This window comes from Haematobia irritans, chromosome 5 (genome assembly GCF_050003625.1).
Source record: "Haematobia irritans isolate KBUSLIRL chromosome 5, ASM5000362v1, whole genome shotgun sequence".
NCBI lineage: Eukaryota > Metazoa > Arthropoda > Insecta > Diptera > Muscidae > Haematobia > Haematobia irritans.
In genome coordinates, this window is record NC_134401.1 from 69,129,866 (window position 1) to 69,201,954 (window position 72,089).

Genomic DNA, 72,089 nt, shown 5'->3' on the forward strand with positions numbered 1-72,089 from the left:
TAACACTGAGAACACAAGTGAAAGTGATGGACACATACAACACAAAAGTGAAAGTGCTGGACACTAATAAAAACTATTGAATTAAAACTTAAACTAATCTTAATCCTAATATTGCACAATTCCCTGAATTTTTATTGCACATCTTTGTTTTTATTGCACATTATTTTCCCTTTTTGTATTGCACATTGATTTCCCTTTCTATTGCACATTGAATTATTGCACATTGTTATTGTTTTAAATATAAGAGAAATTTCTATATGAATAATTTATTAAATAAAATTTTGTAAAATTTGAAACTAAATCTAATATCTTATTATTCCGAAAGGCAAAATATAGAAATTTTCTATTGCGCGCTAAACAGTACCCTTGGACTTGGAAAATACCATATACTTTCAACATTATTCCAAATAGTGACTGAACTATGGCGAATGGTGTTCCTAAAACCATCTATTTTCACAATTATTTATAAACCTAACTTATCAAATTTTCTAGCAAAATAAAGCTAGCATTTAGATTTAAATTGTTTCGGCTCATATGTACTGGCAGAAATTAAAGTATGTGGCCATTGTAAAACCTAGAAATGCAAGGCAGGACGTATATTCTCTTCTTCGAAAAGAAATCTATGTTTCTTAAAAAGTTATTTTGATAATGAAAGAAACTTTTAATTTGTTTTATTATAAATTAGAGGCTGTTTATTGTTTTCATATTTTTTCCATTTTTTCTTCCAATTGCCAAATGAGATCACCTTCGAGGTATAGGTTTGGTGGCAGCCCGATGTATCAGGCTCACTCAGACTATTCAATCCATTGTGATACCACATAGATGAACTTCTTTCTTATCACAGAGTGCTGTCCGATTCCATTTAAGCTCAATGACAAGGGACCTACTGATTATATCCGAGTGAAACCATTTAGAGGAGCTTTCAAACACTCAGAAATGTCACCGGCATTACTGAGGTGGGATAATCCACCGCTGAAAAACTTTTTGGTGTTAGGTCGAATCAGGAATCGATCCTACGACCTTGTGTATGCAAGGCGGGCATGATAACCAGGTATATCCTTGTAGCGAAATTACCCGTATAGGAGCATGGGTTTTGTTGCTTGTGTGGCACCTATCCCTGTTCTTCATAGCAAATGTTGCCTTGGATCAAAATAATCCATCTACGGTCATAAAAAAACAACTTCCGCAGTGACACCAAACAGTCACAAGTTCATTATGGAGGCATTCTTGGCTTTTGTGATCCTCCGTTGCGGACATTTTGATCCAATAGTATTCCACCATTTCTTGTGAATATTAACAATAGTTTATCTCTCTCTTGTTAACTATACAAAACAAAGTTTTCTTCTTCTTTTTATTTTGTCATATGTTACTGAATCCCTAATATAAACGCGTGCTACGAATAAATGGACTCTTTACATTATTACATTTCTTTTGATGTATAAAGCTTATTACTAAGTTCATTTATGGTATATAAAATATATGGGTACTTATATTTTAGTTGTTAATCGGCATCACAATTACACAGACCTAAGATGACATTTAACCCTAGAAAGCTTATCCTAGTGGAAGTCACGGATAAGCTAATCATACGTCTGTGGGACGTATCATAGTTTGTTATCATGTGTACAAAATTTGCAGGATTTTTTTTAAATGTTTGTACTTACACCGATTCTATATACACTGAAAAAAATATTGTCGTGAGGTCAAAGATTTCATGTCTTTAGAATACGAATGCAAATTTTGCTTAGCATGTAAGACGCATTTCTCTAATATAAAGTTTTTTTCCTTGTCCAAAAGTCAATCAACTTTTCAATGAAGTTTGAATTGTCCTTACAATTAAGTGATTTTACTTAAAAATGTGTATCATAACATGAAAGATAAAATTTTTGGTGTAAGGTTAACGTGACTTTAATAATTCAGAAAAAATCTTTAAAATTAATAAAATTGTATTTTAATTTGTTTCCTGTTTGCATCTTGCCTACAAAGCAAAACATCGTTAAAAAAATAGGATATGTTTTTCAACACCTTATTTTAAAGACGTTTTTTACTTGAAACATAGCATAATTTCTACTGGAAGTCGAGTCTTAATTTGGAAAATAAAGTTATCGTTTACTCGTTTTTAGAGGAATTTGATAGCATCTGACGAAAGAGTCTGAAAAAATTAAAAATTAACATTTGCTTCCAGAAACAAGTACACAAAACCCAAATTTAAAAGAGAATTGCGTCTTTAAAGTATCCTTACTTGTATTCTCCGCTTCTTTGGCTCGGAATCAATACCCAAATTGTTAAAGTAAAGACAAAATCTTTGGAACCGGGCATGCTTTTTTCAGTGTACAAATCCCTATTATTTAAACCCGTTTTTGGATAAACTTTTATTTATTGTGTAACAAAAACACATTTTCGGTACTCATTTTCATAAGGGAGAGCGAAAAACTAAAAAAACGCATGAGTATCTCAGACGTAGATAAGCTGTTTAGGGTTAAGGTAAGTACTATGTTTAGTTTTCAAGCTGAAATCAATTTCACGGTAATTTTCACCGTAACTTTTTTAATCGATTAATTTAGAGATATTAAATGTTTCGCTATCAATACATTAGATCTTTTCCAACTATAATTGAATTTAAATAACTGTAGTCGTCTTCATATATATGTTTGCTCTTTTAATTTAGTGTTTTCGTGAAAAAAAACCGTACATAGTAGATACCTAAATGTGAACGAACCATTATTTTTTATCAACAGAACAAAAACGCAACTATATTAGCTGGCCGGCTATTAGATCAAATGTCAACTCTGTTTTTAGTGCCATTCTTAAGCGAGCTTAGCAAAGCAGTGCGGGAAAATAAAATGTATCGGATAAAACATATAATATTAAATATTTATATATACAATTTATTTTGTGTGATTGCGGTAAAAGACTTTGGTAAGTTTTATTTACCACATTCCTCGGCTTAAATCTACTTTAGTACAAGTGGTCCGATATTGGAATTAGCCGCCATCGCACATAATCATCCTAAATGTAATATATTTAGAATAAAATGGACCCTGAGAGATGTTCGCGTTAGCCCACTTTGGGCTCTGTCCATAGGTGAAAGTCTCAAACCCCGGCCGAAGGCCGTCCACCTATACCCAATTTTAAAGGGTCGGTATCTCGAAAACTACGCTCTTCCGACAAAAATTTTACTTAATATTTTCTGCTTAAAATGTACTATTTTTACCAAAAGGTGGATATTAAGTTCGAGTTTAGCGGCATTTTTTCACTGAAGTGAAAACTAAATCAGCAAAAAAGGCATAAAATTATACATATTTGGAATATAAGGAAATAAAAACGACATCTTTACTCCTAGAGGACTTGGCAAAACAAATAGCCGTGCTATTTCCTAAAGAATCAAGCGTACGTATCACTAATAGAAAAAGGGTCAGCTAAAAACAGCAGTATTGAGCGAACATCAAATTGTAAATTCTTTTTGCCTTAAAAAAACCGAACTAAAAATGTATTTTTGTATATTGTTGCACGCCAGTACACTTTAAAAATTCCTAAATTTGATCAGCAAACAGTTTGGTCGTTTTATAACTCACTACAATACAATATTACTATATAGTTTTTATTCTATTTTCAATTTTATTATTTGTTTCATGTAATTAAAGCATATTTTAGTGAAATCGAGTTTAAAAAAGTAGCAGATATTTCAACAAAAAGTAACCGGTTTCCGTTTTTCATTGAACTTTTTGTTGTTTTAGCAGACTTTTCCTATGTCTACAAACAAATTTCTTTAGGTGAACTTTTGCTCTAATAATTTTCTTTTTCCAGGAATCGTGGTACACTAAAATTCTTGGACAAAGAGCAAAAGGCTGGATCGTTTCGGAAAGATACAATATTAGGAGACAATGCAAGGGATCAATGACGGAAGTAAATACAAATGATATTGATTGAACGGGAACGATCAAAAAATTTAATATAAATGAACTAATTTTCATGAACAAAAATAAACTAATATTAGCTTTCACAATAGACTGAAAAGTCTCTTAGAGTCTGCAATATCGAACCTACACCTAACCTAATATCAGCTTTAGAAATAACAAAACTTTTGTTGACTCAAAAATAAATTATAACCTTTTGCCTTTTCTTTAATAGATGAAGAATTTGCATCAAAACGTAGCTGGCTGAAATTCAACAAAACAAACTCCGCTGAAATTTTACAAATTTGGAGCGAGACTTCAAATCAAAGGACGCGCTAAATACGCAAGAATGCAGCCATAGACGACGTTTTTATAGAATGGCCATCTTACAAATTGCCCCTTGCATTGGCAAGTTTCAAATGAGTATTTCATTATTTTTATGCATTTTATGAAAATGTTAAACTTTATTTATACGTATTTCCATTTTAGATTGAAATCGATTTTAAAACCTTGTATCCATCAGCCGACAAAAAGATCTATGGGAAATGGGAAATTTTTGAAAAAAATATCCTTGCCTTCTACAAGTTACACATAAAGGACTCTAACGCAAAGGAGCTACTAAAGAACTTATTGGACCAAGAAAAGTCTCTTTGCGAAGGTAAGTATTTCCGTTCGTGATATTTGTTTTGCTACGTAACATGTGGAAAGATTGTATTTGATAAGAAAAAAAGTAAACTGGTTTATTGGGAAAATATACTACCTGCTAAATTAATTTCCATAATATATTCTTATAAAGACAATTTACTCACATACATTTGTAACCGAAGCTATTTCGTTTCTTAAAAACAATTAGTTAAAAGTAAAGAATAAATCATTGGCGTCAAATACTAATCTATCAAGGGAATGCAAATTTCGAAAATGAACGTCCCAAATTTAATATAAACTATTTTTATTTATTTTATTAAAGAATTTAAAACCATGATAAATTATGATATTAAATAAGATATGTACTAACAACAAAGGTTTTCGACCTAGTAATATAAAATTTTTAAAACAAATATTACCAATTCTTTCGGTAATTTTTATTTAAAATTCCTTTAACACAGAAGTATTTATTAATTGCTGTTTTACTTATTTTCATTGCAGACACCCGTAACACAATTCTTCTTTATTTGCTCCCCGCAATTTTAAAAACCAAAAGTTTTAAGGAAAACAATAAAACTCGGATATACAATTGCTGAAAGTCAAGAAAACATTTTGAAGATTTTTCGACATCAAAATACTATTGCAACATTTAATGGACATCCGTGTATTTTTCTAAATGGCGAAAACCTATTCGAATTAAACGGCGTCTATGTGGCGTATAGAGATATTTTATACAAATGTGAAACTATAATAAATGGAATCGCAACATGCTTCCATTTATTTTTCGTTTTTAATTTAAAGTACCCGCCGCAAGCGGAAAATATTTGGACATTCGTTCAAAACTATTTTTTTGAAATCAATTTAAATTCAGACACCTTTTCAGGTGATTCAAAATCGTTAATAGCCTATTTAAATGAACATAAGTAGTAAAGTCGTGCTTTATTCGATGTACCCTATGTAACTTGAAAGACTGATTTCGATTTACTTCACAAATTTACTAAATCCATTCATTTACGGATTTCAATGTATCCGCCGCAATAGGCTAATGTTTGGATATTCGTTTAACATTAACTTTTTTATATTAATATAAATTCTTTATGTTCTTTAATATATGAGAAATCTATTAATAATTAAGTGGAAAACAATAGTTCCTACAAACATTGTTATAAACAAAATGTATGTAAAATATATACATAAAAATCTTAAATATCAATTTCGTATTTAAATGAATTAAGTACTATGTTATAAATTCGATGCACCTTATGTAACTTAAAATACTGAATATGTTATACCGTATGTAATATGAATATCTACCGAATGTAACATAAAATACTGAATTCGATTTATTTCATACAGTCAATAAAAATCTGTGAATTTTAGTTTAAAATGTCGATAAAAAATAGTTTATTGCTAAGACAACAAATATTTGTAGTTGTTATAACAGAAAAATATTAGCTATTTCAACTAACGCAGTTTGCTATTTCAGCAGCGATATGTATCAAACATTTTAGCTAACACGTTTGCTAATTCAGCAGTAGTTCAGCTAATTCAGAAGGCGAGTCTTAATTTGGAAAATAAAGTTATCGTTTACTCGTTTTTAGAGGAATTTGATAGCATCTGACGAAAAAGTCTGAAAAAATTAAAAATTAACAGTTGCTTCCTAAAAACAAGTACACAAAACCCAAATTTAAAAAAGAGAATTGCGTCTTTAAAGTATCCTTACTTGTATTCTCCGCTTCTTTGTCTCGGAATCAAAACCCAAATTGTTAAAGTAAAGACAAAATCTTTGGAACCGGGCATGCTTTTTTCAGTGTACAAATCCCTATTATTTAAACCCGTTTTTGGATAAACTTTTATTTATTGTGTAACAAAAACTCACATTTTCGGTACTCATTTTCATAAGGGAGAGCGAAAAACTAAAAAACGCATGAGTATAATTGAATTTAATTAATAATTTAATTAATTAATATAAATGAACTAATTTTCATGAACAAAAATAAACCAATATTAGCTTTCACAATAGACTGAAAAGTCTCTTAGAGTCTGCAATATCGAACCTACACCTAACCTAATATCAGCTTTAGAAATAACAAAACTTTTGTTGACTGAAAAATAAATTATAACCTTTTGCCTTTTCTTTAATAGATGAAGAATTTGGACATCCGTGTATTTTTCTAAATGGCGAAAACCTATTCGAATTAAACGGTGTCTATGTGGCGTATAGAGATATTTAGCAAAGCGAGCTTAGCAAAGCAGTGCGGGAAAATAAAATGTATCGGATAAAACATATAATATTAAATATTTATATATACAATTTATTGTGTGTGATTGCGGTAAAAGACTTTGATAAGTTTTATTTACCACATTCCTCGGCTTAAATCTACTTTAGTACAAGTGGTCCGATATTGGAATTAGCCGCCATCGTACATAATCATCCTAAATGTAATATATTTAGAATAAAATGGACCCTGAGAGATGTTCGCGTTAGCCCACTTTGGGCTCTGTCCATAGGTGAAAGTCTCAAACCCCGGCCGAAGGCCGTCCACCTATACCCAATTTTAAAGGGTCGGTATCTCGAAAACTACGCTCTTCCGACAAAATTTTTACTTAATATTTTCTGCTTAAAATGTACTATTTTTACCAAAAGGTGGATATTAAGTTCGAGTTTAGCGGCATTTTTTCACTGAAGTGAAAACTAAATCAGCAAAAAAGGCATAAAATTATACATATTTGGAATATAAGGAAATAAAAACGACATCTTTACTCCTAGAGGACTTGGCAAAACAAATAGCCGTGCTATTTCCTAAAGAATCAAGCGTACGTATCACTAATAGAAAAAGGGTCAGCTAAAAACAGCAGTATTGAGCGAACATCAAATTGTAAATTCTTTTTGCCTTAAAAAAACCGAACTAAAAATGTATTTTTTGTATATTGTTGCACGCCAGTACACTTTAAAAATTCCTAAATTTGATCAGCAAACAGTTTGGTCGTTTTATAACTCACTACAATACAATATTACTATATAGTTTTTATTCTATTTTCAATTTTATTATTTGTTTCATGTAATTAAAGCATATTTTAGTGAAATCGAGTTTAAAAAAGTAGCAGATATTTCAACAAAAAGTAACCGGTTTCCGTTTTTCATTGAACTTTTTGTTGTTTTAGCAGACTTTTCCTATGTCTACAAACAAATTTCTTTGGGTGAACTTTTGCTCTAATAATTTTCTTTTTCCAGGAATCGTGGTACACTAAAATTCTTGGACAAAGAGCAAAAGGCTGGCTCGTGTCGAAAAAATACAATATTAGGAGACAATGCAAGGGATCAATGACGGAAGTAAATAAAGGGTGATTTGTTAAGAGCTTGATAACTTTTTTTTTTAAAAAAACGCATAAAATTTGCAAAATCTCATCGGTTCTTTATTTGAAACGTTAGATTGGTCCATGACATTTACTTTTTGAAGATAATTTCATTTAAATGTTGACCGCGGCTGCGTCTTAGGTGGTCCATTCGGAAAGTCCAATTTTGGGCAACTTTTTCGAGCATTTCGGCCGGAATAGCCCGAATTTCTTCGGAAATGTTGTCTTCCAAAGCTGGAATAGTTGCTGGCTTATTTCTGTAGACTTTAGACTTGACGTAGCCCCACAAAAAATAGTCTAAAGGCGTCAAATCGCATGATCTTGGTGGCCAACTTACCGGTCCATTTCTTGAGATGAATTGTTCTCCGAAGTTTTCCCTCAAAATGGCCATAGAATCGCGAGCTGTGTGGCATGTAGCGCCATCTTGTTGAAACCACATGTCAACCAAGTTCAGTTCTTCCATTTTTGGCAACAAAAAGTTTGTTAGCATCGAACGATAGCGATCGCCATTCACCGTAACGTAGCGTCCAACAGCATCTTTGAAAAAATACGGTCCAATGATTCCACCAGCGTACAAACCACACCAAACAGTGCATTTTTCGGGATGCATGGGCAGTTCTTGAACGGCTTCTGGTTGCTCTTCACTCCAAATGCGGCAATTTTGCTTATTTACGTAGCCATTCAACCAGAAATGAGCCTCATCGCTGAACAAAATTTGTCGATAAAAAAGCGGATTTTCTGCCACTGATTTTGGTAATAAAATTCAATGATTTGCAAGCGTTGCTCGTTAGTAAGTCTATTCATGATGAAATGTCAAAGCATACTGAGCATCTTTCTCTTTGACACCATGTCTGAAATCCCACGTGATCTGTCAAATACTAATGCATGAAAATCCTAACCTCAAAAGAATCACCCTTTACAAATGATATTGATTGAACGGGAACGATCAAAAAATTTAATATAAATGAACTAATTTTCATGAACAAAAATAAACTAATATTAGCTTTCACAATAGACTGAAAAGTCTCTTAGAGTCTGCAATATCGAACCTACACCTAACCTAATATCAGCTTTAGAAATAACAAAACTTTTGTTGACTCAAAAATAAATTATAACCTTTTGCCTTTTCTTTAATAGATGAAGAATTTGCATCAAAACGTAGCTGGCTGAAATTCAACAAAACAAACTCCGCTGAAATTTTACAAATTTGGAGCGAGACTTCAAATCAAAGGACGCGCTAAATACGCAAGAATGCAGCCATAGACGACGTTTTTATAGAATGGCCATCTTACAAATTGCCCCTTGCATTGGCAAGTTTCAAATGAGTATTTCATTATTTTTATGGATTTTATGAAAATGTTAAACTTTATTTATACGTATTTCCATTTTAGATTGAAATCGATTTTAAAACCTTGTGTCCATCAGCCGACAAAAAGATCTATGGGAAATGGGAAATTTTTGAAAAAAATATCCTTGCCTTCTACAAGTTACACATAAAGGACTCTAACGCAAAGGAGCTACTAAAGAACTTATTGGGCCAAGAAAAGTCTCTTTGCGAAGGTAAGTATTTCCGTTCGTGATATTTGTTTTGCTACGTAACATGTGGAAAGATTGTATTTGATAAGAAAAAAGTAAACTGGTTTATTGGGAAAATATACTACCTGCTAAATTAAATTCCATAATATATTCTTATAAAGACAATTTACTCACATGCATTTGTAACCGAAGCTATTTCGTTTCTTAAAAACAATTAGTTAAAAGTAAAGAATAAATCATTGGCGTCAAATACTAATCTATCGAGGGAATGCAAATTTCGAAAATGAACGTCCCAAATTTAATATAAACTATTTTTATTTATTTTATTAAAGAATTTAAAACCATGATAAATTATGATATTAAATAAGATATGTACTAACAACAAAGGTTTTCGACCTAGTAATATAAAATTTTTAAAACAAATATTACCAATTCTTTCGGTAATTTTTATTTAAAATTCCTTTAACACAGAAGTATTTATTAATTGCTGTTTTACTTATTTTCATTGCAGACACCCGTAACACAATTCTTCTTTATTTGCTCCCCGCAATTTTAAAAACCAAAAGTTTTAAGGAAAACAATAAAACTCGGATATACAATTGCTGAAATTCAAGAAAACATTTTGAAGATTTTTCGACATCAAAATACTATTGCAACATTTAATGGACATCCGTGTATTTTTCTAAATGGCGAAAACCTATTCGAATTAAACGGCGTCTATGTGGCGTATAGAGATATTTTATACAAATGTGAAACTATAATAAATGGAATCGCAACATGCTTCCATTTATTTTTCGTTTTTAATTTAAAGTACCCGCCGCAAGCGGAAAATATTTGGACATTCGTTCAAAACTATTTTTTTGAAATCAATTTAAATTCAGACACCTTTTCAGGTGATTCAAAATCGTTAATAGCCTATTTAAATGAACATAAGTAGTAAAGTCGTGCTTTATTCGATGTACCCTATGTAACTTGAAAGACTGATTTCGATTTACTTCACAAATTTACTAAATCCATTCATTTACGGATTTCAATGTATCCGCCGCAATAGGCTAATGTTTGGATATTCGTTTAACATTAACTTTTTTATATTAATCTAAATTCTTTATGTTCTTTAATATATGAGAAATCTATTAATAATTAAGTGGAAAACAATAGTTCCTACAAACATTGTTATAAACAAAATGTATGTAAAATATATACATAAAAATCTTAAATATCAATTTCGTATTTAAATGAATTAAGTACTATGTTATAAATTCGATGCACCTTATGTAACTTAAAATACTGAATATGTTATACCGTATGTAATATGAATATCTACCGAATGTAACATAAAATACTGAATTCGATTTATTTCATACAGTCAATAAAAATCTGTGAATTTTAGTTTAAAATGTCGATAAAAAATAGTTTATTGCTAAGACAACAAATATTTGTAGTTGTTATAACAGAAAAATATTAGCTATTTCAACTAACGCAGTTTGCTATTTCAGCAGCGATATGTATCAAACATTTTAGCTAACACGTTTGCTAATTCAGCAGTAGTTCAGCTAATTCAGAAGGCGAGTCTTAATTTGGAAAATAAAGTTATCGTTTACTCGTTTTTAGAGGAATTTGATAGCATCTGACGAAAAAGTCTGAAAAAAATAAAAATTAACAGTTGCTTCCTAAAAACAAGTACACAAAACCCAAATTTAAAAGAGAATTGCGTCTTTAAAGTATCCTTACTTGTATTCTCCGCTTCTTTGTCTCGGAATCAATACCCAAATTGTTAAAGTAAAGACAAAATCTTTGGAACCGGGCATGCTTTTTTCAGTGTACAAATCCCTATTATTTAAACCCGTTTTTGGATAAACTTTTATTTATTGTGTAACAAAAACTCACATTTTCGGTACTCATTTTCATAAGGGAGAGCGAAAAACTAAAAAACGCATGAGTATAATTGAATTTAATTAATAATTTAATTAATTAATATAAATGAACTAATTTTCATCAACAAAAATAAACCAATATTAGCTTTCACAATAGACTGAAAAGTCTCTTAGAGTCTGCAATATCGAACCTACACCTAACCTAATATCAGCTTTAGAAATAACAAAACTTTTGTTGACTCAAAAATAAATTATAACCTTTTGCCTTTTCTTTAATAGATGAAGAATTTGGACATCCGTGTATTTTTCTAAATGGCGAAAACCTATTCGAATTAAACGGTGTCTATGTGGCGTATAGAGATATTTAGCAAAGCGAGCTTAGCAAAGCAGTGCGGGAAAATAAAATGTATCGGATAAAACATATAATATTAAATATTTATATATACAATTTATTGTGTGTGATTGCGGTAAAAGACTTTGGTAAGTTTTATTTACCACATTCCTCGGCTTAAATCTACTTTGGTACAAGTGGTCCGATATTGGAATTAGCCGCCATCGCACATAATCATCCTAAATGTAATATATTTAGAATAAAATGGACCCTGAGAGATGTTCGCGTTAGCCCACTTTGGGCTCTGTCCATAGGTGAAAGTCTCAAACCCCGGCCGAAGGCCGTCCACCTATACCCAATTTTAAAGGGTCTGTATCTCGAAAACTACGCTCTTCCGACAAAATTTTTACTTAATATTTTTTGCTTAAAATGTACTATTTTTACCAAAAGGTGGATACTAAGTTCGAGTTTAACGGCAGTTTTTCACTGAAGTGAAAACTAAATCAGCAAAAAAGGCATAAAATTATACATATTTGGAATATAAGGAAATAAAAACGACATCTTTACTCCTAGAGGACTTGGCAAAACAAATAGCCGTGCTATTTCCTAAAGAATCAAGCGTACGTACCACTAATAGAAAAAGGGTCAGCTAAAAACAGCAGTATTGAGCGAACATCAAATTGTAAATTCTTTTTGCCTTAAAAAAACCGAACTAAAAATGTATTTTTTGTATATTGTTGCACGCCAGTACACTTTAAAAATTCCTAAATTTGATCAGCAAACAGTTTGGTCGTTTTATAACTCACTACAATACAATATTACTATATAGTTTTTATTCTATTTTCAATTTTATTATTTGTTTCATGTAATTAAAGCATATTTTAGTGAAATCGAGTTTAAAAAAGTAGCAGAAATTTCAACAAAAAGTAACCGGTTTCCCTTTTTCATTGAACTTTATGCTGTTTTAGCAGACTTTTCCTATGTCTACAAACAAATTTCTTTAGGTGAACTTTTGCTCTAATAATTTTCTTTTTCCAGGAATCGTGGTACACTAAAATTCTTGGACAAAGAGCAAAAGGCTGGCTCGTGTCGGAAAAATACAATATTAGGAGACAATGCAAGGGATCAATGACGGAAGTAAATATAAATGATATTGATTGAACGGGAACGATCAAAACATTTAATATAAATGAACTAATGGTGTTTTCTTTTCTGAAAAAAGTGCTTTGCCTTCATTTTGTCTGTACAGAATGCGCATTTTTAAAATGTTACCAGCAACCTAAAAAAATGCTATCATTTCAGCGGGCAGAAAAGAATTCAAGGAAGGAAACAGGGCAATCGCAGCACTCTCGTTTGTTGGCAGTGCTGAAAATGCCCGTAATTTGCCCCTATGCGTGGCGATATTTTCACAACAGAATTCGAAGCCTTTTCGCACTTTTGCCTGTTTTTTTAGAAAAGAACCTAAAAAGTACATTTTCCGGGCAAAATGCAAAAAAAGTACGCATTTTTTACAAGAAAAGAAAACGCCATAATTCTCATGAACAAAAATAAACGAATATTAGCTTTCACAATAGACTGAAAAGTCTCTTAAACTGCGTTCGCACTAGACACGAAATCGTCGTAAACGAGGATTTTGGCCGAAATCCTCCTAAATCTCAGTAGATTTGCAATGGGAAAATATCAGCTGATTTTACGAGGATTTGGACGAAATCTCTTTAAAATCTCGAATACCTTCACTGTGCAACGCTGAGTTTAGAACATTCCGTTCTAAATTGTAATAAATTGTACAACGCTGTGTCTGTATAGAAACAAATTTTTTCACTCGACATTTCATTAGGAAGTAAAGCGTTTCAATGGAAAAGTAAGTATTAAATTTAATTTTTGTTTAAATACTTACAAATTATAAATATTATAGGCGAAAGTATAAGAACAAAGCAAACTGGAGTTCGGATGCCGAAGCTTGCCTGATGCATGTGTGGAGGGATAATACATCCAAGTTACGAGGTGCAAGGAAACAAAGCCACACATTGCATGACATGGCGAAGGAAATGACAAAGTTTGGCTACCAATTTTCAAAAGACGAAATAAAAATCAAAATCCACAATTTAACCAACAAATACCGGTGTGAGAAAAAAAAGGTTGGTCCTTCTGGAGGTACACCATCAAGTTGGAGTTGGTTTGAGGAAGTACATGCCATTATAGGATCACAATCCTGCAATAATGCCGAAGAATTGATGGAAGATAATTTTACAACAGGTACATTGTCACATTCGTAAAAAACACACCGTCAGTTTGTTAGTAGATTTCAGACGTGTTTGCAAAACTATGCAGTTGGTTATGCATAAAATACACAATCTCAAAGAATTATTTTCTGAAATTTCCTTTTGTTATTTTCGTAAAGAGCCAATTCAAATAATTCTTACTGCATTTGTTTTTGTGTGGGATATAATCTGTAGTGAGTACTCTATTTTTAATACCCACCAACACAGGATGTGGGTACTCAAATTTTGTTATTCCATTTGTAACGCTTCGAAATATTGGTCTCAGACCCCATAAAGAATACATATTCTTGATCGCAGTGAAATTCTGAGTCGATCTTGAAGAGAAAATTTCATTCCGTCTGACAGAAATTTCGTACGTGATGTGTATTGATATGCCATCTAACAATGATGCAAAAATGTGTCATCGTTTCACAATCATTAGCGTAGCTAGAAAATTTTCCTAGGGGCTATAGCCCCCCTAGCAAAAAATTTATAGGCTGAACTTTAATAAAATTGAGTAAAAAATTAAACATCAAAACAACTCGACAATTGATTATTGACAATTAAGCAACTAACGGCTCCGTTTGGCTTTAACTGCCAGTTAACAGAAAGTGAATTTGCAAATATCTACTCTCCGGTTAACTTTAACTGAAAAATTATCAGTAGTTAAATTTCCAACTGCCATGGGGAATTCATGAAAAACGGGGTGAAAGTACGATTTTCCCAAAAAAAAAAAATTGTGCATTGTTCTAAAGGCACAAATTTAAAAAGTACTTCCAATTATTTCCTCAATTATTTTACTACAGATGAAGTTTTTGTTTTCCAAAAAAAAAGAGTAAGGATATATAAAATGGTACAAATTATTCAAATTTTGCCTCAAATATGCTAAATCCATTATAGAAAAATCGATAATTTTTGAAAATAGTTGAGAGAAAACGTTTCAAACAAGCGTCAGAATGCATTAAAAATCATAAAAAAGTTAAAAATTATTTATTTATCATAAAATTTTTTAATTCACATTCAAAACAATGAAATCGTATCAGACCTTAAGAAGTGATGGAAATTCATTGCAACGGCTGTTGAAACGGTGGACATTCGTCCTATGACAAGTTCGTAGAACATTCATTGCTTCTCCGTCAATTTTGCACTACTTCCGGACCCAAAAAGAACATTTTCACCTCTTTTTGCAGCATTATTAAGATACAAATTTATGAAAGAATAGCTTTAATATCAATTACTATTTTTTAATTAATTTGACGAGACTAAACCAATCATAAGTTCAACCACAGCTTTATTTTATAAATATCAGACTTTAAACATTGCCATCGGCAACTGCTACCACAACCCAAGTAATTTGATTGTGCATAGAAGTCTTTAGCGGAACTTTGTGCGATAGTAAATACTTATTTAATTTTTATAACAATTAAAAAAAAAATATTGACATTTATTGAAAAATGGAAAATCGTAAACAGGGTTTCAAATTCTGGGGGGCTAACATTTTTCTAGGGGGGGTTTATGCCCCCTCCCCAGAGGCCTTCCTACGCTTATGTTCATAATTATATATTTATAAACAGACCAAGAAGTAAAATGACTTGTATATGAATTCATTCAACCTTTTTTATATTACATAGTTTTCATTTGAACGAACTTCGTTATGGACGAAGTACAAAAAGTACAATACATTTCTTCTCCTTTCTCTTTTATCAAATCAACGGCTAGAGAAATTGCAATTATTGTTTTACAAAATTTCTTCCTGGTGTTATTGGAATGTTGTCTGCCTTAAACGGTGCTGACAGGCTATTAATTATGCTGTCTAAGTTCCAAAGTTTCCTTGAGTTTGTTATAGCTTCTGGCTTTATTTCAACATTTGCCAGTTATCTGTCACTTTGCGCCATTTCTTGATTGCCATCCTTAATATCTCTTTCCAATCTCCGACCATTCTAGAAGAATGTTGCCTCGACAACGAACATCACGATGGAAAGTCACCTAATAAAAAATGGAAGTACTTAACAATAACAAAGCCCCGATCTTTTGTCATGTTTTAAAATCAATAAAAATATTGCACTTACACATCAACGGGTCCATCTTCGTTCATCAAACCCTGGGATACACCATCAAACTTCTTTTGGGCTTCTTCATATGCCAGTGTATCTAGTTCATCTTATTCTTCTTCTTCCTGGCAAAGTAATGCTAAACCAAATCCACCAAATATCATTGTCGACTAGGGCTGTCGTTCGGGTTTGATTTTTAAAAATCCCGGGATTTCAAAATTCAGAATCCCGGGATCCCGGGATTTTTTCGGGATCCCGAAATGTCCGGGATTCTATAAATATTTTAAGTAACAACAATCTACAGCGCCAAAAAATTGTTGTAAATTGAACCAATTTAGTTTAATTCATTTTATGAACAAAAAACTAAAGACAAAACAATATTAAAAAGTAATTTTAAATTGCTATCATACTTAACGAACATTTTGTCTAATTCAACATTGTGAAGAAAATAAAAATGTGTTGTGACAAAACTATATAAAAAATCCATTTCATATCGCAATCTCACTCAACAAAACATTTTAAGGTCTGGGTTAGATTATGCGTATCTTCGTATACTTATGTACTTCGTTTTAAGTAAAAATATCAAGACTTCTAAATTGTTATTAGATAAATGCGATCTTGTCATATTTTCTATTATTTTATTCTATTATTTTACACACAAAAATTTTTTTTTCTGATTCAATCACCAAATTAATTGATCCAATTAATTTTTTAATTGAAATGTCTTCAATCACGAAAATGATAGCATCAATCACAGTTTTAATTGGGCATAGAAAAAATTCTTGATTAAAAAATTAATTGATTTTTTCAGCAAATTTCAATTAATTTTTTAATTGAATTAATTAAAAATTTAATTGATGTTGATTGCAAAACTCAAATAATTTATTAATTAAAAAAGGTAACTATTTTTAATTACTTTTTGAATTGGCTTAAAGTTTTTATTTGGATTAACAAATGATTGGTTGAAATACATTTTTCATTAAAAATTTAAAAAAATTAGCACTTTTTTTAACTGAATTAATCTTCCGAATTTGATTAAAAAGTTAATTGTATCAATTAATTTTTTAATTAAAAATTTTAAAATGTTCAATCATTGACTTAATTAACTTAATTTTCTATCATGATTAAAAAGTTAATTGTATCAATTAATTTATTAATTGAAAAAATTTTCAACTTCAATTAACTTTTTAATTGGAAATATTTTGGTGATATTTTTTTCTGTGTATGTAGTGTTCCATTTCACATGAACTCATTATTCAAAGAACCATGACTTTTGCGGACTCGATTTTTGATGAAATTGTGCTGTTCAATATACCCCATGTATAACAAATTCTTACTCAAGGTGTACCATAAATGTTTATTAACTCAATTTGTCGGTTATGAAATCTAACGGCGGTTTACAATGAGTGAAAACTCCAATTTATTAATAAACAACCATAAAAGCCCACAATTTTAGCAAATTTGAATTACTTTTTCGGGATCCCGAAAAATCCCGGGATTAAAAATAAAAAATCTCGGGATTCGGGATAAATCCCGTCTCGAAAATCCCGGGATTTCGGGACGGGATTTGTCCCGGGTGACAGCCCTATTGTCAACGATATTTGTTTTGCCGTCTCAATGTGTTCGTTAAGGTTTTCGATGTTAGCCTCTATTAACTTAGGAACTTCTTTATATTTCAACCAACGATAGGAAATGTGAATTCTTGTGAGATATTCGATTTCGCGACAAATTTTCTGAAAATCCATATATGTAGCTCGTTCTCTTGGTAGTGTATTGGTTTCCCGAACCTTAGCGTCCTTCTGTTCAATCATTTTCGTTGTTGCTCCCGCTCGGTTTCGTACATGCTTCCTCCTCTATCATGGAAAAATTTGAAAAGTGCCATAAAATTTAATACTATGAAACGATACTACAGTACCCATCAATGCTGTCTTACCTCATGTGGATTCATATTTAATGTTTTATATTTGATTTCTACAGAAAATGTTCTCAAAATTTTATTTCTACAGAAAATATTTTGTCTAAATCGGTTCAGATTCAAATTCATGCATATGGGTATATAAATGTTTATATAGCTCGCATTTACGGTACCGATACCACCCCAAAAAAACTTGTTTTTATTAATATTATTAAAGTAAGCAGTAAAATAATGTTTAATCGGCTACATCCTTTTCTTTTAGCTACTATGGGCAGTGAAAATGTAAAGTGGAGCGAACTCGAAATTTTAGAAGACAACGAAAATGAATTTATATTCTCCCAGACGTTGGATCAGCCAACAGTTTCAAGAGCTAAGCGGGCGCGAACATCGTCGTCATCATCTGAATGCTCTTCTGCGCCGTGCATTCAAAAGGCCTCTCGGAGAAAAAAGAAAAACACTTACGACGATGTTCTCACCGTAATGAAAAATACGGAAAATATTTTGCGACAGGAATGCGAAGACAGAAAAAAAATCGATGAAGAACTTCTGAAAATTCAGAAGGAGCAATTGTATCTGGAAAAAGAAAAAAATGAAATTGAAAGAGAGAGGAATGCTATTTTAAAAAATATGTTGCTTTAAATGAATGAGAAAAGTTTAATTTTAAATATTGAATTTTTATTAAAAATTATATTGTATTTTAACAATGTTCCCAAATAGTGTGAAACACATTACATACAATACTCAGTATTTCTGTTTTTTCTTCAAACAATTAAAATATACATTTAATTTCCTTTTAGAGTAATAATTTGTTTAAAAAACAAGAAAACTAAAAACATTTAGAGTAAATGAACTTATTGAATTTATAATAAAAATCTATACTTTTTTAAAATAGTGTGAAACACAAATAGTTCTTAGTACTTCTAGTATTTATTTAAAGCAATTTGAATTTTTAATTTAATTTTAGTTTATGCTTTTTGTTTTAAAAACCAAATAAAAACTATATAATATTGCACAAGAAACGCTCTCATTGAATAGTTCTCGAATTTCATGTTATGTTATGGCCTGCAAAGGTTAGGTTAGGTTTCCATGTTAAGCTCAATGACAAGGGACCTCCTTTTTATAGCCGAGCCCGAACGGCGTTCCACATTGTAGTGAAACCGCTTAGAGAAGCTTTGTAACCCTCAGAATGTCACCAGCATTAATGAGGTGGAATAATCCATTAGTGGAAAACTTTTTGGTGTTAGGTCGAAGCAGGAATCGAAACCAAGACCTTGTGTATGCAAGGCGGGCATGCTAACCATTGCACCATGGTGGCTCGCACACGTACATTATATTTTTTGCATATTTATTATACCCTTCACCACTACTGTGGTACAGGGTATAATAAGTTTGTACATTTGTGTGTAACGCCAAGAAGGAAAAGTCTGAGACCCATCGTTTAGTATACCGATCGTCTTAGAATTGAATTCTGAGTTGATTTAGCGATGTCCGTCTGTCTGTCTGTCTGTCTGATTGTCCGTCTGTCTGTCTGTCTGTTGGTGTATCTTTGTGTGCCAAGTACAGCTCGCAGTTTTGGTATAGGGTCCTGTTTCGACTCAAAGACGATCCCTATTGATTTTGGAAAAAATCGGTTCAGATTTAGATATAGCTGCCATATATATTTTTCACCGATCTGGTCATAATTGGCGTGTATATCAACCGATCTTTCTTAAATTCCGTACATCCGAATATTTTATGAGTCTCGAAAAACTTGCAAAATAACAGCCAAATCGGTTCAGATCCCATAGCTCCCATACATAGCTTTCGCCCGATTTAGACTCATTTGCCCACAGAGGCCAATTTTTTGCTCCGATTTAGTTGAAATTTTGCACAGGGAGTAGAATTAGCATTGTAGCTATGCGTGCCAAATTTGGTTGAAATCGGTTCAGATTTCGATATAGCTCCGATATATAACTTTCGCCCGATTTACACTCATATGACCACAGAGGCCAATTTTTTGCTCCGATTTAGTTGAAATTTTGCACAGGGAGTAGAAGTAGCATTGTAGTTATGCGTGCCAAATTTGGTTGAAATCGGATCAGAGTTAGATATAGCTCCCATAAATAAGTTTTTCTGATTTCGACAAAAATTGTCAAAATACCAACATTTTCCTTGTTAAATCGCCACTGCTTAGTCGAAAAGTTGTAAAAATAACTCTAATTTTCCTAAACTTCTAATACATATATATCGAGCGATAAATCATAAATAAACTTTTGCGAAGTTTCCTTAAAATTGCTTCAGATTTAAATGTTTCCCATATTTTTATACTAAAATTGTGTTCCACCCTAGTGCATTAGCCAACTTAAATTTTGAGTCTATAGATGTTGTAGAAGTCTATCAAATTCTGTCCAAATCGAGTGATATTTAAATGTATGTATTTGGGACAAACCTTTATATATAGCACCCAACACATTTGACGGATGTGATATGGTATCGAAGATCTACAAAGTGGTGCAGGGTATAATATAGTCGGCCCCGCCCGACTTTAGACTTTCCTTACTTGTTTTTAATTTTCACTTTTAAAACTCGAACACATTAACTGTCTGTATATATTTTTATTTATGTCTCTGATTGCATCAGATACTCAGCCAAAAAATTCTCATTTCTCTTCCCTGTATATTGAAATCATAGCTTATTGTATTTGGTGGAGATTTTTTGTTTGTCTTTTCGCGGTCCTCCATTTCTAACCATTTTTCATTAATTCTGTCATTTTTATATACCTGTAGTCTACTAAAGCAAACAAAACAGTGGAATACCATCCCTTGTAGTTGTAATAGTCTGACGCTTCCTGCTTTGGAGGATGCACCTCTATATGACATCCATCTGAAAATTCTTAATTGTAATTACTTTTTAAAAGATTTAAATTAAAGTCATTAGCGTAGCTAGACAATTTTCCTAGGGGGGCTATAGCCCCCCTAGCTGAAAATTTATAGACTGAAGTTATAGTTTCAATTAATGTTTTATTTCATAAAAATGAATAACAATATAGGCATCAAAATAACTCGACAATTAATTTATAATAAAGCAACTAAATGTAGTTCCACACTTTTCCCAGCAAAAAAATTGGGAGTTGTTCTAAAGGCACAACTTTAAAAGCACTTCTACACAATTTTAGTCAAAAGATTTAAATTAAAGTCATTAGCGTAGCTAGACAATTTTCCTAGGGGGGGGGGTATAGCCCCCCTAGCTGAAAATTTATAGACTGAAGTTATAGTTTCAATTAATGTTTTATTTCATAAAAATGAATAACAATATAGGCATCAAAATAACTCGACAATTAATTTATAATAAAGCAACTAAATGTAGTTCCACACTTTTCCCAGCAAAAAAATTGGGAGTTGTTCTAAAGGCACAACTTTAAAAGCACTTCGAAAAATGTCCTCACAAAGAAGTTAATTATTTTAACTACACAGGAAGTTTTTTACTTGATTTTTTTCATATTTTAATGCGTAATTTTTTGTTTTCTTTAAAAAAAGTAAGAATAAATAAAGTGGTACAAATTATTCAAATTTTGCCACAAAAATGCTAAATTCATTATAGAAATTTTTATAGAATTTTTGAAAATATTCGAGGGAAAACGTTTCAAACAAGCGTTAGAATGCATTAAAAATCATAAAAAATTTAAAAATTAATTATTTTGGAAAATATAACAAAATTTTCTAATCCACATTCAAAACACTGAATTTGGATCACAACTTAAGAAGTGATGCAAATTCATTGCAACGGTTGTTGAAACGGTCGACATTCGTTCTATGACAATTTCATATCACATTCATCGCTTCTCCGCCAAGTTTGCACCACTTCCGGACCCAAAAAGAACATTTTCACTTCTTTTTGGCTATGCTTTTTTGCAGCATTATTAAGATATTAATTTATGAAAGAATAGTATCAATTACTATTACAATTACTATTTTTTTTAATTAAATTTGCTAAACCAGACTAAACACAATAATAAAGGAGCTTTAGTTATTCAACTAAATCAAAAGTTCAACCACAGATTTATTTTATAAATATTCAGATTTCGGCAACTGCTACCACAACCAAAGTAATTCGATTGTGCATGAAAGTTTTCAGCGGAACTCTGTGCGGTTGTATATACTTGGTTAATTTTTAGAAAAATGTAAAATCGTAAATAGGTTTTCAAATTCTGGGGGGGGCTAAAATTTTTCTGGGGGGTCTAAGCCCCCTCCCCAGAGGCCTTCCTACGCTTATGATTAAAGTACAAACCTATTGCTCCAATACATTGGGGAAGTCCCATTTGTTGGAAGCCTTGTATGCACTCATTAATTTTATGGCTTGCTCCAAAATCTGGAGGTAAGTACTTTGGAGCCATTTGTTTCCATACTTCTTCGCAAAACTCTATCAGGATATCATGCACGGTTGACTTTCCCACACCAAATAGTTGCGATATAGTCATATATTCCGCTGAAGATTTTAAAGCGTATAATGCAATCGCAACCCTTTTTTCTAGCGGTATGCATTTGCGGAAAGTGTTGTCGGTTTTAGCAATCGCCTTTACATGCTTGCAAAGAATGAAAAAAAGAGTTTCGGGACATTCTAAAGGTCTCTTTAAAAGCTTGACCTGTCATTGTGGGGACATCGATTTCCCAGAAAAAGCTAGATCTTGGCTATAATTCGAATTTAAATAAAAAATCTCCTACAAATCTCATATATAATTATACATACGTGTATCCACAATTTTTTGGCGTCATTCAGGGCTAATTTCAAAAGATTTAAATGAAATTGGCCCATCACAATTTTGATTTTGGCTCTTTTCTGCCTTTTTAATATGGTTGCAATTTTGGTTTTGTTTTTTTTTTTCCATTTTAGCATGTATTAATGCAAGTTTTATTAATAACTGTTTTCCTCTACCAGACATCTTAAATCAAGTAATTAAAAAATAAACAATTATTCAATGTTTGGTTTTTCTATTTGTAAACAAAAACAGCTGTTAAATCCTCAAATCTACGAAATCTCGTTATTTTGCCAGTCCGAACACCTGAGATTTGTAAAGAGATTTGAGTTCTAAATAGAGAGATTTCGTGTCTAGTGCGAACGTAGTATTAGAGTCTGCAATATCGAACCTACACCTAACCTAATATCAGCTTTAGAAATAACAAAACTTTTATTGACTCAAAAATAAATTATAACCTTTTGCCTTTTCTTTAATAGATGAAGAATTTGCATCAAAACGTAGCTGGCTGAAATTCAACAAAACAAACTCCGCTGAAATTTTACAAATTTGGAGCGAGACTTCAAATCAAAGGACGCGCTAAATTCGCAAGAATGCAGCCATAGACGACGTTTTTATAGAATGGCCATCTTACAAATTGCCCCTTGCATTGGCAAGTTTCAAATGAGTATTTCATTATTTTTATGCATTTTATGAAAACGTTAAACTTTATTTATACGTATTTCCATTTTAGATTGAAATCGATTTTAAAACCTTGTATCCATCAGCCGACAAAAAGATCTATGGGAAATGGGAAATTTTTGAAAAAAATATCCTTGCCTTCTACAAGTTACACATAAAGGACTCTAACGCAAAGGAGCTACTAAAGAACTTATTGGACCAAGAAAAGTCTCTTTGCGAAGGTAAGTATTTCCGTTCGTGATATTTGTTTTGCTACGTAACATGTGGAAAGATTGTATTTGATAAGAAAAAAGTAAACTGGTTTATTGGGAAAATATACTACCTGCTAAATTAAATTCCATAATATATTCTTATAAAGACAATTTACTCACATGCATTTGTAACCGAAGCTATTTCGTTTCTTAAAAACAATGAGTTAAAAGTAAAGAATAAATCATTGGCGTCAAATACTAATCTATCGAGGGAATGCAAATTTCGAAAATGAACGTCCCAAATTTAATATAAACTATTTTTATTTATTTTATTAAAGAATTTAAAACCATGATAAATTATGATATTAAATAAGATATGTACTAACAACAAAGGTTTTCGACCTAGTAATATAAAATTTTTAAAACAAATATTACCAATTCTTTCGGTAATTTTTATTTAAAATTCCTTTAACACAGAAGTATTTATCAATTGCTGTTTTACTTATTTTCATTGCAGACACCCGTAACACAATTCTTTATTTGCTCCCCGCAATTTTAAAAACCAAAAGTTTTAAGGAAAACAATAAAACTCGGAGATATACAATTGCTGAAAGTCAAGAAAACATTTTGAAGATTTTTCGACATCAAAATACTATTGCAACATTTAATGGACATCCGTGTATTTTTCTAACTGGCGAAAACCTATTCGAATTAAACGGCGTCTATGTGGCGTATAGAGATATTTTATACAAATGTGAAACTATAATAAATGGAATCGCAACATGCTTCCATTTATTTTTCGTTTTTAATTTAAAGTACCCGCCGCAAGCGGAAAATATTTGGACATTCGTTCAAAACTATTTTTTTGAAATCAATTTAAATTCAGACACCTTTTCAGGTGATTCAAAAATCGTTAATAGCCTATTTAAATGAACATAAGTAGTAAAGTCGTGCTTTATTCGATGTACCCTATGTAACTTGAAAGACTGATTTTGATTTACTTCACAAATTTACTAAATCCATTCATTTACGGATTTCAATGTATCCGCCGCAATAGGCTAATGTTTGGATATTCGTTTAACATTAACTTTTTTATATTAATCTAAATTCTTTATGTTCTTTAATATATGAGAAATCTATTAATAATTAATTGGAAAACAATAGTTCCTACAAACATTGTTATAAACAAAATGTATGTAAAATATATACATAAAAATCTTAAATATCAATTTCGTATTTAAATGAATTAAGTACTATGTTATAAATTCGATGCACCTTATGTAACTTAAAATACTGAATATGTTATACCGTATGTAATATGAATATCTACCGAATGTAACATAAAATACTGAATTCGATTTATTTCATACAGTCAATAAAAACCTGTGAATTTTAGTTTAAAATGTCGATAAAAAATAAAGTTTATTGCTAAGACAACAAATATTTGTAGTTGTTATAACAGAAAAATATTAGCTATTTCAACTAACGCAGTTTGCTATTTCAGCAGCGATGTTTGTCAAAAACTTTTAGCAAACAAGTTTGCTAATTCAGCAGCATTTGTTTGCTATTTTAGCTGTAAAAAATGTTTGCTGTTTCAACTAACCAATGTTTGCTGAAACAACTACATGCTACTGCTGTCCTTTTTCAGCAAACAAAATCTGCTGTTTTAGCAAACATTTTTGCTATTATTAGTAACAAAATTTTTTGAGTGTAGTAATATTTTTTAAAAAAGTTGTAAAAATTTTGATTGTGAATTAATAATTTTTGTATAATAATAAATATTGTATTTTTATTGAATAATTTATGTTTGATTAATATGATTCGGTAGTGGCATGTTTGGCTGAGAATCGTAGATAGTATTTCTCTCGGTGTTTTCACGAAAAAAATGGGAGAAGATCATCCATATTTTCCATTAGGATCGGTGGGTCTGATTTATTACTTTTAATGTAGATTTGAACGAAAAGAGTAAGCTGTATGTATCTGTTTTTGTCTTTTATACTGTAGTGCTTTTTGTAGCTTGTGGATGTAAGGTTTTCATTTGCATAGATCGGGATATTAGAATCGAATCCAAAATGTTTTAAAAATAATTTCGTGTTGTTTGCGCGTTTGAACAGTGCGACATTTTTTAAAAAAGAATTTCTATCATAGGGAGATAGAAATGTAACTACTATAGCAGTATCTTTTATAGTGTTGTTTTTGTTTTTCAATCTGTAAATTGACTTTATAGCCGGTGCAGCAATATTTAACGTACTACACAAGTTTGTAAAAATTAAGAGCAAGTTTTCTCCGTTGCAACAGGGGATCCCACTCAATCGAAGATCACAAGCTACTGACAAATTTTCTTGTTTGAGTCTTTGTTGTTTCAGGACGATTATTTCAGATTTCATTTCTGATATAATTTGTTCACAGTTACAAGTCTTTATATTCTGTATGTCGTTTTGTATGGAATCTATTTTGGCTGTAACTGTTTCCACTTTGGATAATCTATCTGATATAATTCTCTTCTCAAAATTTCTCTCTATGTAGCTCTCCCACTCGCTAAATTTCTTGTCTATAACTTGAGTTAGTTTTTCGAACAGTTTATCTATGAGCATAGCTACACGTTGTGGCGATTCATAGTTTACACGACGCGGAGTGGTGTTTGTGTTAGAGTCAGGGAGTGTGGTGGGATATTAGGCCACCATGCAGAGAAATTCAAAGACATCCACTGGGTTGCTAACTTCAGGGCCCAGTGGACGAGTATCGACTGGAGTTATAGATTTGGGCAATGACCAAGATTTAGGCCCAATTAGTCGACCTGTAGACGGGTCGACAGGTGGCGACAATTTGACAAGTCGGACCTTTTCCAAGGTAACGGCATCAAAAGGAGGTAATCCCTCACGAAAGAGATTCAAAGAACGAAGAAATGCTTTGTTTATCCTAAAGAAATTAGGATCAGTCGACCCAAGCACGTTGTCGGCTAAACAAAGCGATTCCTTAAAATGGGCTCAAGGAATTCTTGAGGCTGGAAAAAGGGAACGATCACCGGATGAGCTGCCATCCTCCAAAAGGGATCAACGATCGTTTGCCTCAGTTGCTAAAGACAGCCTTGTGATGGCTATCATTAATAAAGGAGCATTGGGCGGTATGGTTCCAAAGCAAAAATGGGGGGAAATTGAGAATGCTTTGTCTGGCGTCTACTCACAGGTGCTGGAAAAGTTTCCCGGCCCAGATCCTCGACACCAAGAGGCTGGTTGGTATCAAGGACGATTTAAGCTAGTCGCATTTGAGGACCAGAGGTCTATAGAATGTTTTAAAGCTGCTCTGATACTAATTGGTGAAGTTTGGGAAGGAGCTGCTCTAGAGTTAGTCGAGAAGAAAGACATACCGGCTAGACCAAGAGCACATGCGTGGATACCTGCAAACCCTCCTGACCCTGAATCTATTTTAAATAGACTGAAACAATGCAATCCAGATCTTCCAACAGCTGATTGGAAGGTTGGCCGTTTGGATGAAGTGGATGGGCCAAGACGGCATGCAGTGTTTATATTGAACACTCAGTCTTTGCCACATCTAGCAAAGTCCCAGGGCCGTGTATGTTATGGCTTTCATTATATCCAAATGAAGGTGTATAAAAACGATCAGCTAAAGGATTCAGAAATGGACAAGCCTCTGTCTGAATCAGAAGTAAGCGGATCCTCTTGCGAAGTCGAGGGGGATACCAAGACATTTGAAGACATGGATAGATACCGTATGCGTGAGGAGGCTTCTACTGCCTCAGAACTCACCAAAGTTGAACCTATGGTTATTGCGAGAGTCACCGATATCTCTGAAGAGGACATTCTTGATGACTCGATTGAAGCGGCTGATGTGACGGTTGTTGAAAATCTCGATGGTCCTACGGATCCTCCAGATAAATCTTCATCATTGTAAGGCTGCATGTGCTGCCTTAAAAGTTCTCCTGATGAAAGGGGACATAGATATAGTTCTTATTCAAGAACCATATGTTTATAAAAACAAAATATGTGAATTAAGTACTCCGGGGTTCAAACTATTGCAGTATAGTGGTAATGATGTAAATCGAGCCTGTATAATTGCTAAAAACGAGCTCAACTTGTTTCTGCTTCCTTCAATGTGCAATACAGACACTGTCGTTGCCAGTTTAGAAATAGCCAAATGCAAATATTGGGTATCTTCGGTCTACATGGGACATGACAGGGAGATGCCTCCATATGCCGTTAAGACCTTAGTGGAGGAGTCATGGAAAACAAAGACGAAACTCATTATGGGATGCGATGCGAATGCACATCATAGTATATGGGGAAGTAGTGATACTAATGCAAGGGGAGAGTCGCTAATAGAGTTTATTTTGCGTACTAATCTGGTAGTTTGCAACAAGGGAGATGTCCCAACCTTTGTCACTAAAAACAGGCAAGAGGTTTTGGACATCACCTTGGCCTCGCAAGAACTGAATGAAATGATATCTGAGTGGCAGGTTTTAAGTGAACACAGCTTCTCAGATCATCGCTACATCAGTTTCAAATTTGATGTTCATATCACCAAGATCATATTTCCGCCAAATGTTAGGAAAGCTGACTGGAATAGGTATAGGGAATCGTTCAATATGATGATACCGGAAATAACAGAGACAAATATGAGAAATGTGCAAGATATCGAATACGCAGTGGAGCGGATTACTAAGGCCTTCAACATCTCACTGAAAGCTGCATGCCCTAGAGGAAAGCCAATGGGGAAACATCTGTAATGATTTGTTTAATTTTTTGGTTTTTTTGATATGTTGTTGTGGATGTGCAAAATTTTGTGAGGAATTTGTTTAGCCTGCCTATTGTGGTGCCGGCGCTTAATAACGCCACTTGGCAAAAATGTTAATTTTGATATTGCAGGCACAACTGAGTGCCACAGCAATTTAAATAAAAAGATTTTTAATTTATGGTGATGTGCCGGTTTTAGGCTTAAAAACTTGAATGTTCCTTTATTTAATTTTTCTTGATCTTTTATACAAAGATAACGGCATTTCTTATTTTGTTTTCTTTTTTCAAACATATCCTTAAAAATAAACAACAATCCTTATATCTAATCATATGTTCTATTACTTATTACTAAACAGCTGTTTGAATTACAATGTAACTTAACCCAATAAACACAGGATGAGCGTTTTTCAAATGCAACAACTTTTCAGTTTGAGGGTAACTATAATTATCAACATAAATTCAACTTGACTTGAAACAGCTCATATTCAATACATCTTCAAATTGTTTGCGAATTACTTCCAATTTGCCAAAATGTTGACGAAATCTTTGAAAAGGGGTTGAAGATAATATGAGAAAACTTTGACAAAACACTACCCTAAAATGCAACGAAAAAACCATGTGGTTTTCAATACTTGTTTGTGCAACGAAGTTCGTGGTCAATTGAAAGAAATAAAAAACATTTTAGACAAAAAACTGAATTTACTCCAAATAGTTTCTAATAATACGTAAGTGAAAATAAAAAAATGATATGAAACTTTAAGGAAGACACTAAATTATATCTCTTTGCCGAAAACTAAAATTATGGATTCTACGTTCTTTAAAACATTAAAAAGCTGACCGATGAAAAAATGTTGGACAAGTAACTGGAACTGCTTCAAATGGTTTATAATAATTGGTAAGTCAATATGAAAAATTAAATCAACACTTTAGAGAAGTCACTAAATTTAAATCTCATTGCAGAAAACTAAAATATTTGGATGCTGCATTCTTGGAAACATTAAGAGGTTGACCAATGAAAAATGATGGTGGCTTATCGAAAAGAGAAAGTTTCCATAAATCAAAGTACAATGAATTAAACTTGGTATTTATGCTTTTCCATATCAACTACTGGGGGATAATTCGCATCACGCCTATAGTTTAATTTACATCGCATCATCGGTTTAATTTGATATTTTGTGAATTGAAATTGCTGGAAATTTATTCTAACTCTCTAGTCATCAAGTTCCTTGCTAATTTCCCGAATTTTAATGAGTTTTACAAGACACCAACGTTCTTGAGGAATTTTGTGGGTTTCAATACATTTTGTGCCACGAAGTACGTGGTCAGTTATTTTTATTGACATAAAACTGAAATTAATCCAAAACGGTAATTATAATTGGTAAGTCAAAATAAAAAGTGAAATGAAAACGTAATGGAAATCACAAAACTCGATTGTTTTGCAGAAAACTAAAATCATTGGATATTATATTCTTGGAAGATGTTGACCGGTGAAAAAATGATGAAGGAAACAACAAAGAAAAGATTCCAGAAAACTTGCAAAGTGCAACCAATTAAAACAAAGTGCAACAGTTCCTAAATCAAGAACTTCTGGATGAAAATGTGCATTACATCAATTTACATTCCGTCATCAGTTTGATATTTTGTGAATTCCTCTTGATGGAATCTATTCTAACACGCAGGCCAGCAAGTTCCTCGATAGTAATTATTTGAAATTGTCAGCATATTAATTAATAATTAATTAATTAATAGTTATGTGACACCAACATTATGGGGGAAATTATACATGAAAAATGTTTAAGTTATTTAAAGTTGTATTGATAGTTTTAGTTATTAATACCTTTAATAAGATAATTATGTTTTGATTGGTATTATAACATATTATTATTTTTTATATTGTTAATGTTATTTTTAATATTATTATATTTTTAACGAAAAAAATTAATAAAATGTACAAAATCACTAGAAATTTAGTGTTGACTTTCAGTAAGAACTGGGATTGACTTTCATGCAAATTGTGGTTAGAAAATATTCGCAGCAATATTAGTTTTTAATTTGTCTCACATTGAAAACTGTTTGAGAAATTATTGAGTAGCAATGCATTTCAATTTGAGGATTACAATTGAGAGATTATTGCTATTGTGTTGAATTTTACTGTTGAGGGTAATGTCTGTTTTTTGTTGAGAACGCGATTTTCTCAACAATTTCTCAACTTGAATATTACCCTAATCCTTTGAAAAAATGTTTGAAAAATTATTGCATTTTAGTATTTTTCAAACGTTTGTGTTTATTGGGAAACTATTGAACAGCTGGCTTAAAACTAATGTACCGAATACACTACACCCTCACCCTTTGGAAAAAAAATAATTTTTATATCCAAAAATTATTTTTTAAAAATCCTATCAATATATACATAGCATACATACAATTCAGTGAATTTTTTTATTACAATTCAATTATTTTTTATTGTGTAATACATACATTTCAATTATTTATCAATTCTATACATTCCATTTTTTAAACATATTGTTATGGTACTTCTTCTTTATTCCTTATTCTAAAATTGAGTTTACTCCATCTCTAACTAGTATCTTATATGGGCCATGATATGGCGGTTGATTTTTCTTCCTATTCATTGTTCTCAAAAGAACGAGGTCTCCTACTTTCAAATTTAGTGAATTTGATGATTCATCTTGGAGTACCCTTTTTATTTTAGTTTTTTCTAATAAATCTTTAGCTCTTTCGAGAGAAAATTTTAACCTGTGCCTTAATTCAGCAACATAATCATCAGTGTTGTAAAATTGGCTAGTTTTATTTATTTCATCGTTGGGTAAGGAAGGAAGTTTTCCAAATATTAGTTCATAAGGTGAATAACCTGTATCTATATGCGGTGACGTATTGTAGGCAAAAGTAAAATAAGGAATCCAAGTATCCCACTCATCATTTTTGGAGAAATTTAATAAGAATTCGTTAAGTACCCTATGATTTCTTTCTATCGAACCTAAGGTTTCATGGTGATATGGAGCACTAAAAATTTGTTTTATCCTCAACAATCTACATACCTCTGCCATTAATTGATTGGTAAATTCAGTGCCCTTATCAGCTTTCAAAATTTTGAAATTCCCATAAATTAGTATGAAGTGTTCGACTAACGTTCTTGCTACAGTTTTCGCATCCTTTGATTCCATTGGAATCGCTACAATATATTTTGTCAAATCACATTGAATCGTTAGAATATACCGATAATGATTCGATAACCTCAACGGTCCTACTGTATCAATGGAAACAGTTTCAAAACTAGTTGTTGGTGTATTGGTAAGTGTAAATTGTTCTTTCGTGTGTCTTGTCTGTTTATTCATTTTGCATTGCGGGCAATTTAGGACAAAGCCTTTTATCATCTTGTACATATTTCTCCAAATATATCTCTGTTTAATTTTTAGGGTTGTTTTTCTGACACCTAAGTGTCCTCCATGTGTTGAGTTATGAAACTCATCTATTAGTTTCAGTTGTGTATCTTTACAATGTATTCTTTTCGGTTCATCGTATATTAAAATTTTCAAATCCGTTTTCATATGTTTCTGCATTTTTGTAAATATTATTTTAAATTCTTCCATGGCCATGGTTTTAAAAATATTATCGTTTCTGCTCAGAGCTAATTCGCGTATCTTATGATCACGCATCAACGACGTCAGCTTCTCCAAACTCGCTCGTAAGTCAGATGGATTATCGCTGCATCTTACAATAATTTCGTATTTTCCAACTTCTATCTTTGTTTTCCTATTTTCCTCTAGAGGTACAAATTTAAGTTTCATCAAGTTTTTTATATCCGCTACAGAAGTACACTCCCAAATGTAAAGTTGATCAGGCTTTAACATCGTGGTACTTGCTGCGGTACTCATGTCAGTGTTTTTCCCATGTGCAGTTTTCCTCTGCATGCTTCTAGTGATAGCTAATATCCTTCTTTCATTTTCAACTTTATCCGGAATCATAGCTTTTAGGGCGTCACTATTTAAAACTATTCTAGATAACGCATCGGCATTCGTGTTCATTTTTCCTTTCTTGTAAATTATTTCGAAGTCATAATCGCTCAAATCCATTCTTATCCGTGTCATTTTTGACGATGGTTACTGTGCGTAAAAAGAGATACTAAAGGCCTGTGATCTGTGACCACATAGAACCTTCTGCCATATAAATAGGGTCTAAAGAAATTTATTCCCCAATGAATGGCCAACAATTCCTTTTCGATGATAGGTTTGTTCAAATCGTGTTTCTGCAGTGTAGCACTTGCATATGATATTGGTAAATCTGCACCAATCTCCCCTTGGGAAAGAACAGCGCCAAGTGCATAGTTGGATGCATCTGTAGTTAAAATAAACGGTTTCGTAAAATCCGGGTATTTAAGAATTTCTGGTTGTAAAAGTTTCTTTTTCAGTGTTTCAAATGCACTCTGACATTTTTCACTCCACACAAATTTGTTGTCTTTCTTCAGCAGTGCATTGAGGGGTCTAGCTATGTCGGCAAAATGTGAAATAAATCGCCTGTAGTAGTTGCAAAATGCAACGAATCTTCTTACTTCATCTGCATTTACTGGTATGGGATAGTTTTTTATTGCTTCATCCTTCGCAGGGTCTGTTTTCACGCCTTTATCAGTTATTAAATGGCCCAAATAAATTACCTCAGGCTTAAGAAAGCTACATTTATTGGCATTGAGCTTTATATTGAACTTCCGCAATCGTTGAAATACGTTTCTCAAATTGGAATTGTGATGCTTCAAGCTACATCCAAAAACTATTATGTCATCAACATAGAGAAAAGCTGATTCATCCAATCCGCTCAAAGCAATCGTTAACATTCTTTGAAAGCTGTTCGAAGATATCTTTAATCCAAATGGCAAACGTTTAAACTGGAAATGTCCATTTCCTGTAGAAAAGGCCGTTAGTGGTCTGGAATCCTCGTACAGACCTATCTGGTGAAACGAACTCGTCATGTCCAGTGTTGAGAAATATCTTGCTCTTCCGAGTCTATCTAATACATCTTCAATTCGTGTCAATGGAAATTTATCGTTAACGATTTTGTCATTAAGTTTTCTGAAATCCACTACCAAACGCCATTTCTTTGTTCCATCAGTAGATTTCTTCGGAACTACTAGCAAAGGTGAATTATAAGGGCTGGTGGAATCTTCAATGATGTCATCACTCCTCATTTGCTCGACTTGCTTATTTATTTCATCCATCTGTGTGTGGGGAAGACGATAATTTTTTATATAAACCGGAGAATCATCAATGGTTTGTATTTGTTGAGTATAAAAATTATTTATACTCAATTTATCCCCAGGAAGATGGAAAACATCTTCAAATTCTTTAAAAATCTCAATAATTGACTCCCTGGAATCAGGATCACATGTTCCAATATCAATATTGGTCAATAAAGTTTTAATTCTTTCAGGATTACGTGTCTTCGAATGACTTGCATAACAAATGTCATATTCACTCAAAGGATGTATTTCACAATCAATGCTGTCAATCTTCACTGCCGCATCTGTAGTATTTAGTATCCTCACATGTTTTATGCCTTTAGCAGGTATTATGGTATTTGCTAAGAAAACTCCTTCCGCCAATCTTTTATTTAATACAATACTATTTTCTCTCACATCCACACTTATTGGGAAAATCATTTCTGAACGTGCTGGTATAATGGTGGCGCTTTGATTAATCGGTCTCGTATTCATTGGTAATATGATTTCATCATCATTGATGTTAAACGAAATAGTGTATGTTTCAAAGTCTATTTTACACAAGTATCTTGACAGAATATCTCTCCCGATAATGCCATCTGTTGGGATTGGAAAATTCTCATCCACAATATAAAACTTGTCATCCAAAACAAATCTTTCAATATGTAAATCCAATGTTGTAGTACCAATACACTGTACTGCGTCTTCAGTAATGCCAGTGAGTTTCACGGTTTCACTTTGATTTATATTGCCAAAATTGTGGTTTTTGCAAATTGAAACATCAGCTCCCGTGTCAATCAAAAATCTTAATTCTTTATCAATATTGCCACATTTTATAGATACAAATGCGCTAGATTTTGCCGATATATTGAAAATTCTTATATTTGGCCCTCTTGGACAACAGCTTCCTCCATTGTCCGGCCTTCGTAGTTTCCCTCATCGGCTGAATAAGGAAATGCTCGAAAACGTTGATTTGTTCTTCCGTCATATGAACGGTTCCGGGTATTTTGAGAATAATTGCCGCGAAAGTCGTCGTGCCCATTATTCCTCGTGTAATTATTGTTATTATTTTGATAATTGGTTTGTTTTCGGTTAGTGTTGATACTAGTATTGTTATGTCGCCAATTGTTGCGTCTGTTTCTATCGTCGAAACGCTCCCTAGGCCTAAACTGACTATCTCCACTATATGTATTGTTGTTCCCAAATCTATTATTATTACTATACCTACTATCGTTACCATTATCATTCCTACTTCTTCCACCTCTAAAATTCCTATTATGACCTCTATTTATGAAAAACATGTTCTTATCTGCCGATTCTAAATTCTTCTCGGCAGTAATACATCTCTGTGCTGCCTCACTCAAAGTTTTTGGCATGTTCGATAATAATATAGGTTGATATTCAGCACTAACACCCTTAACAAATACATTAAGTGCCATGCCATCATTCACTTTATATATTGCATCCTTCGTTTCCTGTGATGGGTTCGACAAACTCCCTATTTCAAACGCACTTAACTGATCTGCAAGCTCTGAAACTTTTTCCCTAAACTCAGTTATAGTCGACCTTCCTTGTACCGTAGTACCCAATTCAGTTAAAACCTGTTGCAACGTTTTCGGATTCGGAAATGTCTCTTCTAAACTTTTCTTCAATTCACGCCATGTTGTTGGTTTGTTGGAACGACCTAAAATACTCCTCACCTGGGTTGACAGCTTGAAATTATAGACATACTTAACGAATATGGGTCTATCTTCTTCCTTCAACAAATCGTGCAGCAATTCAGTTTGCGAAATAAAATCATCCAAAAATTTAAATGTCCCCTTGAATACCTGTAGGTTTTTGCCTACCATAGATATGTCAAACGACGCCATATTGGGAAAACTTTCTACCTCCCCAACTTCCTCTTTTACGTTTAAAGTTTTTAAAATGTTCTCAGTTTCTCCAAGTAGCTTCTCAAATTGTAATTTTAAAGTTTTGACCTCTTCTTCATCAACAACTTCATTAATTTCATTTCTTAGAAAATTCAACCGAGCAAACTTTTCTTCTATATACTTCTTAGAGAAAGTTCTATTCACGCTCTTCCTCAAATTATTTTTTAATTTCTCTAACTCATTTATATATTCATTTAGCGACTCCATATAAAATACTACAATTCAATAAATTCAAAATTTAATAAATAAAATATAATTATTAATTGAATTTTCTTTTCTTATTTCCCAATAAATTTCTAAATTAATTCTATTAAATCTTAACAGTATTACAATTCATTTCAAAAATTACAATTACAATATGAATACACTCCTTTATATCAATCTGAATTTAGCGATTTTCCATAACGTATGTACGCCCCTAATGAAAATACAACCCTGATTCAATACATGTGAACCGGCTACCGATTACTTGAGTACTCGTATTAAATGTCAAATCGGAACATATAAAATGTCAACAAGTCGGACATCTTGAAAGCGAAGCAGAATATTCTTTTTTTAGTGAATAAATTTAATGTTTTAAAATTAATAGAATATTTAATTGGTGTATAATTTTATAAATTCATTTTATATTTTTCATTTCTTTCTTTTTTTTACATAAAATAAGACAATATAACAAAAAGTCCCAGCCTTTTCTTTTGTTAGTGTTGTGTTAATGTGTTATTGGTTGTTGTGTCTCAGTGCAATTGGTTTTGTTGAATTTTCTTTGTTGCATCTCGGATTGAATTGCATCAATACGTAACCACATCTCTGATGCTCGCTGCCAAGATGGTGGGGGATCAGCGTTGATGGCTTCTTTGAGGGCCGCAAGTTCTCTTCGTTGGCGCACTATTTTACCACCTCTTCTATGTTTAGGTTTTGTTGTTGGAGGAATCCTGGTCAACTTCTCTTCACAAGCCCTTTGTTTCCTCTTGAAATATTGCTCAATCGTCAACTTTTTTGGACCGGCAGCTGGATCCACAGGACACTTTATTTCTTCAGGCATGAATTTTTGTGTCGGCAGGATCGCCATGTAATGATTTGTTTAATTTTTTGGTTTTTTTGATATGTTGTTGTGGATGTGCAAAATTTTGTGAGGAATTTGTTTAGCCTGCCTATTGTGGTGCCGGCGCTTAATAACGCCACTTGGCAAAAATGTTAATTTTGATATTGCAGGCACAACTGAGTGCCACAGCAATTTAAATAAAAAGATTTTTAATTTATGGTGATGTGCCGGTTTTAGGCTTAAAAACTTGAATGTTCCTTTATTTAATTTTTCTTGATCTTTTATACAAAGATAACGGCATTTCTTATTTTGTTTTCTTTTTTCAAACATATCCTTAAAAATAAACAACAATCCTTATATCTAATCATATGTTCTATTACTTATTACTAAACAGCTGTTTGAATTACAATGTAACTTAAACTATTGAACAGCTGGCTTAAAACTAATGTACCGAATACACTACACATCGACCACCATGGTGGTCTACGGAATTAAGTAATATGAGGAAATCCTGCAGGAAGCTCTTTAACAAGGCAAAGTCCACCAGAGCTTCTGAGGACTGGGACGCTTACAAGAAGATTCTGAGAGGATACAAGCGAGAACTGAGAAAGGCTCAGCATAACTCTTGGAATGATTACTGCAGCAGTATTGAGAATACGTCCGAGGCGTCCAGACTACGGAAGGTTCTAGCATCCACCAACTCCGCTCCAGGTTTCATTAAAACATCGGAGGGCAATTGGACAACGTCCAGTGAGGAGACGCTGGAGGTACTATTGGACACACATTTTCCTGGAAATCAGAGGTTGAACCATGTACTGGCGGTGCCACAGTTGCTCAGCGGTCGTTTCCTGTCGAGGAAATTGTATCGGAAACTAGAATAAGATGGGCGCTAAATAGCTTTGGACCATTCAAATCCCCTGGACCTGATGGAATTACTCCGGCGGAGTTACAAGCTGTAACTGACAAAATTATCCCCTGGTTGTCGGTGATATATAAAGGATGTATCAACTTATCATATATCCCAGGAAAGTGGAGGGAAACAAAAGTCGTCTTCATACCTAAAGCGGGAAAAGCCTCTCACTCGAGGGCGAAGGATTTCCGACCAATCAGCTTATCCTCATTCCTACTTAAGACTCTGGAGAGGATGATAGATATTTATCTTAGAAGTTATTCAAGTTTGTTCTCGAAACGACAGCATGCATACTCGAAGGGCAGGTCTACTGAGACCGCACTACATGAACTAGTCAGCTTTATTGAAAGCTCACTATCAGTCAAAGAATACACAATCGTGGCGTTTCTAGACATCGAAGGGGCGTTCAATAATGTCCATCCGAGCTCGATATTAAATGGACTGACAACTCTGAATGTTGATCCATGTATACTCAGGCTGTTAGACGAACTGCTAATGAAGAGACGTATTTCAGCCACACTAGGACAAGCAAACATATAAAAGTATGTGAACAGAGGCACTCCCCAAGGAGGAGTTCTATCACCTCTTCTTTGGAATGTTGCTATAAATAGTCTTCTGGTTACTCTAGAAAAAGAAAGGATAAAAGTGGTGGCATACGCAGATGATGTAGCTCTGGCAGTCAGGGGAAAATTCCCATCCACAATCAGAGATATTATTCAGAGGGCCCTCCGGATGACTGAAAAATGGACGAAAGACAATGGTCTTGGGGTAAATCCCGCAAAGACAGAATTAGTCATGTACTGCAAAGATCGCAAAACTCCCACGGTTAGGCCTATTTCCTTAGGGGGTATTGAAATTCCCTTTGGTGATTGTGCAAAATACCTTGGCGTTATTTTGGACAGGAAGCTGAAATTTAAGCTTAATATTGAAGAAAGGGCGAGGAAGGCAACTGTAGCTTTGTACTCGTGCAAAAAGGCAATAGGAAAAAAGTGGGGACTAAAACCAAAAATTGTGCATTGGCTATACACGGCAGTGGTTAGACCTATAATGCTATATGGTGTTGTAGTCTGGTGGCCGGCACTTAAGAAACCGACTGGTTTAGATAAAGTTCAGCGTATGGCGTGTTTGTGTATTTCAGGCGCATTCAGCAAGACAGGAACAAATTCCCTTAATGTCATGCTGCATCTATTGCCTTTAGACATTTTGGCCAAACAGTCAGCTGCAACAACGGCTGTGCGGTTGCGCGAACTATCGCTGTGGTCGGAAAAAGGTTACGGTCACAGTTCTGTCCTCAAAACAATGTCAGATGTGCCTAACGTAGTGGATTACACTTTGGCGAGTCCACTTTTCGACAAAAAGTTTGAGACTCTAATCCCCAACAGTGAGGCGTGGTGCACACAGACCCCGTGGAATAAAGAATATATAGATTTCTACACTGATGGCTCCAAATTGGATGGACAAGTGGGTTTCGGAGTATATTCTAATGATTTGGAACTTCAAATAGCGAAAAGATGACCTAATCACTGTAGTGTTTTTCAGGCTGAAATATTAGCAATAAGAGAGGTGGCGAATTGGCTGAGAAGTAATGTTCCAAAAAATGTGGGCATTAATATATACTCAGACAGTCAACCTGCAATAAAATCCTTGGACTCTGTGTTCCTCAACTCGAAAACGGCCATCGATTGCCGCAAATCTCTCAATGAGATGGCTGAGCAGTACAATATTCACCTAATATGGGTGCCTGGCCATAGGAACATACCGGGGAACTGCGAAGCCGATGAGTTGGCAAGGCTAGGGACTACTTTACATATTCCAGGGGAACTAGAATTTGTTGGTATGCCCCTAGCTACCTGCAAGCTCATGCTGCGTGAGAAGGCTGTTATGATGGCAAATGTTCGATGGGAGAATTGCAAGGGTTGTAACGACACCAAGCAAATATGGCCCCATTTCAACTTAAACCGCACACTAGATATGCTAATGTTCTCGAGACGTCAGATATCACTCCTGATATCTGCTATAACGGGTCGCTGCCTGATAGGAGATTTTGCAAAAACTATTGGCGCGAAGTATAATGACTATTGTATGAGCTGTCATGATGCGGAGGAAAAAGAATCAATTAAACACCTCTTGTGTGAGTGTCCTGCATTTTGTGTAAAGCGCAAGCAACTTTTAGGAGCATATAGCTTCAGATTACTGGCGGATCTGGAAAACGTTAACTTAAGCAGTCTGCTAATGTTTTTGGAACAATCTGGTTGGTTCAACAAAGAAAAATAATCAAGAAGGTACTTTTAGTTAATGTGGTATCACAATGGACTGAATAGTCTAAGTGAGCCTGAATCTTAATCGGGCTGCCACTTTAACCTAGAGTCAGGGATCCGGAGCGGTCCATTTTTTTCGCTCCGCTCCGCTCCCGCTCCGGAGAAAAAAAACCGCTCCGCTCTTCGCTCCGCTCCGAGAAAAAAAAATCGCTCCGCTCCTCTTCGAGAAAATTATAGTACAAACATTGTATTATTTGTTCAATTGAGTTTTATTTTATTTAGAAAAATCGGGCGGTACATATATGGGAGCTATAGCTAAATCTGAACCGATTTCGATGAAATTTTCAGATTTAAAGGGTGGTACAGAAGATTATTTTGTGCTAAATTTGACGACGATCGGTTAGTAAAAAAAGTGCAACGTGACACCATTTGTCGAAATCGGGCAATACATATATATGGGAGCTATATCTAAATTTGATCCGATTTCTTCCAAATTCAAAAACGTTCGTCCTTGTGCCCAAAAAACTCCCTGTACCAAATTTCATCAAAATCGGTTAATAATTGCGACCGAAATCCTGTGAACAACAAATACATGGACAGACGGACGGACGGACGGACGCCAAGCGCTAGATCGACTCAGGAGGTGATTCTGAGTCGATCGGTATATATTTTATGGGGTCTAAAATCAATATTTCTTGTAGGCACATTTTTTGGCAGATCAAACTTATTATACCCTAACCACTATGTGGTTTAGGGTATAATGACTTTAAAACAATGTGTTGAAATATTTTACTAATTTTGAAGATTTTTTCAGAAATATTAAATCCATTTTGACTTCATTAAAACGAAATTTGCATTCATGTTAGGATACACATTTTTATGTCGAATCACTTAGCTATAAGGACAAACAGACTTCATTGAAAAGTTTAGAGACTTTTAGACAAGGAAAAACTTTTTTTCAGAGATATACGTCTTCTATTCTAAGCAAAATTCGTATTCGTATTTTAAGCATGTGAAATATTTGGCCTCCCGACAATATTCTTTGCGGTGCACCATCTACTATCTAATATGTGATAGAAACCAAATTTATGAAAATTGACCAAATTCTGTTTGGTCTGACCATCGGACCAAATTTAAAAATTAGAAATCTTTTGGACCAATTTTGGTCCGATCGGACCAAAACGGCAACGCTGATTGGAATTGAAAGTCTATACACAGAGTAGAAGTAACTACTCTCCGAAAGTTTTTTTTGTTTTGCAACAGACGTAGAGAAGAGGTTTTGTTATATTTGTAATGTGTGTGTGTATGTTTATGTTTGCAACAACCTCCATCGACATCAGTCCGTGGTATACCTACGAATATTCTTACTCAGATCTAGTGTTACCTAATTTCGCTTTTTCCCCTTTATTGTATAATAAATGTATATGCGCACATTTTTCAACCAAAATTGAAACTATCCATAATTTTAATTAAATTTTCGAGAACTAATATCAGAAATAAGGGAATGCTAGGATATAGTACAATAGTAAAGCAAATGTGAATGAAAAAAAGCATGCCCGGTTCCAAAGATTTTGTCTTTACTTTAACAGTTTGGGTATTAATTCCGAGCCAAAGAAGCGGAGAATAAAAGTAAGGATACTTTAAAGACGTAATTCTCTTTTAAATTTGGGGGTTATGTACTTGCTTCTAGGAAGCAAATGTTAATTTTTCATTTTTTTAGATTTTTTCGTCAGTTGTTATCAAAATCCTTTAAAAACGAGTTAACGTGTTATTTTTTTTTGCCATATTAAGACTCGACTTCCAGTAGAAATTATGCTATGTTTCAAGTAAAAAGTGTCTTTAGAATAAAGTGTTGAAAAACATGTCTTATTTTTTAACGATTTTTTGCTTTGTAGGCAAGATGCAAAAAGGAAACAAATTTAAAGACAATTTTATTAATTTTAAAGAATTTTTCTTAATTATTAAAGTCACGTTGACCTTACCTCAAAAATTTTATCTTTCATGTTATGATACACATTTTTAAGTAAAATCACTTAATTATAAGGACATTACAACTTCATTCAAAAGTTTATTGCCTTTTGGACAAGAAAAAAAACTTTATTTTAGAGAAATGCGTCTTCCATGTTAAGCAAAATCTCCATTCTTATTCTAAGGACATGGAAACATCTTTGTAGTAATACGGGATGATATTGATCGAAAGTACTGTTGTTACTTTTACAACACATACTAGATATATATATTTTGACATTTGCCGTTTTTGAAAACAATTACTAAACCAGTAAGGAAAGTCTAAAGTCGGGCGGGGCCGACTATATTATACCCTGCACCACTTTGTAGATCTAAATTTTCGATACCATATCACATCCGTCAAATGTGTTGGGGCTATATATAAAGGTTTGTCCCAAATACATACATTTAAATATCACTCGATCTGGACAGAATTTGATAGACTTCTACAAAATCTATAGGCTCAAAATTTAAGTCGGCTAATGCACTAGGGTGGAACACAATGTTAGTAAAAAACCAGTAAGGAAAGTCTAAAGTCGGGCGGGGCCGACTATATTATACCCTGCACCACTTTGTAGATCTAAATTTTCGATACCATATCACATCCGTCAAATGTGTTGGGGCTATATATAAAGGATTGTCCCAAATACATACATTTAAATATCACTCGATCTGGACAGAATTTGATAGACTTCTACAAAATCTATAGGCTCAAAATTTAAGTCGGCTAATGCACTAGGGTGGAACACAATGTTAGTAAAAAAATATGGGAAACATTTAAATCTGGAGCAATTTTAAGAAAACTTCGCAAAAGTTTATTTATGATTTATCGCTCGATATATATGCATTAGAAGTTTAGGAAAATTAGAGTCATTTTTACAACTTTTCGACTAAGCAGTGGCGATTTTACAAGGAAAATGTTGGTATTTTGACCATTTTTGTCGAAATCAGAAAAATATATATATGGGAGCTATATCTAAATCTGAACCGATTTCAACCAAATTTGGCACGCATAGCTACAATGTTAATTCTACTCCCTGTGTAAAATTTCAACTAAATCGGAGTTAAAAATTGGCCTCTACGGTCATATGAGTGTAAATCGGGCGAAAGCTATATATGGGAGATATATCTAAATCTGAACCGATTTCAACCAAATTTGGCACGCATAGCTACAATGCTAATTCTACTCCCTGTGCAAAATTTCAACTAAATCGGAGCAAAAAATTGGCCTCTGTGGTCATATGAGTGTAAATCGGGCGAAACCTATATATGGGAGCTATATCTAAATCTGAACCGATTTCAACCAAATTTGGCACGCATAGCTAGAATGCTAATTATACTCCCTGTGCAAAATTTCAACTAAATCGGAGCAAAAAATTGGCCTCTGTGGTCATTTGAGTGTAAATCGGGCGAAAGCTATATATGGGAGCTATATCTAAATCTGAACCGATTTCAACCAAATTTGGCACGCATAGCTACAATGCTAATTCTACTCCCTGTGCAAAATTTCAACTAAATCGGAGCAAAAAATTGGCCTCTGTGGGCAAATGAGTGTAAATCGGCCGAAAGCTATATATGGGAGCTATATCTAAATCTGAACCGATTTGGCTGATATTTTGCAAGTTTTTCGAGACTCATAAAATATTCGGATGTACGGAATTTGAGGAAGATCGGTTGATATACACGCCAATTATGACCAGATCGGTGAAAAATATATATGGCAGCTATATCTAAATCTGAACCGATTTTTTCCAAAATCAATAGGGATCGTCTTTGAGCCGAAACACGACCCTATACCAAATTTTAGGACAATCGGACTAAAACTGCGAGCTGTACTTTGCACACAAAAATACATCAACAGACAGACAGACAGACGGACAGACAGACAGACAGACAGACAGACAGACAGACAGACAGACAGACAGACGGACATCGCTAAATCGACTCAGAATTTAATTCTAAGACGATCGATATACTAAACGATGGGTCTCAGACTTTTCCTTCTTGGCGTTACATACAAATGCACAAACTTATTATACCCTGTACCACAGTAGTGGTGAAGGGTATAAAAACACGTTGTGTTTTCCCCAATGTACGTACGAACAAAAATACATATCGTACAATTTAAACGTTTACTCACACTACGCTAAGTACTAGCTAAATTTGAAATTACCTACACAGTGTAATTTCAAAGTTACACATTTCATTCAAGTAATATTTTATTCGGAGCGGAGCGGTTTTTCATTTGGAAACAGCTCCGCTCCCGCTCCGCTCCGGATTTTAGAAATGCCGCTCCCGCTCCGGCAAAAAAGGGCTTGCTCCGCTCCGCTCCACGCTCCGCTCCACTCCGGATCCCTGGTTAGAGTTCTCAGAGAGGGAGTGTATTTGAAGCTCTATCAGGTGCTTTGGAGCGAATAACAAATTATCACTAATTGTTTTGTTTTCACTGCCTGTAATATCAATACATTCGTCTTCCATTGTAGTTGAAGATACTTAGGCTATTTGAATATTTATAGTGTGTATATGAATTTAATTTTCAATTTTATTTACAATGATTAATTTGATTTAATATTTGTTTTAATTTAACGAATTTAAATGAAATTGCAGGGTGATATGAAAAATTTGGCGTAGTTAACAACCACATATGGAGACTTTATTGTGCATACTTTTAGGTTTCACAATTTATTATTTACTTGACAGCAACGCATGTTTTTAATGTCCAAGAAAGTAGAATTGCCATTTTCGAATTTCGAAAATTTGAAAGTTGTGCTGGATGTGCTAGGCTTCTGCCGAGTTGCGCTGCAATTTGTTTTTGTTTTAAATTTTATCAACTAGCCGAGATATTTGGAAAAAAACATTTTTCAACAAAATTCCAGAATTGCCATTTTCGAAATTCGACATTTTGACAGTTGTGCTAGCCGAGTAGATTATTGTGCCGTTTAAATAAAAATTCTATCTCTTATAGTTTTCGAGAAATTGTAAAATTTCGAAAATTTCCAGAATCGGCATTTTCGAATTTCGAAAATTTTAATATTGTATTAAACCGTTATCGACTTGTGCTAAGTTGTGCCGTTGAGGTCACCTTTCTTTCTCAAGCCGTTTCCGAGTAACAGCCAAATTAAATTTTTAAAAAAGTTCAAAAATATATTGTTACGAATGTGATATTTCTAGATTTAAGTTTATTTAAATTAGTTTATTAGTTTTTGTTTGATTTTTGGTCGACCTTTTTGTTAGAATTATAAATTAATGGTTCTTCAAGCTCGAGGTCTTTTTAAAATATTTTATTTATTATTCCCAATATTTCGCGATTACGATATTGAGTCGCTCCTCAGGGGTCTACAATAGATTTATAGAAATTACATTTCATAAATATCACAGTATTAAACATTTAATAATTTAAATAAGTGTAAATCTTAATTACTTTTAGTTAATAATCTCAAATGGTATTATAGGATAATATAATTATACAAAAATCGGACAGACATATCTTAATCTCATTTTTCAAGTATCAGGCGAACAGAAAAATTAAAACAGCAACACAACCAATGACTTACATGTATAGTATCCACAACACAAAATACTTAAAGCTACTGTAGATTCACTACCCTCGTCAGCTGTCTGTATTGCACTGAGTTGTTTTTACTATTGCACGATGATCACTACCATGTATTTGTTGTTTGCTTTTCGAAGCAAATGCCTGTAGCAGTGAGCGATGTTTTCTGTATCAACTTTGAAGTTCATTTGTTTGCTTGCAGGTACATTGTTTATGTGAAGTGTTTCTAGTGTAAACCTTTTGCTGTAATTATTCTCTCTTTCTAATATTCTTACGTCGTCAAAGTTTGGGGTATGATTGTTTCTCGCACAGTGGTCTGCTAGTGCCGTTTTTGTGGTATTCGAGTTGGTGCGTAATTTAATATCCGATTTATGTCCTGAAATTCTTGTTTTTAATTTGTTTTTGGATGTTCCTACATAAACTTTTTCACATTTTTCTTTATTATTTCCACCGCACGATATTTCATAAATCGTATTATGTTTTTCCATAGTGGGGATCTTGGTTTTCATGTTGGAAAATAATTTTTTGAGAGTATTGTTTGACTTGTGTGCTAAAGTGTATTGTCCTTTATCAAAGATTTCAGAGTTTGTAATTCGTTCTGATAATATGTTGACATATACTAGTGACTTGTATATTGTTTCCTCGTTTTTATTTTCGTTTTGGTTTTTCCCCTCCGGTTTAAATTGTGATATTAAGTCATTAATTAAATATTTTGGAAAATTATTGTTGTGTAGAATATCTCTAATAATGGAGTTTAGTTTAGTTTCCGTTAATTTAAATTTCAAATTGTAACGATTAAATTACGTCATAACTTGTTAGTCATTTCTTTATTTTCTAGTACTTTCCTAAAAATCTTTTGTGTCGTTCATTGTAAAAGTAACGCCTTTTGTTTTACTGTTATAATTATCGGTAATATGACCATTATCCCTTATGCCTGCACGACATCTACCAGATGGTAGAATGCACTAGCCAAGATGAGAATAAGCCTAAAAGTATGTGTGTCATATCACCAGTACAATAACGCCCCATAGAAAGTTCTAGATAGCCGAGACAAAGAACATAAGTCGATAAATATGTGCGATGTCGCCCGTGCGACATCTACCAGGTAGTAGATTCATCTAGAAGGTTGTAGGCCAATTAGCGAGAACATTCGAAATCGTCATATCTCGGTATATAAACCTCTAGCGGAGAGAGCAGTCAAGTCAGTCGTAAGCTAAAGTTTATACAGTACACATCGTAGAGCAAATAACTGAAACTAATCAGTTAAACAAATAAATTGTAGATTGTCGTTATTTGAAAAGAACTGTGTTTTAATTATCGGTTAATTAAATACGCCTCAATATAAAAACGTAACAATTGGTGTCGGAAGTGAAATAACAAAAAAATCTACAATGAAGTTTAATGAGCTTCGAGTGGAAGACTTAAAAAAGGAATTGAGCAAACTGGAGCAGCCGACTACAGGAAACAAAGCTCAGCTTCAAAAGCGTCTACTGGAAGAGTTCGAACGGCGTAAAATGGATATCGAGACACATGAGTTTGATTATAAGGAGGACATTGACGAATCAATACTCGTCAATACCAGCAATGTAGAAAATCCATCTGTGGCTTCAATTGTTGTGGATTACACCTCAATGCTCAATGTTTTGAGCAAAATGATGGAAGAGAATTTTAGAAAATTTATGGAAAAAAATTCTCTAAAAATAGAAGAAAATGGAGAGAATTCTAGAAAATTGGAGGAAAATTCTCAAAAAATGGAAGCGAGTTCTAGAAAAATGCTGGAAGAGAATTCTAGAAAAATTATTGAGGAAAACTCCAGAATGATGGACGAAAATTCTAGAATTCTAAATGGGAATCTTCAACAAATTGCTGAAGGCATGGAAAAATGTGTAGACCATGTCGAAAGCCAAATTGGAAAGCTGGATAAGAAGATTATTTCTATGGATGAGAAAATTATGGTTCATGATGAGAAGTTTCTACACATTGAAAGAAAAATGTCAGAGCTGGAAATTAAAGGTGGACCAGTGCGCGTTTTCGAGGGCTCGAAAACCAAACCTCCTGTTTTCGATGGCTCAACTTCATTTGATGTATTCAAATTCCAATTCGAAATGGTTGCTTCTAGAAATTTATAGAACGACAATGACAAAGCAATTAAACTTCTATTGGCATTAAAGGGCAATGCCGCTGATGTGATACAAAGTATTCCCGCTGCCTCTAGAAATAATTATAATGAAGTAATAGCGGCACTTCAACGTAAGTACGGCGGAGAACATTAGCAAGCCATCTTCAGAATGGAATTAAGAGGAAGAGTCCAGAAGTCAAATGAGACTCTACAAGACTTTGCACAAGAGGTTGAGCGGTTGGTGCTTTTGGCATATCCAGGAGAAAGTCATCTAACTGTGGACCGCATTAAGATCGAGACCTTTGTGAATGGAATTAGATACTCTGATATAAAATGTGCAACATATGCGTCACAAAAGGCTACATTCGCAGAAACAGTAACATTTGCACTTGCACAAGAAACTGCGAGATTGCTGTCACGACCTCAAATTCACGAGGTACGTGATTAAATTGGGAAAAGAGGCTCTGAGGCAGATAATGCAAGAAATGAAGCAGCAGGCAAATAAATCTAGAATAAAATGCTATAATTGTGATAAGACTGGACATCTTTCCCGGGAATGTAAAGCGTGGCGTAAAACGTCGGGGTCAATCTCGCCATCTTCATTAAACAATAATCAAAAGAAGGCGACCACAAAGCCAAGCGACTCAAATTTAAATTTTGCGGATAATAGAAAACGTGAAAAACAAGTTATTGATCTAGCCTTCACACGAAGGCATTGCAATCTAGAAAGCACACACTTCTCGAAAGCTGAACCAAAGGAGACAGTTGTAAATGTCAGGCAGTTACACATCGAATCTGGAGCGGGTAGTAGATTCATCTAGAAGGTTGTAGGCCAATTAGCGAGAACATTGGAAATCGTCATATCTCGGTATATAAACCTCTAGCGGAGAGAGCAGTCAAGTCAGTCGTAAGCTAAAGTTTATACAGTACACATCGTAGAGCAAATAAGTGAAATCAGTTAAACAATTAAATTGTAGATTGTCGTTATTTGAAAAGAACTGTGTTTTAATTATCGGGTAATTAAATACGCCTCAATATAAAAACGTAACAATATGTTTGAAAAACGCCAAAATTTAAATTTTCGAAGTTCAAAAAACGGAATGTTGTGCTAATTTGTGCTAGGTTAGTACTCATTTTTGCCGTTTGAATCAACTTTCTATCAAACCGTTTTGGAGATATTCGCAAAAACTTTTTTTAAAAATGCTAATTTATGCGAAAATAGTCAAAATTTAAAATTTTGCTAATATTTTGGTTTAAGTTTTTGTATATATGATTCGAGAAGGACCCCAAAATTTGATTAATGTTTTTTCCTTTTTGAAATCCGAACTGATGTTCGTGTATTACATTATATTTTGTTAGAAACTGTTTCAGCCGTCTAACTACTATTTCTTCTAGATTTTTTTCAACTATTGATAAAATGGCAATTGGTCGATAGTTGTTGTAGTCTGACTTTTTGCCAGATTTTTAAATTGGACGTATTATTGATGTTTTTAATATACCAGGGACTTCTGCGTTGTGTAAACTATTATTTATTAAAGCTGTCATTATAGGTGTAAGTATTGCTGCATTATTTTTTATGTCAATTGCTCGAATTCCATCTGCACCTTCAGTTTTTCTTGTGTTTAAACTTTGTAGAATATTGAATATTTCTATTTCATTTGTATATTCTAAGTACATTGTATTTGTTAGTGTTTGTGGTATCGTGATTTTTTTAATATTACATGAATGTAATATTTTTGATACATTTTTGTCGAAGCTTTCGGCAAACTTCTCTGTTACATTATTAGTATTTTCTCCATCAATGTTTTTCTTGATTGCTTCATCAATATTATTTGTGGGTTTACCAGTTATTTCATTGATGAGTTGTCATGTATCTCGTATATCATTTTTATTCATTTAATTCATTGGTTTTATTTTTTCTCCATTTTTTATAAAGTTTATTTCGTACTTCACAGCATTTTATGATTTCATCATTTAACCAGTGGATTTCTCTTTTTCTTATTAATTTTTATATTTTCTTTAGAATTTGCATATGCGTTATTAAAAATATTTAATATATTATTGAACAAGTCATTAGTGTCATTAGATTCATTTAATATTCTTCCCCAATTTACAGCTCTTAACATATCGTTTACTTTTTTATTATTTATTTTAGTGATTATGTTGCTGTTGTTATATTCGCGTTTTTTATTTCTACACGTATTGTCATCACTTTCAATGCAACCATAGATTGTGTAGTGGTCGGATATTGATGTTGCAACAACAACAGCGTGTGTGTTCGTTCGAACGAACAAATGGTCACTGCATGTACTTGTGTGTTTTGTTGTATTTTATCTTATTGTCGCATTTACCATACATTGTAACCCGTGTGACGAAAGCATATTCAAATATTTTGTTGTTGTTATATTGGTTGCCTTTATGTTTATATTCGCATCACATACGACGATCATGTCTTGCTTTTTGTTTATGTCCACAACGCATTGCTCTAGTTCAGTGATGAACGTAGATATGCTTTGCTTGGGGGGTCTGTACATGGGCAATAGTGTCAAATATGTTTCTGCGTTTGTTTTAACTGCTATTTTCAACGTTTCAAATGATATTGTAGAAATGGTTGTTGTTTCGTAGATGAACGGCCTTATTCATAAAATATCATTAACGTGCACTCTAAACCAGTGATAGCTATCACGCTCTTTTTATTCTATAAGCCTTATATAAAAATAGGTATTCATTGATCATTAATAACCCAATAAACACAGGATGAGCGTTTTTCAAATGTAACAACTTTTCAGTTTGAGGGTAAATATAATTTTCAACATAAATTCAACTTGACTTGAAATAGCTCATCTTCAATACATCTTCAAATTGTTTGCGAATTCAATTCCAGTTTGCCAAAATGTTGACGAAATCTTTGAAAAGGTGTTGAAGATAATATGAGAAAACTTTGACAAAACACTACCCTAAAATGCAACGAAAAAACCATGTGGTTTTCAATACTTATTTGTGCAATACTTATTCGTGGTCAATTGCAAGAAATAAAAAAAATGGAAAATTTTAGCCAAATAACCAAATAGTTTATAAAAATAGGTAAGTGAAAATAATAAATGAAATAAAACTTTAAGGAATTCACTAAATGTATATCTCTTTGCAGAAAACTAAAATTATGGATTCTACGTTTTTGAAAACATTAAAAAGCTGGCAGATGAAAAAATGGTGGACAATTAACTGGAACTGCTTCAAAAAGTTTATAATAATTGGTACGTCAATATGAAAAATTAAATCAACACTTTAGAGAAGTCACTAAATTTAAATCTCTTTGCAGAAAACTAAAATCTTTGGATGCTACATTCTTGCAAACATTAAGAAGCTGACCAATGAAAAATGCGTGCCTTATCGACAAGAAAAAGTTTCCAGAAACATTACAAGTGCAACCAATTAAAATTGTTTAAAACAACAAATTGTTGAAATCAACAACTTCTGGATGAAAATGTGGATCACATCGTCAGTTTAATTCATATGCTATTAACAGTTTAAAATGGATATTTTGTGAATTTCTTTCGGCTGGAAATCATTCTAACACGCGGTCCAGTACGTTCCTAATTTCAAATTGCCCGCATGTTAATAAATTTTAATGCTGTTTTATGACACCAAAAGGAAGGAAATCGAATTATCAATGCAAAAGTGTTTACTAATAATGTTTAAGATATTTAAAGTTTTGTTGTTTGTTTTTTTTTTGTTCTTATTTGTTGATATGTTTAATAAGATTATTATTTATCAATTGGTATTGTAGTGTATTATGTAGTGTAGTGTATTATTATATATTTCATTTTGATGAAAATGAAAAAATTATACAAAATTCATAGAATTTTGGCTTTGACTTTCAATTTGAAGTGGGTATATCATTCATACAAATTTAGGTTAAAAAGTATTTGCAACGATGTTAATTTTGAATTTGACTGGCTTCGAAAATTGATTGACAAATTATTGAGTAGCGATGCATTTCAATTTGAGCATAACACTTGAGATATTATTGCTAATGTGTTGAATTTCACTGTTGAGGGTAATGTCTGTTTTTTGTTGAGAACGCGATTTTCTCAACAATTTTTCAACTTGAATATTACACTAATCCTTTGAAAAAATGTTTGAAAAATTGTTGAAATTTAGCATTTTTCCAACGTTTGTGTTTATTGGGAACACTATTATAGTTTTAGTGATCAGGTGGCAACACATGTCGTTACATCTTGTCATTTTCATCGTAGTGATGAAGATCGAATTATAACCGTTTGATCTTAATAAAAATAAAGTCTCAACATATTAATGATTTTGTGGCGAAACATAATTTTCCAGGCTAAATTAATTTATACAGAATGCATTACTCACAATATACAATCATTTTATAATTAGTCAATATGTTAGTATCAATATTAGTATTAATCGGACCGGATTGTATTCGAATATAAAGTCTATTGTTATTAAAAACACATCACTAATCTAATGGAATTCATCTATTTAATTAGCTAATTTTCGACGCATTTTTCATTAAAGTAACAAAAGGAAGTTTAAGATGACGTTAAATTTACATAATATTGGTAGGTATGAATTTTGTACGTCTATTTCTGCAGTTCTCTTATTTGGATTAGTATTTTGAAAAATGACATCAAAAAAGGGTTTTTATAAGAAAAGATCGCCCATTTTATACACATTGGCATATAATGATATACAAAATAGCATAAAACAGCGATAAATTAATAGACATTGCCCAAAAAAAGCATTTTGCAATTTTATCAAAGAGTTAAAGAAGGGTACATCCTACAATACATTTTTACAATTTACCAAAGACTTGTTAAAGATTTGGTAAGCTATTAATCGTTTATGAATGCTATTTTTCACGAAATAGTTTATCAATCGTTTATAAAAGTCAATTAACTTTTTATGAATACCGCTGGAAAAAAAATATGAAAAAGAGTTTTTTTCTTTTGTTTTTTATTGTAAGTTTTTCGAAAATATTATATATTTTTATTTTATTAATTTGACAAATTTTCAATATCAGATGTGTTGCTTATGATGATTGATGGCATATTTCCGGATTTGCGAGCAAATATATATCCATTGTTTACCCAAACAAATTTCCATCCACTTTCTTTTGCTTTAGTTTTAGCTAACCACAATAAGCGTCTATTATACGCAGTAAGCTCATCATTAATATATACACAGTCTTACACAAGTTTACATACGGTTTAAGAAATTGTATTTTCTTTAATTATTAAAATATAATAAAATATGCATATATATGCTTTAGATTTTGTAAATTAATTTGAAAAACAAAGTATTTGTCCATTTTCAAGAAGATGTTTTTAGTCTGGAATATAAACAACAACAAGAAACATGTTTAGTTATAAGGTAAAAACCTCAAGGGTATGTAAACTTATGTGAGACTGTGTATGTATGTTTTTGTGGGTGTTGTTATCGCTCAAAACGCTTGAGTCAATTCGATGTCCCTTTAGCTTCTCCATGAGTTCTTTTTTAATTCTAATGGATGCGAATTCAACAACAATTTTGTTATTCTTCTTTATGCGTCGAACAGAGGTCATATCTGCTTCTGTTAGCTTTATTCCTACATGTTCCGCAATTTTTTTTACTACCTCATTCGGCTCTAGGTTTGGATTGTTGACATTATTTATTTCAATGTTCTTGCAGAGTGTTTTTTGTTCTAATTGTTGTACCTTCTTCTCCAAATCTTCAATTTTTTTGTTTTTTTTTCTCTATCCTTTTCTTGCAAATCAATTACTTGTGCAGACAATTGGGAGAGTGCATCGTTAATAGAAGTTGTTGTTTGATTTCGTTGTTAGAAATCGTCAGCGCATTAGTGTTCGCGTTCATTTGTTGCATTATGTTGTTGCAAAACATCTCAAATGAGTTTTGCATTGTTTTTTGCAAATCAATCATTCTGCATTTGAGTTCTTCCATTTCTTTGTCGTTGTTTATGGTAATAGTTGGTGTATTGCTTGTTAGCGCTTCCCTAAACCTTTTTGCGGTATCGTTTACATTTACATCTTCCTCTCTTTGTTGTTTTTGAGTTTGGGAGAGTGCTTCGTTAATAGAAGTTGTTGTTTGATTTCTTTTTTAGAAATCGTCAGCGCATTAGTGTTCGCGTTCATTTGTTGCATTATGTTGTTGCAAAACATCTCAAATGAGTTTTGCATTGTTTTTTGCAAATCAATCATTCTGCATTTGAGTTCTTCCATTTCGTTTTCGTTGTTTATGGTAATAGTTGGTGTATTGCTTGTTCGCGCTTCCCTAAACCTTTTTGCGGTATCGTTTACATTTACATCTTCCTCTCTTTGTTGTTTTTGAGTACTCTCCACTGATAAATCTTGGGTTTCGTTGTTGTTTTCTTCGTATACATAAGTTTGGTAGATGTTGTTGGGCGATCTAACGCGAGTACCGTGCATGGAGAAAAATGAAATTTTCTCTCGCACTTATGACAAGTGACAAAATTGGTTTGCTTTATGGGGGTATTGCAATTGCTGCATATATTTTTTGTTGAATTCTTGAATCAATTTTCTATCTCAAACCGTTTTGGAGATATTCGCAAAAGTTTTTTTTTTTAAATGCCAATTTATGCGAAAATAGTCAAAATTTAAAATTTTCAAATTTCAAAAAACTGAATGTTGTGCCATTTTGTGCTAGGTTAATACTCATTTGTGCCGTTTGAATCGACTTTCTATCTCAAAGCGTTTTGGAGATATTCGCAAAAACAATTTTTGTATCAATTTTACATAAAAGTGAAATCTAAAATGAGTTCGGGAAAGAGTTCGATTAATAGTGAAAAATCCGTTGGTAACAATAAAACTAACGTCGTTCCAGAAATTAGTAACGTGAAAAAATCGTCTGCAAATCAAGTTCTTAATAAAATCGAAAATTTAAAAGAACTTATTCGTGAACCCAAATTTTCCAACGTGATCAAAAGGAAATGTAGCCCCCCCGTCCGCAAACGTGTACAAAAATGTAAGTGATTCGTTACAAAATTGTAATAAAATGAAACCGAAGTATATTTATACTATACTTCTCGATCCTTAACATTAACTGCCCGTGCAACGAATCAAACGAGGTTAACAGTTCATACGATACATCATCTAACATCGTTGAATTCAATATTGACATTACGGAGATTTGGTCTAGTTTAAAACCAGAAAGTAGTTTATATATTTTCAAAATCGTGATCGTACCATAAAAACCTTGAAAAAATACATGGACATACGTTCTTTACGAAGCGATTCATAATGTAACTAATATTCCATGTCCATTCATTTTTAACAAATCTCAAGTGGCCGAATAGGGAATATATGTATCGGTATCTGGTCAATGTCCTGAATGTCCTTGCAAATTTCTGGGCAGAATTCCTCAAGAACCTAAAGAAGTTGAAATTATCAAAATGTATTGCAGTATAAGCGATTTTGACGGTAGTGTAAATCACGTAAAAAAGAGACCGCTTCGAGGCAATTTACGAAAAGCCATCGGTAATAATTTTGTGGAGAAAAATTTAATGCCGTGTCAATATAGGAGAAACGCTTGGAGATACCAGTCCGCCGAATTTGACTAAAGTTTAAAACCTAGGGAAAGCGAAACAGGAAGCTATGAATAGGATGTTAGGAATAACGGGCTCAAATGCTATAGACGGAATTTACAATTTAAAATACACAACCCAATACTCCGCGTCAATTCACAATATCGGCCTTGAACCATTTTTTGTTCACTGTTGGTCGAAAGATCAAATGTACATTTTTTTTCGAAATTTAACGAAACTTTAATAGTGGACGATTATTATTCAACCGTCGAACTGAACGGACGTGTTTTCTAATAGCGGAGTATTTCATCGTAATAAGTACTTATTACGAATTTCACGTGTGGTGGAAATAATAAACCACCATGCAGCGAAATTCAAAGTCATCCACTGGGTTGCTAACTTCAGGGCCCAGTGGACGGGTAACGACTGAAGTTATAAATTTGGGCAGCGACCAAGAGTCAGGCCCAATTAATCGACCTGTAGACGGGTCGACTGGCGGTGACACTTTGGCAAGTCGAACCTTTTCTAAGGTGACGACATCAAAAGGAGGCAATCCCTCTCGAAAGAGATTCAAGGAACGAAGAAATGCTTTGTTTATCCTAAAGAAATTAGGATCAGTCGACCCAAGCACGTTGTCGGCTAAGCAAAGCGATTCCTTAAAATGGGCTCAAGGAATTCTTGAAGCTGGAAAAAGGGAACGATCACCGGATGGGCTACCATCCTCTAAACGGGATCAAAGATCGTTTGCCTCAGTTGCAAAAGACAGCCTTGTGATGGCTATTATTAATAAAGGAGCATTGGACGGTATGATTCCAAGGCAAAAATGGGGGGAAATTGAGAACGCGATGTCTGGTGTCTACTCAGAGGTGCGAAAAAAGTTTCCCGGACCAAGTCCTCGACGGCAAGATGCTGGATGGTATCAAGGACGATATAAGTTAATAGCTTTTGCAGACCAGAGGTCTATGGATTGCTTTAAAGCTGCATTGATGCTAATTGGTGAAGTTTGGGAAGGAGCCGCTTTGGAGTTAGTCGATAAAAAAGACATACCGGCTAAACCTAGAGCACATGCATGGATACCGGCAAACCCTCCTGATCCTGAGTCAATACTAGAGAGACTAAAAGAATGTAACCCAGATCTTCCAACCGCCGATTGGAAGGTTGGTCGTTTGGATGAGGTGGATGGACCAAGACGACATGCGGTGTTTATATTAAACATAGAATCGCTGCCACATCTAGCCCAGACCCAAGGACGCGTAAGTTTTGGCTTTCATGATATCCATATGAAGGTATACAAAAGCGATCAGCCTCCGGTAGAGTCAGCAGTGAAAAAATCTCCTAGCGAAGCCGAAGGAGACATAAAACCTACAGACTATGGCGAAAATCATATGCGGGAAGTTTCTACAGGCTCAAGCCTCACCAAAGCTGAACCGCGGATTGTTGCGAGAGTCACCGAGATCTGTGAAGAGGAAGCCCTTGATGACTCAATTGAAGCGGCTGATGTGACGGTGGTTGAAAATTTGGATGGTTCTACGGTTCCTCCAGATAAATCTTCACCATTGTAAGGCCGCTTGTGCTGCCTTAAAAGTTCTCCTGATGAAAGGAGACATAGATATAGTTCTTATTCAAGAACCATACATATATAAGAACAAGATCTGTGAATTAAGCACTCCGGGTTTCAAACTTTTGCATAATACCGGTAACGATATAAATCGAGCATGTATAATTGCTAAAAACGAACTAAACTTGTTTCTGCTTCCTTCATTGAGCAATGCAGACACTGTCGTAGCCAGTCTAGAGATATCCACATGCAAATATTGGGTATCTTCGGTCTACATGGGACATGATAGGGAGATGCCACCCTGTGCCGTTAAGACCTTAGTTGAGGAGTCACTAAAAACAAAGACAAAACTCATTATGGGATGCGATGCAAATGCACATCATAGTATTTGGGGAAGTAGTGATACTAATGCAAGGGGAGAGTCGCTAATAGAGTTTATTTTGCGTACTAACCTGGTAGTTTGCAATAAGGGAGATGCACCAACCTTCGTCACCAGGAACAGACAAGAGGTTTTGGACGTAACGTTGACCTCTCCGGAACTGAATGATAAGATATCTGAGTGGCAAGTTTTGAGGGAACATAGCTTCTCAGATCATCGCTACATCAGTTTCAGATTGGCTGTTCGTACTTCAAAGACCATATTTCCGCCAAATGTTAGGAAAGCTGATTGGAATAGGTATAGGGAATCGTTCAATTTGATGATACCGGAAGTGCCGGAGACAAATATGGGCACTGTGCAAGATATCGAACACGCAGTGGAGCGGATTACTAAGGCCTTCAACATTTCACTGAAAGCTGCATGCCCTAGAGGAAAGCCAAGGGGGAAAAATCGGCCGCCATGGTGGACTACGGAGTTAAGTAATATGAGGAAATCCTGCAGGAAGCTCTTTAACAAAGCAAAGTCCACAAGAGCTCCGGAGAATTGGGACACTTACAAGATGAATCTGAGAGAATATAAACGAGAACTGAGAAGGTCTCAACAAAACTCTTGGGATGATTACTGTAGCAGTATTGAGAATACGTCAGAGGCTTCCAGACTACGGAAGGTACTAGCATCCACTAACACCGCTCCAGGTTTCATTAAAACATCGGAGGGAAATTGGACAACGTCCAGTGAGGAGACGTTGGAGGTACTTTTGGACACACACTTCCCTGGAAATCAGACGGTTGAACCATGTTCCGGCGGTGTAACAGAGGCTCAGCGATCATTTCCTATCGAGGAAATTGTGTCGGAATCTAGAATAAAATGGGCTTTAAAAAGCTTTGGACCATTCAAATCCCCCGGACCTGATGGAATTAGTCCGGCGGAGTTACAGGCAGTGGCTGGAAGAATTATCCCCTGGTTGACGGTGATATATAAACAATGTGTAAACTTAGCATATATTCCAGAAAAGTGGAGGGAAACAAAAGTCGTCTTCATACCTAAAGCAGGAAAAGCCTCTCACTCGAGTGCGAAGGATTTCTGACCAATCAGCTTATCCTCATTCCTACTTAAGACCCTGGAGAGGATGATAGACATGTATCTTAGAACTACCGTGGATTCAGGTTTGCTCTCGAAACGACAGCATGCATACTCGAAGGGCAGGTCTACTGAGACCGCATTGCATGAACTGGTCAGCTTTATTGAAAGCTCACTATCTGTCAAAGAATACACAATCGTGGCGTTTCTAGACATCGAAGGGGCGTTCAATAATATCCATCCGAGCTCGATATTAAATGGACTGACAACTCTGAATGTTGATCCAGGTATTCTTAGGCTGTTAGACGAACTTCTAATGAAGAGACGTATTTCAGCCACACTAGGGCAAGCAAACATACAAAGGTATGTGAACAGAGGCACTCCCCAAGGAGGAGTTCTATCACCTCTTCTTTGGAATGTTGCTATAAATAGCCTTCTGGTTACTCTAGAAAAAGAAAGGATAAAAGTGGTGGCATACGCAGATGATGTAGCTCTGGCAGTCAGGGGAAAATTCCCATCCACAATCAGAGATATTATTCAGAGGGCCCTCCGGATGACTGAAAAATGGGCGAAAGACAATGGTCTTGGGGTAAATCCCGCAAAGACAGAATTAGTCATGTACTACAAAGATCGCAAAACTCCCACGGTTAGGCCTATTTCCTTAGGGGGTATTGAAATTCCCTTTGGTGATTGTGCAAAATACCTTGGCGTTATTTTGGACAGGAAGCTGAACTTTAAGCTTAATATTGAAGAAAGGGCGAGGAAGGCAACTGTAGCTTTGTACTCGTGCAAAAAGGCAATAGGAAAAAAGTGGGGACTAAAACCAAAAATTGTGCATTGGCTATACACGGCAGTGGTTAGACCTATAATGCTATATGGTGTTGTAGTCTGGTGGCCGGCACTTCAGAAACCGACTGGTTTAGATAAAGTTCAGCGTATGGCGTGTTTGTGTATTTCAGGCGCATTCAGCAAGACAGGAACAAATTCCCCTAATGTCATGCTGCATCTATTGCCTTTAGACATTTTGGCCAAACAGTCAGCTGCAACAACGGCTGTGCGGTTGCGCGAACTATCGCTGTGGTCGGAAAAAGGTTACGGTCACAGTTCTGTCCTCAAAACAATGTCAGATGTGCCTAACGTAGTGGATTACACTTTGGCGAGTCCACTTTTCGACAAAAAGTTTGAGACTCTAATCCCCAACAGTGAGGCGTGGTGCACACAGACCCCGGGGAATAAAGAATATATAGATTTCTACACTGATGGCTCCAAATTGGATGGACAAGTGGGTTTCGGAGTATATTCTAATGATTTGGAACTTCAAATAGCGAAAAGATTACCTAATCACTGTAGTGTTTTTCAGGCTGAAATATTAGCAATAAGAGAGGTGGCGAATTGGCTGAGAAGTAATGTTCCAAAAAATGTGGGCATTAATATATACTCAGACAGTCAACCTGCAATAAAATCCTTGGACTCTGTGTTCCTCAACTCGAAAACGGCCATCGATTGCCGCAAATCTCTCAATGAGATGGCTGAGCAGTACAATATTCACCTAATATGGGTGCCTGGCCATAGGAACATACCGGGGAACTGCGAAGCCGATGAGTTGGCAAGGCTAGGGACTACCTTACATATTCCAGGGGAACTAGAATTTGTTGGTATGCCCCTAGCTACCTGCAAGCTCATGCTGCGTGAGAAGGCTGTTATGATGGCAAATGTTCGATGGGAGAATTGCAAGGGTTGTAACGACACCAAGCAAATATGGCCCCATTTCAACTTAAACCGCACACTAGATATGCTAATGTTCTCGAGACGTCAGATATCACTCCTGATATCTGCTATAACGGGTCGCTGCCTGATAGGAGATTTTGCAAAAACTATTGGCGCGAAGTATAATGACTATTGTATGAGCTGTCATGATGCGGAGGAAAAAGAATCAATTAAACACCTCTTGTGTGAGTGTCCTGCATTTTGTGTAAAGCGCAAGCAACTTTTAGGAGCATATAGCTTCAGATTACTGGCGGATCTGGAAAACGTTAACTTAAGCAGTCTGCTAATGTTTTTGGAACAATCTGGTTGGTTCAACAAAGAAAAATAATCAAGAAGGTTCAGCGGTTAAAACTAGAAGTGCCCATATGTAATAGGTACTTTTAGTTAATGTGGTATCACAATGGACTGAATAGTCTAAGTGAGCCTGAATCTTAATCGGGCTGCCACTTTAACCTAACCTAACCTATCACCTCTTCTTTGGAATGTTGCTATAAACAACCTTCTGGTTTCTCTAGAAAAAGAAAGGATAAAAGTGGTGGCATACGCAGATGATGTGGCGCTAGCAGTCAGGGGAAAATTCCCATCCACAATCAGAGATATTATACAGAGAGCTCTCCGGATGACTGAGAAATGGGCGAAAGATAATGGTCTTGGTGTAAATCCAGCAAAGACAGAAATAGTCATGTACTGCAAAGATCGCAAAACTCCCACGGTTAGGCCCATTTCCTTAGGGGGTACTGAAATTCCCTTTGGTGAGTGTGCAAAATACCTTGGCGTTATTTTGGACAGGAAGCTGAATTTTAGGCTTAATGTTGAAGAGATGGCGAGAAAAGCCACGGTAGCTTTGTACTCGTGCAAAAAGGCAATAGGGAAAAAGTGGGGACTAAGACCAAAAATTGTGCATTGGCTATACACGGCAGTGGTTAGACCTATAATGCTATATGGTGTTGTAGTCTGGTGGCCGGCACTTAGAAACCGACTTGTTTAGATAAAGTTCAGCGTATGGCGAGCTTATGTATCTCAGGCGCATTTAGTAAGGCAGGAACAGACTCCCTTAATGTCATGCTACATCTATTGCCTTTAGACATTTTGGCCCAACAGTCAGCTGCAACAACGGCTGTGCGGTTGCGCGAGCTGTGGTCGGAAAAAATGTACGATCATAGTTCGGTCCTCAAAGTAATGCCAGATGTTCCTAACGTAGTGGATTACACCCTGGCAAAACCACTTTTCGACAAAAAGTTTGAAACTCTAATTCCCAACAGTGAGGCGTGGTGTACACAGACCCCGGGGAATAAAAGATGTATAGATTTCTATACTGATGGCTCCAAATTGAATGGACAAGTGGGGTTCGGAGTATATTCTAAAGATCTGGAAATTCGAATAGCGAAAAGATTACCTAATCACTGTAGTGTTTTTCAGGCTGAAATATTGGTAATAAGAGAGGTGGTGAATTGGCTGAGAAGTAATGTTCCAACAAATATTGGCATTAATATATACTCAGACAGTCAACCTGCAATAAAATCCTTGGACTCTGTGTTCCTTAACTCAAAAACGGCCATATACTGCCGCAAATCTTTCAACGAGATGGCTGAGCAGTACAATATTCACCTAATATGGGTGCCTGGTCATAGGAACATACCGGGGAACTGTGAAGCAGATGTGTTAGCAAGGCTAGGAACTACCTTACATATTCCAGGGGAACTAGAATCTGTTGGTATGCCTCTGGCCACCTGCAAGCTCTTACTGCGTGAGAAGGCTGTTATGATGGCCAATATTCGATGGGAAAATTGCAAGGGTTGTAACGACACCAAGCAAATATGGCCCCATTTAAACTTAAACCGCACACTAGATATGCTAGTGTTCTCAAGGCGTCAGATAGCACTCCTAATATCTGCTATAACGGGTCGCTGCCTGATAGGCGAATTTGCAAAAACTATAGGTGCGAAGTATAATGACTATTGTATAAGCTGTCATGACGTGGAGGAAAAGGAATCAATTAAACACCTCTTGTGTGAGTGTCCTGCTTTTTGTGTAAGGCGTAAGCGAATTTTAGGAGCATATAGCTTTAGATTACTGGCTGACCTGGAAAACGTTAACTTAAGCAGTTTGTTAATGTTTTTGGAGCAATCTGGTTGGTTCCACAAAAGTTAATAATAGAGAAGGTTCAGTGGTTAAGACTAGAAGTGCCCATATGTAATAGGTACTTTTAGTTAAATGTGGTATCACAATGGACTGAATAGTCTAAGTGAGCCTGAAATTTAATCGGGCTGCCACTTTAACCTAACCTAACCTAATAGTGGACGCAACGGGTAGTGTAGTAAAATCAATTGTTTTACCAAACAAAGAAAAATCTTCGCAGATATTTCTGTTCAAATTAACAACAAAACGGTACCAGTATGTCAAATGCTAACCACGGTTAAAACAAGTTGTGATTATAAGTTGGTTCTTAGAATTTCTAAGAAAATGCTAAATTGAAACGAGAAACATAACGGTACCGAAAGAATTTATTTGCGACTTCGATAAAGCTTTATTAGGTGCGGCATCGCGCGTCTTCTCGAATGCTTCGATATTAGATTGGTGCTTCGATATTATTTGCGGTAATAATCAAACATTTCCCTCTTGTATTCTACGTTTAGATGTGTGTCATTTTACGAACATAATTGCTCGGTGGAGGTGCTATTCCAAACACCAGACAGGAGTACGAGCAATGTACATGCGATCTTTATGTATTTCGAGGACCCAAATTTCATTTCAATTTTTTTTGAAATTGGCATTGCACAAAAGTGGCGAAAAAGGAAGTCCGGCATTTGAAGCCAAAGAGTACTTGAGGTCCAAAATAACAGGGAGCCCAGAACTTAACCAATTATATTCTTCTGAACTGGAGGACTCAGAAGTCGAAGAACATCATATGGAAAAAGAACCCTATTCAAGTATTCATACCTATGTGAATAACACATACAACGAAGTTGCTGAAAACGCCAAAAGGGAGTATATGGATATCGACGATGACCTCAATGACCCGATTTCGCCGTGAAGTTAAAAAAAATTAATGATGTATTTTATAATATTTACGGAAATCATGCGTGGAGAAGGAAGAGTAAACGCATCGTCTGCACCCGTGGAATCCTATTTTACCGATCTGAAGAACAGACAGTTTCGAGCGGTAGGTCTTCCGCTTCGTGTGGATAAATTCGCGGCACTACACATACGTGAAATTCAAAAAACGTTAGAGGAAACAAGGATGGAGACGTCGACTATATAAAAAAATCTGCCGACATCGAAGGGAAAAAATATTGGAGAATACATCAAAAACATGTCCATCACAACCTAAGCGAAATCAACAAAATGTAAATATTGAGAATGAACTTTCTTGGAGTTAGATTGGCGGAAGAAAAATAACAAAAGAAATACAATTGAAGAAGAATTTGCAGTATTGCTGGACGATTCCCCTGATTCTGAGAGTGAAATAGAAGTAGTATCCGACTTCAAACGGTTCCAATCAGAGAAATCCAAAAAGTTTAAAACAAAGCGGGCACGGTATGGTGAAAATTATCCAGAATTTGAACCATCAACGAACCATTATTCAACACACGTTGAATAATGTGTCTCGTAACCATTAAGTTGGCAATGTAGCTTCTGTTGATTTGATATCCAGATTAACGCCTGACCTGGCTCTGAACATAAGCACTCATAAGGTCTTGTGTCAACCCTCGCGAGGACCTCACTGCCTGCAAAGGGACCCTCGGGGTCAATAAAGGGCGACTACATTATCGGACACAGATAACGGCTTTGAGATGGGACCCAACCGAACAAATGACAACACCAACAACTACAGCAGCAGAAAAGCAGACTGAGATGATCTTCAGAAGCAGTTCAAAGACTCTCCGATCGCCGGTGAACACACCGCGAACCTCCGTGATAGGCACGGTACCGGAAGATGAGATGACAACACCTTGTACCAAAGCACCAGACTTAGGGTCCAAGGTAGGTTCATTAGTCAGCTCACCGCGACAGGAATTTATCCTGAAGATGAGGAGCTCCGAGGAAGAAGCATTAGAAAGTTGCAAGAAAGCTCTCCGAAAGATGCGACAAGCTATCAATAAGCAGAAGAACATAAATATGGATCTAAAAAATGGAGTATCTGAGATCGAGGAGCTCTTAGATATAATCTGCAATTACCGAATGAGCTGGCAGAATGCAGAAAAGGAAAGAGAGGCCAACAGGACAAGAACGGCTTTAAGAGATGTACCCACCCCTCTACGGCACAAAAAAAGAGGAGCGCATCAAGCCCGGCTGAAACAAACCCTGGAAAGAAGCCAAAAGAGAAGGAAAATGAGAAGAGTAGTCCAAGAGAATTAGATCGACCAACTTCTGGAAAATCTAGTAAATTTAAAGCAGCGGAAAGAAAGGAAAAGCGAAAGAAGAAACCGAGAGAGCCAAAGAAACGACCAGAAGCAGTCATTATTAAACCCAAGGAGGGCATCCGAGTAGCTAGGATGTGCTAAAGAACCTTAGGCAAAATGTGAAACCTGAGGAAACAGACATAGCCATCCGCTCGATCTGCAAAGACAAAGTCAGGAGCCATTCTCTTAGTGATGGAGAAAGGCGGAGAAAGGGACAAGTTCAACGATGTAATAAGGGGAACCCTAAAGGAAGCTGCGACAGTGGAAGATCGTAAGCCAAAGGCCACCTTAGAGATACAAGACATCGACGCCCTATCTACTAAGGAAGAAGTACAATTTGCTGTACATAAGGCCACAGAAGTAAAAATAGAAGACATTGAGGTACGTTTAACTGAACTAAACAATCGCGAACAAAGGAGAGCCTTTGTAGTGTTACCTTCAGATGGAGCAGACAAGATATTGCAGACGGAGAGAATTAAAATTGGAATGACAAACTGCAGAGTTAGACTTCGCAAAGAGATCATATGATGCTATAAATGTTTCGGTGCCGGACATAGGCGATACGAATGTAAAGGCCGTGATAGGAAGAGTTTGGGATTGTGCATACGCTGTGGAGAAGAAGGGCATAAGCTAAAGGAGTGCAACAATAACCCAAAATGCTGTGTTTGCGTGCAAGCTGGTAAGAGCCAAGTGGATCATATACCAGGCTCAAGACGATGCACCACAGCAAACGCGATGAATATTCTCCAACTGAATATGCACAGAGGAAAGGTGCCCTGCTATCACAAATTGCTCACTGATAATTAAAATCGTCTATTTTAATTATCAGTGAGCAATACTCGAAAAGAGCAGATGGAATATATATATATATATATATATATATATATATATATATATATATATATATATATATATATATATATATATATATATATATATATATATATATATATATATATATATATATATATATATATATATATATCGATAGTTTTCTTCAACATTTTGTTTAGAATTTTATAATTTCTCTAGAACTCTAAGGAAAATGCTTCTTATAAATTTGCAAATTTTAAATTCAGCTTCGTTAGCCACAGAATCAATTGAGTAAAATTTAGTTTAGAATTAATTATTTTAAAAAGGAAAATTAAGTGCAGAAAGCGAACAAAGTATCTGACTTGTTCTAAAATGTTCTAAGCGGTGTTTCGCAGGATAAAATAAAAAATTCGTAATATTTACAATTGGTGTTCATTGAGTAAAGGCATAAGCGTAGGAAGGCCTCTGGGGAGGGGGCTTAGACCCCCCCAGAAAAATTTTAGCCCCCCCAGAATTTGAAAACCTATTTACGATTTTACATTTTTATAAAAATTAATCAAGTATATACTCGTACAACGCACAAAGTTCCACTAAAGACTTTCATGCACAATCGAATTACTTGGGTTGTGGTAGAAGTCTGATATTTATGAAATAAAGCTGTGATTGAACTTATGCTTTAGTTGAATAAAAAATAGTAATTGATATTAAAACTATTCTTTCATAAATTAATATCTTAATAATGCTGCAAAGAAGCGTCGCCAAAAAAGAAGTGAAAATGTTTTTTTGGGGTCTGGAAATTGGCGGAAATTGAACCTATAAGTTCAGTCTATAAAGTTTTAGCTAGGGGGGCTATAGCCCCCCCCCCCCCCCCCCCTGGGAAAATTGTCTAGCTACGCTAATGAGTAAAGGAAAGAACATTTACAGTCGTTGTATTAACGAATTTGTACATCGGTCCATTGTTAATGATAAAAATAGTTAATAGCTTTGTGTATGTTATGTTGTAGGGAAAAATTTTTGGACTTGATAGTTTGGACAATTTCTTCGATGTTTTGTTTTGATTAGAAAATATTTTTTTGCACCTTTAATTTAGGTTTGGAAACGCGATCTTAGTACCGCCCTTTTATTGTCCAATAGAAAATAAGTAGAAGTTGAAATTTTCAATTAATAAATTAATTGAAACAATTAACCTTTCAATCAAGATGAAAACATTAAGTTAATTAAGCCAATGTTTTGTTTTAATTAAATTTTAAAAAATCTCGCAAGAAAGTAATGGAACATTCCTTTTTTTAAATTTTTAAATAAAAATTTATTTAAAACAATAAATTTGACGCTATCATTTCCTTAGATCAATTAACTTCCTGATTTACGTGATTTATTGGTATTTATTCGCACATACCCGGTGTAGTGTCCAATCGAAGTAGTGCTGTAATTGCCTCTGTAGCCGACAAGTCCCGTAATCTTGTACTTAGGGCCCCCACAAATTTTTATTTCGGTGGGTATATCACAAACTTTTATGCGGTTATCCAAACCAATTTCAACACTTATTACAATATGGGGACTGTAGTAGTTGTATATCATGTCCTCGATGCAACATCTTTTGACTCTATTTGTGAAGTCCAATGCCGTCGCGAGATGTTTTATTCCTTTCTGTTTGATGATGTCAAGAAGAATCCGAGTCTCTATAAACACATCTGTCTTCGAAGAGTTGCATATTTGACATTGATACATGACGACATAGCTAGGTGCTCCGGAGAGTAGTTCCTTTGCCAAATCGGTAATGTTACACTCGCAACTAATGTTTTCCATGGTGCACGTTGATTTGTAATTGTTAGTGTATTTCGAAATTGTTCTTTGAGCATTCCGCATTGATCGGAGTATAGTTGCTCGCTCACGAAATAGTTTTGCACAAAGCCTTTCCTTCAAGAACATCCTGGCACAGCTAAACAAAGGAATGTCCACGTTTAGTAATTGTTCAGCATACGAAGCAAAGATTATCTGAAATAACAAGATGTCTATATGCTTCCTCTTTTTTCCAATAGGCTCCTGAGTTTAGGTCCATACATGTATGAGAGAGTTGGAAAACAAATGGGTATGATGTTACGAATCTAAAAAAAAGAAAATGAAGAATTTTCAATTTGGTTAATAGGCCTGTTTCTGATCTCTTTTCATTCAACATTTATACCAAAAGAAATTACTTCAAGTAAATTGTGTTTATTTTTATTTTGTTGTGCCTTTATTGGTACCGTATCTTTACAAATTGCATTGCCATACAAGACATAATGACTAATATGGTTTATTTATAATTATATGATGATAAAAATGACAATTTTAACGGCTAAACTGGAACTTAATAACCACCTTAAGTCATTAAATCATTAAGAGATGCCAACCGTCGAACTGAACGGACGTGTTTTCTAATAGCGGAGTATTTCGTCGTAATAAGTACTTATTACGAATTTCACGTGTGGTGGAAATAATAAACCACCATGCAGCGAAATTCAAAGTCATCCACTGGGTTGTAACTTCATGGCCCAGTGGACGGGTAACGACTGAAGTTATAAATTTGGGCAGCGACCAAGACTCAGGCCCAATTAGTCGACCTGTAGACGGGTCGACTGGCGGTGACACTTTGGCAAGTCGAACCTTTTCTAAGGTGACGACATCAAAAGGAGGCAATCCCTCTCGAAAGAGATTCAAGGAACGAAGAAATGCTTTGTTTATCCTAAAGAAATTAGGATCAGTCGACCCAAGCACGTTGTCGGCTAAGCAAAGCGATTCCTTAAAATGGGCTCAATGAATTCTTGAAGCTGGAAAAAGGGAACGATCACCGGATGAGCTGCCATCCTCTAAACGGAATCAAAGATCGTTTGCCTCAGTTGCAAAAAAGACAGCCTTGTGATGGCTATTATTAATATAGGAGCATTGGACGGTATGATTCCAAGGCAAAAATGGGGGGAAATTGAGAACGCGATGTCTGGTGTCTACTCAGAGGTGCGAAAAAAGTTTCCCGGACCAAGTCCTCGACGGCGAGATTCTGGGTCGTATCAAGGACGATATAAGTTAATAGCTTTTGCCGACCAGAGGTCTATGGATTGCTTTAAAGCTGCATTGATGCTAATTGGTGAAGTTTGGGAAGGAGCCGCTTTGGAGTTAGTCGATAAAAAAGACATACCGGCTAAACCTAGAGCACATGCATGGATACCGGCAAACCCTCCTGATCCTGAGTCAATACTAGAGAGACTAAAAGAATGTAACCCAGATCTTCCAACCGCCGATTGGAAGGTTGGTCGTTTGGATGAGGTGGATGGACCAAGACGACATGCGGTGTTTATATTAAACATAGAGTCGCTGCCACATCTAGCCCAGACCCAAGGACGCTTAAGTTATGGCTTTCATGATATCCATATGAAGGTATACAAAAGCGATCAGCCAAAGGATTCCGAAACGGACAAGCCTCCGGTAGAGTCAGCAGTGAAAAAATCTCCTAGCGAAGCCGAAGGAGACTATGTCATATGCGGAAGTCTCTACAGGCTCAAGCCTCACCAAAGCTGAACCGCGGGTTGTTGCGAGAGTCACCGAGAACTGTGAAGAGGAAGCCTTTGATGACTCAATTGAAGCGGCTGATGTGACGGTGGTTGAAAATTTGGATGGTTCTACGGTTCCTCCAGATAAATCTTCACCATTGTAAGGCCGCTTGTGCTGCCTTAAAAGTTCTCGTGATGAAAGTAGACATAGATATAGTTCTTATTCAAGAACCATACATATATAAGAACAAGATCTGTGAATTAAGCACTCCGGGTTTCAAACTTTTGCATAATACCGGTAACGATATAAATCGAGCATGTATAATTGCTAGAAACGAACTAAACTTATTTCTGCTTCCTTCATTGAGCAATGCAGACACTGTCGTAGCCAGTCTAGAGATATCCACATGCAAATATTGGGTATCTTCGGTCTACATGGGACATGATAGGGATATGCCACCCTGTGCCGTTAAGACCTTAGTTGAGGAGTCACTAAAAACAAAGACAAAACTCATTATGGGATGCGATGCAAATGCACATCATAGTATTTGGGGAAGTAGTGATACTAATGCAAGGGGAGAGTCGCTAATAGAGTTTATTTTGCGTACTAACCTGGTAGTTTGCAATAAGGGAGATGCACCAACCTTCGTCACCAGGAACAGACAAGAGGGTTTGGACGTAACGTTGACCTCTCCGGAACTGAATGATAAGATATCTGAGTGGCAAGTTTTGAGGGAACATAGCTTCTCAGATCATCGCTACATCAGTTTCAAATTTGATGTTCATATCACCAAGATCATATTTCCGCCAAATGTTAGGAAAGCTGACTGGAATAGGTATAGGGAATCGTTCAATTTGATGATACCGGAAGTGCGGAGATAAATATGGGCACTGTGCAAGATATCGAACACGCAGTGGAGCGGATTACTAAGGCCTTCAACATTTCACTGAAAGCTGCATGCCCTAGGGGAAAGCCAAGGGGAAAAAATCGGCCGCCATGGTGGACTACGGAGTTAAGTAATATGAGGAAATCCTGCAGGAAGCTCTTTAACAAAGCAAAGTCCACAAGAGCTCCGGAGGATTGGGACACTTACAAGATGAATCTGAGAGAATATAAACGAGAACTGAGAAGGTCTCAACAAAACTCTTGGGATGATTACTGTAGCAGTATTGAGAATACGTCAGAGGCTTCCAGACTACGGAAGGTACTAGCATCCACTAACACCGCTCCAGGTTTCATTAAAACATGGGAGGGAAATTGGACAACGTCCAGTGAGGAGACGTTGGAGGTACTTTTGGACACACACTTCCCTGGAAATCAGACGGTTGAACCATGTTCTGGTGGTGTAACAGAGACTCAGCGGTTATTTCCTATCGTGGAAATTGTGTCGGAATCTAGAATAAAATGGCCTTTAAATAGCTTTTGAACATTCAAATCCCCCGGACCTGATGGAATTACTCCGGCGGAATTACAAGCAGTGGCTGAAAGAATTATCCCCTGGTAGACGGTGATATATAAACGATGTGTAAACTTAGCATATATTCCAGAAAAGTGGAGGGAAACAAAAGTCGTCTTCATGCCTAAAGTAGGAAAAGCCTCTCACTCGAGTGCGAAGGATTTCCGACCAATCAGCTTATCCTCAGAGATATTATACAGAGAGCTCTCCGGATGACTGAGAAATGGGCGAAAGATAATGGTCTTGGTGTAAATCCAGCAAAGACAGAACTAGTCATGTACTGCAAAGATCGCAAAACTCCCACGGTTAGGCCCATTTCCTTAGGTACCCCCTAAGGAAATGGGCCTAACTCCCTTTGGTGAGTGTGCAAAATACCTTGGCGTTATTTTGGACAGGAAGCTGAAGTTTAGGCTTAATATTGAAGAGAGGGCGACAAAAGCCAGGCTTTGTACTCGTGCAAAAAGGCAATAGGGAAAAAGTGGGGACTAAGACCAAAAATTGTGCATTGGCTATACGCGGCAGTAGTTAGACCTATAATGCTATATGGTGTTGTAGTCTGGTGGCCGGCACTTCAGAAACCGACTTGTTTAGATAAAGTTCAGCGTATGGCGAGCTTATGTATCTCAGGCGCATTTAGTAAGACAGGAACAGACTCCCTTAGTGTCATGCTACATCTATTGCCTTTAGACATTTTGGCCAAACAGTCAGCTGCAACAACGGCTGCGCGGTTGCGAGCTATCGCTGTGGTCGGAAAAAATGTACGGTCATAGTTCGATCCTCAAAGTAATGCCAGATGTTCCTAACGTAGTGGATTACACCCTGGCAAAACCACTTTTCGACAAAAAGTTTGAAACTCTAATTCCAAACAGTGAGGCGTGGTGTACACAGACCCCGGTCTATACTGATGGCTCCAAATTGAATGGACAAGTGGGGGTTCGGAGTATATTCTAAAGATCTGGAAATTCGAATAGCGAAAAGATTACCTAATCACTGTAGTGTTTTTCAGGCTGAAATATTGGCAATAAGAGAGGTGGTGAATTGGCTGAGAAGTAATGTTCCAACAAATATTGGCATTAATATATTTATACTCAGGCAGTCAACCTGCAATAAAATCCTTGGACTCTGTGTTCCTTAACTCGAAAACGACCATAGACTGCCGCAAATCTCTCAACGAGATGGCTGAGCAGTACAATATTCACCTAATATGGGTGCCTGGCCATAGGAACATACCGGGGAACTGCGAAGCAGATGTGTTAGCAAGGCTAGGAACTACCTTACATATTCCAGGGGAACTAGAATCTGTTGGTATGCCTCTGGCCACCTGCAAGCTCTTACTGCGTGAGAAGGCTGTTATGATGGCCAATATTCGATGGGAAAATTGCAAGGGTTGTAACGACACCAAGCAAATATGGCCCCATTTAAACTTAAACCGCACACTAGATATGCTAGTGTTCTCAAGGCGTCAGATAGCACTCCTGATATCTGCTATAACGGGTCGCTGCCTGATAGGCGAAGGCGAAGTATAATGACTATTGTATAAGCTGTCATGATGTGGAGGAAAAGGAATCAATTAAACACCTCTTGTGTGAGTGTCCTGCTTTTTGTATAAGGCGTAAGCGAATTTTAGGAGCATATAGCTTTAGATTACTGGCTGACCTGGAAAGCGTTAACTTAAGCAGTTTGTTAATGTTTTTGGAGCAATCTGGTTGGTTCCACAAAAGTAAATAATAGAGAAGGTTCAGTGGTTAAGACTAGAAGTGCCCATATGTAATAGGTACTTTTAGTTAAATGTGGTATCACAATGGACTGAATAGTCTAAGTGAGCCTGAAATTTAATCGGGCTGCCACTTTAACCTAACCTAACCTAAGAGATGTCTATTATGCTCCCTGGCGTTCGGTGCGTTAAGTTTTCTACAGTTTTTCTGAGAAAATGGGAATTTTTACTGTTGGTTTAAACTTATGAAACGCGCACGTAGTAGAGGCCAATTCAAAATGTTTCCCTCTTTCAACTTTTTTATTTGCCAATTATTGTTTTTTTTATCTCTTTTTGTTCGTGCTTTTGTCTAAACGAAAAATTTAAGAGTCACAAATTATTACACATTATTGGTCCCCCGAACACAGCTATTACACATATGATTGCTACGAATACAATTTTAAAGAGGAATTGGAGAAAATGTTGCAAAGAAACCTTCGAACAAGCAAAATAGATAACGAACGTGTGTGAACCTAAAGTCGTGCACTTTTATCTATTTAGGAACAAGAGGCAATTTGGA

General features: G+C 34.9%; 1 protein-coding gene, 4 long non-coding RNA genes and 1 pseudogene across 7 annotated transcripts in view; 5 read left to right on the top strand and 1 right to left on the bottom strand.

Annotated features, from left to right (window-relative positions):
* LOC142238064 (uncharacterized) overlaps positions 1–301 on the top strand; it is a 2,574-nt gene extending 2,273 nt beyond the window's left edge. For both annotated transcript variants that reach the window (XR_012722629.1, XR_012722628.1), the window contains one exon: positions 1–301. This exon is cut by the window's left edge and continues 34 nt beyond it. This is a non-coding gene — a long non-coding RNA (uncharacterized LOC142238064).
* A 6,361-nt stretch (positions 302–6,662) lies between these two features.
* On the top strand, positions 6,663–10,831 carry LOC142238065 (uncharacterized). 2 transcript variants are annotated; one of them, XR_012722631.1, is made up of 6 exons: positions 6,663–7,106; positions 7,189–7,358; positions 7,777–7,875; positions 9,036–9,223; positions 9,290–9,458; positions 9,946–10,831. It is a non-coding gene; the product is annotated as an uncharacterized LOC142238065 (long non-coding RNA). The 2 variants fall into 2 exon arrangements; XR_012722630.1 differs by having other exon boundaries at positions 6,668–7,106; positions 9,036–9,208.
* A 2,513-nt stretch (positions 10,832–13,344) lies between these two features.
* LOC142238066 (uncharacterized) lies at positions 13,345–18,771 on the top strand. The gene is made up of 3 exons (XM_075309589.1): positions 13,345–13,500; positions 13,555–13,895; positions 18,129–18,771. The coding sequence occupies exons 1-3, from the start codon at positions 13,493–13,495 to the stop codon at positions 18,503–18,505; spliced, it is 726 nt and encodes a 241-aa protein (XP_075165704.1). The 5' UTR covers positions 13,345–13,492; the 3' UTR covers positions 18,506–18,771.
* A 1,817-nt stretch (positions 18,772–20,588) lies between these two features.
* LOC142237709 (uncharacterized) lies at positions 20,589–22,617 on the bottom strand (annotated as a pseudogene).
* Positions 22,618–28,601: 5,984 nt separating this feature from the next.
* LOC142238865 (uncharacterized) lies at positions 28,602–30,187 on the top strand. The gene is made up of 2 exons (XR_012722849.1): positions 28,602–29,599; positions 29,664–30,187. It is a non-coding gene; the product is annotated as an uncharacterized LOC142238865 (long non-coding RNA).
* A 19,884-nt stretch (positions 30,188–50,071) lies between these two features.
* On the top strand, positions 50,072–50,687 carry LOC142241833 (uncharacterized). The gene is made up of 3 exons (XR_012723832.1): positions 50,072–50,355; positions 50,420–50,525; positions 50,591–50,687. It is a non-coding gene; the product is annotated as an uncharacterized LOC142241833 (long non-coding RNA).
* Positions 50,688–72,089: the final 21,402 nt, after the last annotated feature.

Coding starts and splice junctions, on each gene's coding strand:
- LOC142238066 (XM_075309589.1), top strand. Junction 13,896..18,128: donor GGAAGATAATTTTACAACAG/GTACATTGTCAC, acceptor CTTTTCTTTTAG/CTACTATGGGCAGTGAAAAT.